We start from the raw sequence: 60,948 nt of genomic DNA on the forward strand, positions 1-60,948 counted from the left end.
TGAACAAGTTTATGGAGTATAGGAAATTGGCTCAGTTATCGTCTGAAATAAATGCACGCAACAATAATTTGCTTGCTGTTGGAGGAGTTTCTGAGGGACATGATCCAAGAGAGGTTGAGTTGTACTTGGAAGCGTTTCTATCGCTTATGCAGCTTGGTGAGGATTATACTGAGTTCATGATTTCGAAGATCAAAGGCCTCACTTCTGTTGACCCTGAATTGCTTCCTTGTGCTACCAAGGCTTTTAGGAGTGGAAGCTTCGGTAAAGTCGCGCAGGATTTGACTGGGTTTTACGTCATTCTTGAAGGATTTTTCATGGTTGAGAATGTTAGGAAGGCTATAATGATTGATGAACATGACCCTGATAGCCTTACCACTTCTATGGTGGATGATGTGTTTTACGTCTTGCAGAGTTGCTTGCGACGGGCTATATCCACTTCCAATATCAGTTCTGTTGTCACCGTATTGAGCGGTGCTAGTAGTTTGCTAAATAATGAATATCATGAAGCATTACAACAGAAAACTAGAGAGCCAAACCTTGATGCAAAGTTGTTCTTTGGCGGTGTTGGGGTGAAAAAGACTGGGACAGATATTGCCACAGCTTTGAATAACATGGATGTTAGTAGTGAATATGTTCTCAAGTTGAAACATGAAAATGAAGAAATGAAGCAAATTGTTCTGAAAGTGGTGAAGCAGTGTGTGGGCACTGAAGGTGTGGAAGCTGAGTATATTAGATTTGGGAGACATCATCCGTTTAAGCAATGGGATCCGGGAGTTATTTTAGAACCTTGAGGACAAGGTTCAATGTGAACCGGGCGGCAATGATAGGAGGTGCAATTAAATATTTTAATTAGTAATATAATGTTAGGTGCTATTTTACTTTGAATGTTTGGTTGAATTGGGCTTTAAATAGTGTTTGAGCCCTTAAGTTTATTATCACTAGAAGTACTATATATTGTAGTCTCATTGAGACATTAGGTATCAAGAATCAAATGAAAAAGTCTTTTATTTTCCTTTATATTATTTAGTCAATTTTAATGTTCTTCCCCTTTTAGTTAGAAAACTCTAATTTTGTAGTCTTGATAGGAATCTTCCTATCAATTGGTCTAATTGCGGATGTCATGTACCACCCTTGACTTGTAAAAACAGGGAGCATGTCGAACGGTTCTCAGAGTGGGGAAGGTTCTACACCTTTCAAACGAACTATGCTCTTGTGTGCTGACAAATGCCTTGACTCTCGTCTTTATAATAATGAGAATGATTATCAATTTCTTTCTTCATTTGCAACTACATTTCCTTATGAACCAACCAAGACTTGGGCGTTGGTCCATGAGGTTGATGCAATATGGGCTGTTGTTCTAGAATCTCTTAGTGCATTCACTACATGGCTTTAATATGTCATTTTCTAGCCTTTGATTGATGAGTACATTGGTAACGTTGCATGTTGTTTTTTTATCAAGTGGGATTATAGCATTTTAATAAGTATCATATTGAGATATTCATAAACATATGGTAACCAATATGAGATGTATGAGTTGTTAAATTGGTTTGTTGCTAAAAAAAATTTACATAACGTTTAATAATACTTTCAAATTCCAAAACATTTATTTTTGAATTATTAAAAGAATCAAACTACTCTTTTAAAGTCTAGTTCAAAATAAAGATTCATAGCTGCACCAAGATTTGCATGCATAAAGTCTCGAATACAAACACAAAATGTTACATTTGTCCCACTTGATGGGAAAGAAAGAATCGTGTATGATGCCTATAAGAAAATATCTTTATTAGTAAAAGAGTCGTATATAAGACACAACTACTCTATTTCCACAAGAAGCAATGTCATGGAAAAAAATTAGAGAATTTCTTTACCCACCTCCTAACCTTCTTAGTCACTTCTGGCGAATTTACCAAAATATCCCTTGTTTCGAAAATATATTTTCGAAAACGTATTTTTATTGGAAAAAAAAGGTGTTTTCGGAAATGCACTTCCGAAAACACGAAAAAAAGGTGTTTTCGGAGATGTATTTCCGAAAACACCCCTTTTTTGAGTTTTCGGAGATGCATTTCCGAAAACACCCATTTTTGGGAGAGGGGTGTCTTCGGAGATGCATATCCGAAATATTCCAAGACCAAATTGGTCTTGGAATGTTTCGGATATACACTTCCGAAAGAATTCAATAATTATTAAAAAATTAAAATCAAGGTGAATCAATACAATTAATAGGTATAAAATGAAGATGAATCAATAAAATGAAGGTGAATCAATAAAATCAAGGTGAATCAAAATTTCCTAAACAATTTTAAAGTTAAAAATTATTTTACTAACTTATATAAATCAAAAACATTTTAATTTCATAAGTAAATTTTGAATTATATAGAGTTAAATATAAAATTTATTCATTAAATAAAATTAAGACAATATCTTTTTTTAATTTTTTTAAACTAAATAAAAAATTATAACTCATTTATAATTATGAATCAGAATAGAAATATATAAATATATAATAATAATTATTAATTTTATAAGTGAAATATATAAATATATAATATATAAATATATAATTATTATTATAAATTAAAACACTAATTTTTTTAATTTTTATAATTATTATATAAATATATAAATATATTTATACTTAATATATAATAATTATTATATAAATATATAAATATATAAATATATAATAATTTTTATAAATATATAATAATTATTATAATTATTATATAAATATATAAATTAAAACCCTCATTTTTTAATTTTTTTTAAATATATAATAATTATTATAAATATATAAATAAAAAATTATAACTCATTTTGTAAGTGAAATTATTTTAATTAAAATTATTTTAAATTTTAAAATATGAATCAGAATATAAATATATAATAATTATTATTATTAACTCATAAATTATATCAAAATATATAATTATTATTATTCATTACTCATTGATTATGTGAATTAATTAATATCCTAAAGTTAATTTTTGGAATTTTTGAATTTTTTTTAGTTTTTTCGGAGATGTATCTCCGAATTAATCAAAATCCCAATTTTTGGGATTTTTTTCGGAAATGCACTTCCGAAGTCTGAAAAAATTTAGAAAAAAAAATATTTCGGAAATGCATTTCCGAAGCAGGGGTAAAGTGGGATTTTCGCTGGAGGTGACCTCATAGGGAGGTGGGTAAAAAAAAAACCAAAAATTATACAATTTCTCTTACATTTTTTTCTACTTCAATTTAAAATATTGCGTGAAATTTATGAAATTAGGTATATGAAACTTTTTATTCGAAATCCATCTCCAAAAGTCATGATTTTAGTGAACACGTTGAAAACAAATTAGAGAAGAAACCTTTTTTTCCTCATTGATTTATTGATAGTAAAAACAAAAATAAAAATAAGGTGGACTTTGTAGGATCAAGCGCTTACCACTGCGCTAAAAGCAATTGTTGTTAGTAAGGGCGTAACTTTATTTTCTTATAGTATGAGTCTTCAGGGGCTGCACCTAAAGTGAGGTTTGTAAACTCTCTCTAGGTGTCATGGGTTGGGATGTTAAGCCCATTCAAATCCCTAAGGGTGACGCTGGATTTATTTATCCAACAATCTCTCCCCAGTGTCGGCCAGGGGGATTCGAACCCATGACCATGCTCTGATACCACTTGTATTAGAGCATCTTCTGAAATGAGAAACATATAATTAGAGTACCACATTTACTTATACAAAATTTATTTACTTATTATCATCAAAACACTAAGATATGATTAGAACCAAACTATGTTCTAACAATCTCCCCTTTTTTGATGATGACAAAATATTTAAGTTCTGATCAGAAATTTTTATATAAGAAGACAATCTCCCCTTGAGATAATCTCCCCCTGAAATGTATAGTCTCCCCCTGAAATAATACTTAGAAGAAAAATTTAGAAGATAACTTCCCTGAGTATATTTTTCTCTTCAACGTATTTCTTCAGAAGATTTGCTTGTATTTCTTTTCAGAGCACTTCTTTAGAAGATCTATATGATTCTTTTTCGGAACATTATTTTCATATGATTTTCCTGCAACTTTCAGAAAAAGAAAGAACAGTACAACAATTCTTTGTACACTTGTCAATAACTGTTTTGAGATTTTATTTTTAATTTTTAAACCATATCAAGTCAAAATTTCACTACTATTTCTCCCCCTTTTTGGCATAATCAAAAAGCATAAATACTTCAGTGCTTAGCAAGTATTCTGAGAATAAAATGTTTAAGGTTTTGAGTTCAGGCAAGCTATTATGGTATCAATAGTCAAATGCAGAAACAAGGAAATGTTTTCATTAATGATAAAAGAAAAGAGTACATTCACTGATAACAAAAACACATAGAAACTTCTAATAGTTAATATCGTAGTCTTCACTAGTAAAGGAAAGAGCTTCACAAGGCTCAGCAAATAGGACTTCGTCGCTATTTGGAAAGTCTGTTTTCCGAAGGATTTCCACAACTTCTGCAGACTCGAATAGAGCTGAGAGGACGCGGTCGTAGAGAATGTAGAAGTTCTGACAACATTTGAAAGTCAAGAGAGATTCTCTCAAATGACCGAAGATGATGGCAGGAAGGTTCGATGTACTTCCTTTTTCAAGGCAGTGGATGAGAAAACGATTTCATGAATGCAGGATTTTATGAAATTTTCCTCGAGGAAGCAGGTTGAGGAGAACAAGGCGAAACAATACCTTTTTTGTAAGAGACAAAAAAAAAGGATTGTTTAGAACACGTCGGGCAGTCTTGTTTAGATCATTTGGGATACCAAATGCATTAACGTAATCAAAGTATGTTAAACATGCAGCATTTGGATTGGTTGGATAGCCAATGATTTTCTAGATTGATGCTTCAGTTAGGGTAAAGGGAATTCCATGAATGGTCGAAGTTATGCTTAGATTGTCATTGCTGACAGAAGCATTTTTCCAGAATTCTTTCACCAAATTGATGAAGATGGGACCACGGAGAAGAATGCAGTACTTTGCCCATCCATGGTTTCTGAAGCAAGCAAGGTAGTATTCATTGCTTTGAGCTAGCCAGAAATATTTCTCTTTGAGGACGGTAAGAGGTGTTTGAGAAGCCATGAAGAAAATGATTAACTTTTAGAATGGCAAACGAAGATTAGGTTTAGGAAGAAATAAAGATTATGGCAATGGATGTGAATATTTATAAAGAAATGAAGGAAGGAAGAGCGCAAACGTATACTCTGATGTAATTAATGCATGAGTTTGCATGCCTAAGAAACATAATGAGAAGGTATTGGAATATTGTTGAAGCGGTAAAGCGGCAAGCAAAAAGTAAAAGATTTACTATTACCGGGTGATATAGGTTATATCGTATCGTAGTCCACATAGATTGGTAGATAAAAACTGTCGTTCAACTATCTCACGTTCTAAGTTTCATGATTGGGTTACAGAAAGTAAAATGCGGGAAAAGTAAATAAAAGAAAATAAACAATCTTAATAGTCTAAGAGAAATAGTTATGGAATTTCATTTCGTTCTACCCGTCGAATACTTAAATCTGAAGATCTATCGCTCAACACTCACAAAACGCATCAAAATCACCGGGCATCATGCGAGACGCCACATCAGTGTCCATTTCTGCAACACCAACGAAAGCTCAACCGTACTATTCACATCAGTGATTTCTCCACCGACACAAACAACACGGAGGCCTTAAACTCGATACCCATTACGATTATTAGCCCCAAATCTATTTCTACAATTCAGAAACTAATATTTATCATTCCTGATCAAGATCTATTATGTCTATTTCTACAACAACACAAATCAGAAGCATTTAAGCAAAAAGATCAAGAACAACAACAACAATGATGATTTGTAAATTGAATATATAAACGATCCCAAGATCAAAAAATGTACATACAAGAGAGGAAAAATATACATACAAAACCCACCATTGAAATGGAACATATGGAAGAAGGAGATGAACCGGAAACCTTCACCGTGTCAAAGCAATCGAGACAAATCCATAGCCAATCGACAAGATGTAGCACCCAATGGTGTTTCCTAAGCCTCTAAACTATCAAAAATGGATCAGAGCCACTCTAAGGGGGAAATGGATGATAAAAACCTAAAAAAAATCTGTTTTAAGCTATTTATACAAAACTGAAAATCGCAGACCGCGCTAAGCGCCAAAAACCGCACTAAGCACGCCTTTATTTATTGATCAAACCGCCTTGGTTGATGAGCACGCTAAGCCCCAAAAACCACGCTAAGCCCCAAAAAACCGCGCTAAGCGCCCTACATTCTGCCAGACTAAGCTCTTTTAGCTCCTAGACCGCGCTAAGCACCAAAAAGCACGCTAAGCGCCCTCAACAGAACAACAAATTTTTATTTCTTCAAAACACGTTTGCAGCTGTGTCTTCGACACTTTATTCCTCAAAGCTCCGAATACGCGGAAATACCTACAAAAAACAACAAAACTATCAAACGGTACATATTTACACGAAAACGTAACAAAACACAAACGATACAAATATACACAAAACGGGGAATTATTCAAACGGTGTTAACAAAAAGTCTCGATAACTGCCACTATTTACTTACACAAAATAACTACATTTTGGCACTTATCAAACTCTCCCCAACTTGAATTTGTTTTTCCTCAAACAAGGCCAAACACTCAAATCGCAAAAGTAAAAGTCCAAAGAATCAAGAATCAACTAGATTTGGAAAAATGAAGCAATTGTACGGTTCAAACAAAAACGTATGAACAAAGTAAATACTTACCCAATCTTACAACGACAACATGAAAACGAAACAAATCCTAAGTACAAAAATCATACAGAACATTCTAAAACAAAACAAGCTCAATCACGAATCACGCCTCGCAAAAAATCATCGGTAGATGAAAAACACCAAAAGGTGAGGACTTTGACACACACCCAACAATCTTGCAAACAATGGACAAAATTATGCACTCATCCAAAAATAGTATTGAAAATGCAACGGCATGAATCACAAGGGCTTTAAAGGTTGTAATGTGGCTCGGTTAACAAACAAGTGATAAGTCCTAAAGTTAAACGAAACAAAAACTCGCCTAAACACAAGGGAGTAATTACTTCCACAGTTTCAAACAATACAATTCCAATCCAACTTTCTTCTTCCTCACAAGTTGTCAAACCAAACACAAAACTTATTAGCACAATCTTATTCTACTACTCTTTTTGTTATTTTCTTTTTCCAACTTTTTCTCTTTTTTCTTTCTTTTTCTTGTCTTTCTTTTTCACTTTTTTTTTCTTTTTTTCTTTTTTCACAACCATATACCGACCACATCATAAAGAGGCAAACATCCTCTCCCCAACTTGAATACAACTATCATCATAATAAGAATACTCCATGTTTTCCAAGGCAGGGTAAAAATTCAAACTATAAATCATAGTTGAGGGTTCAAGAAAACAAAGAATCAACATCCATACAGAATTGAAAACCAAACGCTCATAGACAAGCATTAAGCAAAAATAATATGGACATTGATAAAAAGGATCAAAGGGGTTACTAATGGTCACACACTCACAAGGTGAGTTGATATTTGGCTATGATAGTTGTGCTCAAAATCAAACAAGTGCCTTGATCACTTTCGTGCATTCACAAAATTAATATAAACAACAAATTAAACATAATAATATCCAGTTAAAACAAGAAATGTTGGTCACTCGCTTATATATACAATGGAAAGCCACCTCACATTTATGGTAAAAAGGGGAAGCTAATGTGATTCAAGTCATGAGCAAGTTATGCAAAAAGAATGAATAATATGAAAATTGTACAAATGAAAAGTCTCCTATACATGTTATGCTATAGAAAGCGGTAAATGAGTACCTTACTATGTATAAATTCGAACAATCATTACCGCACAATTGGGATATTGAATCAATCAAAATTGGAGAATTACCAAATGCGACTTCAAGTAATCGGGCCAAAATTTGAGTCTAAACAACAACAAAATTGTTCTGGGCCGACCCAATTGATCTAATTGGGCCAACCCAACCTTCGGTCCAAGGCGCCTTGGACTATGCGTGGCGACCTCCTCCAGACCGCTCCGGGCAAACACTTTGGACAACCGACCACGAGGCACACTCGTGCCCGGTATACAGCCAGCCCTCGCGTCACCAAAATCTCCGCCTCAAAAGACGGAGCCAATTTCGCATAAGGGCACCCTATAAATAGCCCTCTCATGACAGAGGGCAAGGTAATCTTTTCTCACCCCAAAATTCTGTCACTTTGTTGTACCTTGTGGAACACATACTCACTTTGGCATCAGAGTGCCTTGCAGGTACAACCCCTTTTTTCCCCTCTCAACCGTCCGAACTTCAAGCCTTCATTGTTGCTGGCCATCTAATCTGCTCGGTAAGATCAGTGGCGCCGTCTGTGGGAAATCCATCTCCCCTGTTCCTCTTCTTGCACTTTCTTGATCCGTTCTGCCTCTCGTAAGAACCCAGGAACCAAAGCTCAAATCAACTTTCACTCATGGCCGGCAATAACGAAGACTCCTCTTCATTAGATGCTGCGATACTCACCAAAAACGACGTTTCCATCATCGTCCCTCCATCCAAGAACACCGTCCCTCACGACGGTGCAACAGCATCTCCCTCCCCAAGAAATCTCCAAGACGATGCACTCCAGTTTCTCGAGAATACAGGCGGGAAGGACAACCACGAAGAAATCCTGGGAAACCCTTTCCTCTCCAAAGGTCAGGCTCCCCAGGACCAGACCATGAACGGTGTTCTGGCCTCTCTTTCCCAGACCAACGCGCTCATACAACACCAAAACAACGGGATCGGGGCGCTCGAGCAAAAGCGCCGATCGAAGACTCCCCCGGGTCGCAAGCATCGCTCTCAACACGACATGATTCCCAAGAAACGCCCTCGGTCTCCCTCCCCCAGGGAGAACGAAGGTCCATCCTCCAAGAAAGGGTCAAGCGACCACCGCTCCCGACACCGGTCACAGTCTCCTCGACCGAAAAAGAGATCCCGGTCACCCTCGACGGGGCACAACAATAACCGGAGGAGACACAGGCAGAGTCGGAGCCACTCTTCCACTCATTCCGCCATCAACGACGAAGAGGAGCGCAGAGGCCCTCTGTCCCACTCAATCTTGGAAACGCCCATACCAACCGGTCTTGAGAAACTCCCACCGCTGGGCATGTACGACGGGACAACCGATCCGGACGAACACATAGAGAACATCGACGCCCTTCTCGACTACAGAGGAGTGCCCGGTGCCATCAAATGTCATATATTCCCTTCCACCCTGCGCAAAGGAGCCATGACTTGGTATAAGAGTTTGCCCGATAAGTCAATCACCTCATGGAAGGTGCTCGAGAAACTTTTTTCCAGACACTTCACGGCCTCCCGAAGACACCCCAAATCAGAAGCCTCCTTGGAAGTCATCATCCAAGGAAAAGACGAGTCCCTACGGGCTTACATAGAAAGATTCAACAAGGAAGCCGTACAAGTATCCATAACTGCCCATATGAAGAAATTCTTGCTCGAACAAGGCCTCCGGCCACGCTCAGACTTCACCAAAGCTGTCGGGATCGAAACACCGGCCACTCTGGACGAATTCTTCCTCAAAGCCCAGACATACATACAATATGAGGAAAAGGAGGCCACTCATGCGGTACGCAATTCCAGACAGGAAGAAAGCAGTAAAAACGGTCGCCAAGACGATTCCTGACGGGGAACAGACAAAAAGAAAGATGACAAGGGCCGGGATCCCAAGGACTACAAGGCCCCAGTCGGGAAGTTCCGAGAATACACCCCGCTCAACGCTTCAAGGGAACACATCCTAAACGAATGCGCGAACGCCGAATTCCAGACGGGCAAGGTCTGCTTCCCTAAAACCATGTCTGCGCGACCGAACGTGGACAAATCGAAGTTCTGCCGATTCCACAAAGGCCACGGGCACAACACCAAGGACTGCATCCACCTAAAGGATGCCATAGCGATATTAATCAGGGAGGGACACCTGAAGCAATACGCGAAGAAGCAAGAGGCCGCCAAAGAAGCCAAACCAATCACTAAGGAAAAGCCGGCGGAGGATACGCTCGCCATGCAAGTAGCCATGAGCATCACCAGGCCGGAAGACTTTTACCTCCCTGATTGGGCCAAATCGGCGACCGCCCCCTCTCCTCACAGCCCGTGGGAAATTTCCCCTCCTCCATGGTCATATCCGGCGGGGGATTCAGCAAACTCACCGTCGGATCCGTAAAACGAAAATTCGACGAACTACTCTCAGCCAGTTCGAGCAAAGCCGCCGCTCTCGACCAAGCCAAGGGCATCCCATCCTCTCTATCTTTCTACAAAGAGGAACTACCCAGTGGAGCACCCAACGCAACCATCCCCCTCCTCATCCGGGCTCGGATGGTCAATTTTGACGTGCGCTACATTCTAGTCGATCAGGGGAGTTCGGTGGACATCATGTACTCCCAACTACTCAAAACACTACAACTCAACGACAGCCACCTTACCCCCTATGTGGGATCAGACCTACAAGGTTTCAACGGCACCGTGACGAAACCATGGAGGTTCGTCGAGCTCATCGATTCCATTGGATCGGCGGAAACCGCCAGGGCCATCAAAGTTCAATTCTTGGTCATCGACTGCCCTTCGATCTACCAGTGCATCCTTGGACGCCCGACCCTGGCCGAACTGATCGCGGTCCCCTCGACCATGTATCTCAAACTCAAGTACTACACAACAAGAGGACATGTCGCGACACTCAACGGCGACATCGAAGCAGCCAGAAGATGCTTCGAAGCCTCCGCCAAAGGCCTGAGCTCGATAAAAACGGCCTCTCAAGACAATGCAGCGACCATCGCCATATCCGAGCCCAACCTACATATCCCACGCATCGACACTGTCGACCTATATAGCCGCTTCCTTGAAGATCCCGAGCAGGGTACCCGCTCGGGGACATCTGAGGAGGGCCTCCGGCCGATTCCCGACGGGGATTTCGAGCTCGTAGCCCTCAGGGAAGATCCGACCAGAGGAGTCAAGATCGGAGCAGGCCTACCGGAACTCGCCAAAAGACAACTCAAAGCTTGCCTCCGCGAGAACGCTGACCTATTCGCCTGGAGCGCAGCCGAGATGCCCGGACTCGACCCAGAGGTGGCCTGCCATTCCGGGTGTAACCAAATACCCATGTCTAAAACTAATAAGAAATACACGGCCTTCATGACCGAATCGGGCAACTATTACTATAATGTAATGCCCTTCGGTCTAAAGAACGCCGGCGCAACATATCAACGTATGATGAATAAGGTATTTCAGGCCAAAATTGGCGATATGCTCGAAGTCTACATGGACGATATGATCGTCAAATCCCAAAGGGAAACCGATCACGCCGCCCACCTCAAAAAAGTCTTCGAGCAAGCCCGAAAATGCAAAATGAGATTCAACCCCGAGAAATGCACTTTCGGTGTCCGAGTAGGAAAATTCCTCGGTTTCTACCTGACCGAAAGGGGAATCGAGGCAAACCCAGACAAATGCAGGGCCTTCTCGGGCCTGCCTACTCCGAACTTAAAGAAATCAATTCAAACGCTAAACGGCATGCTCACATTCTTGTCCAGATTCGTGGCCAAATCCGCTCAGCATGCTCTGCTCCTATTTAAACTCCTACGAAAGGAAAAAGGAGGCTTATCAAAAATAGAGACATCCCGCCGACTGTAATCTCAAAATAAACAGCTCGGGCAAAAGTTAGGGATAACCAAAGTCAAAAGGAGGTCACTACAAGTCCTCGACAAGAAATATTACAAGAAAAAGGAGATAGATGACTGCCTTTTAAACAAACTGCAGGTTTTTGAACCATCACAAACTGTCAGTATTTTCCAAAGTCTTTTGGAACACGAACGCACCGTTAGCTGAGCATAGGGCTGGAGAACATCACGAAGATTGGAATGGGTACAAATATATTTTGAGCCATTATCCTTTGTTTCTTAAACCCGTGAACCAAGCCACGTTACAACCCTTGAAAGTCCTAACTGAAGCATGGTTAGTTCGAAAGCATACTGTTACCAAAGGTATCCTGACTCCTTGAGGTCTACTACAAATCCAGAGTAGATATCATGTTTTTATAAATATCGCTTTCTTACATCTTTTGTTTTACTAAAAGCGTTTTTAAACTTCAAAGACAGACATATGCATTGCATTTTTATGAGTGTCATTATAAAACAATTTTGTCTACATAATTTCAAATGTTTGACATCAGGAAGAATCTGCATGGGGCATGACTAATGACTAAAAGTCCTCACGATAGATAAAGTTGCAGAGACGTCTCGTACGCCTGACTCATTCAGCAAAAAAGCTTGTATATACAAGGGGCATGACACATTATTATCCCATCTACCTGGGGCAGTCAAATCGCGATTCGCAGAATCTCTCAAATGCGTTGAACAACCAGAGAAGCAAGTCCATCAATAGGAGCATGTTGCATTAGTCACAAATCTCAGCAAAAGCTGTTCAGCTACTAGCATCAGATGGTGTCAGTATCACTCTCTCATACAAAGTTCTAAATCCAATAAATACTAGGCCACTGACACCAGGGGCAGATAGACTCCCACATGCAAAGGGCCATATATGGTTGAGAAAATGTTATTCAACCACAATTGACGAAATGCTTGAAGATATGGGGGCAATAAGGAATCGAAATCTCAGGGAATCTTCCCCACAGAGTTGTTTTCACAATAATATCCCCACAGAGTAATCCTCGAGGAGTTATCTTCAAGTAATCTCTTCCCAACAGAGACTTGGCTCCCCAACATTACAGGCTCTCCAATACAATCTTCTTCTCCAACAAGGTTTATTCAAACTCACTGTTCCCAGTAAAGTTGGCACTCACAGTGGAAACTTGGTCAGTTATCCATCTCTCTTATCCCCAATCAGGGCACATCAGGATCAAATCACTCAAGCTGCTTTCATCGCCAAGCGGTAATAAAAATCCCCAGCTGGATATCCTCGAACGGAAGACAGGAATTCTCAACACAATCACCTTGTTATCATCTCCAGAAGCATACAGAGATTTATTTTCTCAACCAGCAATTGTTATACAAAGTTACCAATATGCTTCGACTATATAGTCCATCCATGCATTATTCATAATACATACATAACATACATCATTCTCGTTTATTTCGAGAACCTCATTCACATTACATACATAACATACAAACATTCTCGTTTATGTCGAGAACCTCATTACACAATACATGCATCATGACAGTGCATAAAACTAATTTTTTGCCTTTTCAGGATATTTCCTAATCAAAAGAATATTATCATCCTAATATGGTGTAAAGATGGTCTTATCAAACGATTTAATTTTGACACTCATTCCAGACACAGATACCATCTCGACGCTTAACTCCGGATTATTCTTCAAAGATAATTCAGAAACAATCAAAGAACTTCTCATCCTTTCAAGGAGCCTTTCTAGGTAGTCTTGTTTAAGACGTTTCTTATCCTTTCTAGGAGCCTTTATAGGTAGTCTTGTCTAAGACGTTTATCATCCTTTGTAAGAGCCTTTATAGGTAGTCTTGTCTAAGAAGTTTATCATCCTTTCTAGGAACCTTTCTAGGTAGTCTTTTCTAAAACGTTTATTAACCTTTCTAGGTAGTCTTTTCTAAGACGTTTATCAACCTTTCTAGGTAGTCTTTTCTAAGATGTTTGTCAACCTTTCTAGGTAGTCTTTTCTAAGACGTTTCTCAACCTTTCTAGGTAGTCTTTTCTAAGACGTTGATCAACCTTTCTAGGTAGTCTTTTCTAAGACCTTTATCAACCCTACTAGGTCAGTCTTGTTTAAGACATATCATATCCTTTCTAGGAGCCTTCCTAGGCCAGGCGTGTTTAAGACATGTCACACCTTTCTAGGTTAGTCTTGTTCAAGACATATCATAGTCTTTCTCGGTAGTCTTCTCTAAGACATATCTCCACCGTTTTAGGAAATCTTCTTTAACACATCTATCCAATCTTTTCTAAGACATTTATTGTCCTTTCAAAGAGCTTCTCAGTTAATCTCCTATAAAGACACTTCTTCCCGAGCTTTGTTTAAAGCCTAATCTCCTTTACATCAGTCAGTGATCTACCCTATTCAGGAACCTCTTCAGGTAGTCTTCTATAAGACATTACTTCATCAATGCATGCGACTCAGTCTGAAAAGCGTCTGCTTTAGACAATACTCTGGCAACACATGGATGGCATCTTCAAGCCCATCTCAGACAACTTCCTGTCAACATCCTGATGGCATCCGTAAGCCCATCCCCGTTAAAAAGTCCCTGCATCTACAAGGGCAAATTTCTTGGTATTCAAGTGTTCAATCCTCTTCCATCTTCAGATTCCGATTGGCACACAAACCACTCTACATCCTCAGATTTAAGAAGATTGAACAGGGGCAGCTGTCATACCCCAAAATTTGCCCAATATATTTTAATATAGCTTGGATCAAACAGTCTCTTCAGACTCACATGATGTTCAGATACTCAAGGCTACACAAGGATTGCAAGCATGTTCACTCTCCTCCTAAGTAATGAGGACCAAAATTAGGGTTTGGATTTAATCAAGGTAAGTGAGATTTCTGAGACTTCAAATTGACTTCATAGCATCTCATATGAAGTGTCAGGCCTCGATTCACGAGATCGCTCGATCAATTGCTCAGAAAGTCAATAGTCGTCCATACTAGGTCAAAAGTCAACTATGGTCAAAGTACAGTCAAAATTCCTGATTTTTGGTCAACATCCTTATTTTGAGGTCACATTCATCATTTGATCAAGGGTTGATCATGATTTACCAAAGAAAGCTCAGAAATCATCAAAAGGACAAGTTGCTAAATTAGGGTTTCTAGACAAAGTCAACTCAACTTTGACCAGTCATATCTCTCTCATACTTTCTCTAAAATTCTCCAACCAAAGCCTATTCTCAAGGAAATTTCATTCTCTACAACTTTGATGTTGGTCCCAAAGTCAAGAAATGCACCAGTTGAAAGATACAAGCTAATACATTATAGGTCCTTTTGAAAGTCAACAAAAAGACATTTTCTCTCAAAGGATGGTAAATGAACATGGTAAACTCAATGAAGGTGAAACCAAAAGGATCTTTTAGAAGACTCTTTGAGCTTTCTAAAATGTACAAGAACACCTTCATATGATAAAAAATGAGGGAGATATGATTGGTACAAGTTGGTCGATTTTCAAGAAAAGTGTGAAAACCTAAATGGCCAAATTCAAAGTTTTGAGTAATGGGCCATATTTTTTCAATCACCCACGAAAATCCAAACTTATTAAAGGCCCATATGTCATTTGGATATTTATTTTATGATTTTATTTATTTATTTTTGAATTTATTCATTTAAATTCAATATAAATCAAATAAAATCAAAATAAAATCAAATTAAATCCTACAAAATACCATGGAATATTCTTTTCATATAAATAAGATCCTTTCATCATCCAAGGGCCAATTACACGTGAAAAAACTATGGAAAATAGATTGAAGATTTATATAGAAAGTTTTCATATTTTCTTCAAGATCAAATTTTTTAATCAAAGATAGTTGATTCTTTCCATTTTGTTTCAACCCTAATTTATGCTACTATATATTCATAACATGGCAGCCTCCAATAACACGAAACCCTAGCCTCCATCACACCTAAAGACTTCTTCAAATCTTCAAAGAACGAGGGATCACGAAATTTCCAAACACAGGCGTTTTCTATCCAAACCAGCGTCACCAATTCTTCCTAAGATATTTCAGAGTAAGTTTGGACTGGTACACGACCCCATATTACGTAAATATCATGCCATATTTTGCTCATATTCATTCTAAGTGGTGACTTTCGTTCTCATTGATCCATTGATTTTAAATATATTTTATTGCTTTTAACATGTTTATGGAAGGGTTTAGAACAGGTTAGATGCAAATTATACAAGCTCTGAGCCCTAAATCACGACATGCCATTACTAGGGCTTTGCATTCGTGAAGCTTCGAATATAGCTTTACAGGCCGTTTTAGACCAAAAGGACAGTTCCATGAAATTCGCAGCACTTGATTTAGTGGACCACGGTCGTTTTCGTTTCCATCCATGGTTGTTCTCGCAGGTTTTGAAATCATAGATTATTAGCTATGAAATTATTGCAGAATTCGTAGCAATTCTGTAGCTACGTTCGTGGCTATTTTTTGCAGCTTTTTTGACGCAGGGTGAAAGGAAGAAGACAACATGTGTGTCGCAATGCCATTCGACAGTCAACAATTCTCAAACTCTCTCTCCACTTTCATTGGCCGGTCAAACCATCCAAAACCTCTCTCTCTTTCCCATTGGGCGCTGCATAATGTTCATGGGCCCACGTTGACTGGCTTTGTCTATTTGTTATGTTTTATTTTACTTATTTGCGTGTTTCCGATTCAAAAACAATGAACAATTGCAGCACAACTGGCAAAGCATGGGAACCAGCAATCTCAAGAACCCTGGTTCAATTCCCAGCCTTCCACACTTAATTTTATTTCTCTGTTTTGTGTGTTTTTTACAGATCCCATGTTGCAGCCCCACGCGCGATGCCATACACCCTCAATCACCGACAGTTGGATCTTCTCAAAGCCCAGATCTAAAGGTTTTGGAAGATGACGTCCATGGAGTTCCCCTAAAGAGCCAGCACACTGGATTAAAGCTCTTATTCTTTAAGTTTTTATTTTGTTTTGTCTTATTTTTTGTTGTGTTTTGTATTATTATTTTTTTTTTCCTTTTCACTAACCACTAATTAACCAAAAATAACTTAGTAATTTAGGGTTTTTTAAACTTTAGGTTTTAATTAGTTTCAATATTAATTTAATTTAGGACTTAATTTAATTTAGTCATTAATTAATTTAATTAGGTTATAATCGATTCAATAAATAACTTAATATTATTTAGACTTTGTATATAATTAATTTAGGTTAATTTAGAAGTAACTTTAAATTAATTTTTCACTAAACGAATAATCAAACCCAAATTTTCCGCGCTTCTCTTCTCATCTCAAACTCCAATGAATGTCGCATGTTTGTGTTTGCTTTTAGTTAGTTATTATTTAAATTGTCTATTTAAATATTAGCAATCGATGTATAGGGCGCATGGTTTTTTTGTAATAGCGTAGGATTTAATTTCCGTTTTTACTTTCCGCACTATAAACTGCAATATACCTGTTTAGATGCATGGCTAATAGGATTGTATGTCGAGATATTTAAAATCTATCGTTAGCTAACCTAATTCCAAGAATAAATAACTGAATACAACACACTTGCACGCACTCACCTCTAGGGTTTCCCCTCTTACATTGCCTTTCGGAAAATAATAGTCAAGTCCCTTCGAGCGTAGGGATGCCTTAGCCTATGCTGCCTTCGATCCAAAAATCACCATGTCCCTCCGATTTAAAGATCATAGTCCCTTCGACGTCGCCTTCGGTATAAATGATCTTGTCCCTCGATTAAACGGTGATAGTCCCTTCGATGGCTAAGGTATCCTTACATGTTGCCTCTATGACTATTCACATCTCATAGGACTTCCTACCCTCTTTATGGTATGGATAGTCTCTATGACGATTCGAGGACCCTTCGATGACCCGCACATCCAATGTATAGGACTACCTACCCTCATATGGTATGGATAGTACTATCGCTCAATGAAAGTCTTATGAATAGGAAAGACCTTACGAACTAGGGTAGGAATTCTTAAGTGCTTACTCACAACAATTCAAATCAAACGCTTTTCACACCATGTTTTTTAACATTGTCTTTTTAGACATTTTCAAACAAAAGTGTTTTTCTAAAACACACACTACTTTTTTCAAACAAATCAAACCTTTCAAACAAAAGTGAGCTAAGCAACTAAGAGCCCGTAGATAACTACAGATGAAAAGGGTGCTTACACCTTCCCTTTTCATAACCTACCCCCCAAACTCAGTCTCTTTTCAAAAAGGTCTTTCCTGTTCTTTTATGCCTTTCCTGATTGGATAAAATAAAAGTCGGTGGCGACTCTTGCTCACAGCAACATTTGTTGCTTTATAAAATAAAAGTCAGTTCACCGAGTTACAGAACTGGCGACTCGGCTGGGGATAAATAAAAAGAGGGGTTACCTTAGAGCTTAGATCATATAATATGCTTGTTTTGTTTGCTTTACTTTTCAAGGTTGCTTGGGTTTTGAATGGAAGATGAATCCTATACCCGGATTCGAGTGCACCTTAAGATAGTAAGTGGCATAGTCATGGCGACCTCCTTCATGTATGTGGAGGATTGGTCAATATGAGAGTTCACGCTTAAGTTAGGCCTCTATGGGTGTTTGCATGCTTCTCTTGTATGAGGGAGGTTCGTGTGGATATCTGTGGGTGAGTCGGAGCTTAAGGACCTTTAGTTACCTTTAACCCATCTTGGCCTTTAAGAACGTAGTGGGGGGACTACTCTTGATGTATATTGAGGGCATAGTCGCTACCCGATACTACAACTCAGATAGGTTCTTTCTCAAAGTATCATTGCATGGTATGTATGTATCATGTTCGAGGGTGCTTTAGAAGGACTGACCATTCTGAGTAACTTTATAGAACCTGTTGCTGATTTCATCCTTATCCTTAGAAGTACCTATTAGGGAAGGGGTAGTTACCTGGTCAGACTCCATGCAAGCCTTTTAACCCAAGGACTCTTGTGTGACTTGTTTGTTATCTAACCGATTGTTATCTAACCACATGATTTCCTTGCAGGTTTTGATTGTAGGACATACTTGTCCTTCTTACCTTGTGCGTGGCCTAATGCATTGCATTCGCATGACATCATGACATCATAACATCACTAACCCTTTCAAGGATCTTAGGAATTTAGGGCGCACAATTTCAGGTGCTTTTATCAAGGACATAATTCCTATCAAGGGGCAAGGGGATTTATTTTCCTCCAGCTATATATCTTCCAGTCCAAAGGCACAATACCTATCAAGGGGCAAGAGGATTTATTTTCCTCTCGCCAAATACTTTCAAATTCAAAAGCACCCCGAATCAGAGGCTATGACCCATTGGATATGGTGAGCTTGATTTCCATAGATGAACATCCAAAAATCATAGTTCTTCAAACGAAGAAGCGACCAAATCATTTTTTTGACGTTGCTAACTAAATTTCCAGAGATCCTTGAAAATATTGCATCTGCACTCATAACATTGCATCACAGGTTTCCACCACAGGTTTCTCACCTTCTCGCTGTTTATTTCAGCATCATGAATCTGGAGCAATCAGTCAAAGACCTTCAAGCTCAGAACGCCCAGTTTCAAGATCTGATCCTGAACTTGTCCAAGGGGCAAGATGAACTGAGAGCACTCCTTACCAAGAATAAGAAGAAGAAAGGCAAGAAGATTCTAAGGAAAAGGCTTAGACCGATCTTGCAACTCAGGGATGCCGAGGCCTCTGAAGATAGTGACGAAGAGGATGATGATAGTATCAAGACTGAGGCAAAAAGTAACCATGACTCTGCCAAGCCCGCTAAGGAAGAAGAAGACTATTACCATGAGGATGAACATCCCGATGATAAATACAAGAGGTTGGAAGAACGTATGAAAGCTATGGAAATTCAGAAGGTACCCGGTCTGGATTTTGAGGAGCTAGTACTCATCCCTGGAGTTGTCATCCCTCCGAAATTCAAGATTCCAACTTTTGCAAAATACGATGGAATCTCTTGTCCTAAATTGCACTTGAGGTCTAATGTAAGGAAGATTCAACCTCATACTGCCGATAAGAAGCTATGGATCCATTTCTTCCAAGAGAGCTTATCTGGAACCCAACTCGAATGGTACTATCAACTGGAGGGTACCAACATCCATACATGGGAAGACTTGGCTATTGCTTTCTACACACTGTTGCACCCCAAAATTTGCCCACATATTTATTTCTAACTGGCTTAGGCTTTACATTTCATTTGGATCCATCTATTAGGTCATTTAACATAACATACATCATTAATCAATAAATTTGGCAGGGGATCGAGGTCATAGATGGAACTAGGGTTTCATATGGATTCAGGTGGACTTGTTTCAATCGAGGTTTTCTTTGGCCATGAATTAGGGTTTATTTGCCTGATCTTTTAAATCAAGAAATAAAGTTGGTGTTCTAAAGCATTTGGTGGACAACCATTGTCAGGGTTATCTTCTCAATAAAGGTTCCATGTAAATCAAAGTTTCTCCTTCCATGAGGGTTTGTTTTCAAACAGAGGGCCCATGAACCATAGATTGAGGTTCACTTCTTTATGCTAATGTTCATCAGCTGATTCTACGGTCCATATTCTTTGTATTATCATCATGATGGTTCATGCCTTAGGTTGTTCACCTGATTACCTGTGTGGCAAATATTTGTTTTGAGCTTCAAGCATGGATGTTGAAATGAGACGTGGTGTTTTCAAGCCTTGAGAAGCTATTTGCAAAGACTTCGACTTTTGGGTCAAAGTCAACAGTGAGGTTGAGTTTTGAATCGTTCCAATTGGGTTTCTTCATCCGGGTTGCAATTGAAGAAAGATCTGAAATTCAAATAATGCATATGGAAGGAAAATGAGAATTCAAACATTATTTGGTACTTATCACAAATATGGTCAGGGATATCACAAAGTCTATACTACATCCATTCAATTGTGTTACTGGAAAGATTACAAAAAAGGTCTGCATCAGTTACGAATTCAAGCCCATTATATTCATTGTTACAAAAAGAAGAATTCATATCCAAGGGTCCAAACATCATTCGATTCAACATTGTTCAAATTCCCATCATTTCTCATTCAAAGTACTACACAAGTATGCAAATTCCATTCAACATCCCTATTATTACATTCAAAAGGAAAATTACAAAAAAAAGAGGCTATGGTTGACTTTTAGTCAGAGTTGACATTTTTGGTCAATTGTTGACTTCTTGTCAACAGTTGACCTTTGACCCTGACCACTAATACCCTGTTGATTATTCCTGAGCTCAATTTACAGAACAAGTGCAAACCATCTCTCCTTGGGCTTCATCCCTCTTCATGCTGGAAAATTACAAGCACTCAGGCTTTAACACTCTGCTACTGCCTATAATCCCTTGAAGATGATTTAAGCATATACGTGATGGCACCTGTGGAAAGTAACTTGAAGAAATATGCGGACAACCTCATGCGAGTTCTCAAAAGAATTAGTTCAAGGCAAAGCATCCATAGTTGAACCCTGCATAAACAAGAAAAACAATTCAGATCAAAAATCAAGTTCATTCCAAGACGGTTGTCACTGAATTCAGACTAAAACTCTTCCCTTGTAACACTTATGCCGGTTCAGCTCATCGTGATAACATGAACGCACCGATTCCGCATTACTCCTCACCAACACATTCAAAACCAGCCGCATTTCGAACGGTTCAGCCCTGTTTCATCAACTTCCTTCAATCATCATGTAAAACCAAAACAGAAATCTACAATAAATCAGCCCCTGTACAAAAACCTTTTACAAAATCCCCATACTAACTATTAACATAACAGAACTGACCATAAAACCAGAATCCTTCACCACAAATCCAACTCGATTCAGCAGCTTTGCACAAGAAATAGATACTAATTCATTCAATACAGCCAGTTCATGTTCATACAATTGATCATTCCCAAAAATCTACACAATCCCTGTACCATTCAAAAATCAATCAGCACCAAAAAACAGTTACATTAAAAGTCCAAACATACCATTCATAAACCAAACTACCAAATCATTTCCAAATAAACATTCAGTACATTCAGAAACAAGTCAGAACACACATCATCATCTCAGCTTCACAAAAATAGCCCATGACAGGTTCAGACATCAGAATATACAACTAACAATAAACCAAAATCCTTTCTATAACAAACCATTGCAGAAAAAGCCCTTCAATTTCACATTCAAATCATCACAGGCTCGCATACACATCACAGAAAAAACCAGTCCACAAAACTTAACTAAACAAAACCAGTCCATAGAAAATAAAGTAGAGCATCCGTTATATAACCAAAACAGAATCCAAAACTTCCAATTACCTTATAACCAACTTCAAACCACCTCATAAAAACTGAGTCATGTAACAAACTTCCAAACTAATAACTAACTTTCCTAACAACCAAAACAGAATTAAAACTAACTTTTAACCGCTCAATCTCCACCCTTAGATTATCTAACCGTTTCTCACCAATCCTACGCACCAGATTCAATCACCTTCTCCTATATAACAGATCCCTCCAATTCAGTTGCTCGGGAATCACCATTTTCAGTTACACAGATTCATTCATCACTCACGCTCATTTTCACCTTCATCCATTCTCACACTTCTTCACGCCAGTTCCACCATCCACTTCATCCCTTCCATTCATCTTCAATCATCTTCATCACACACTACTTCACCTCTGCAACCTCTCTTCTCCATCTCCGCTCTCAATTCTCTCTGAAGACTCCACACTCATCCTTAACCTTCACCTCACCATACGCACATCTTCAGAGGACTTTTGAGGTTCACTATTAGAACCTCGACAAGTTCGTGCTAAACCTCACGCATCAACAACAACAGCGCGTGTTCACAGAAGAAGAAGAACGGAAGAAGAAACAAAGAAGAAGAAGATTGAACTCAAGGGATTAGGAGTATTCGCACCTGAAATTGAAGCATTTTCTCTCGACCTCATCTGCGTTTACTTCGCGCTAACGCCATTTGGATTCTCCCCTCCGGTTTTCTCTTCAATTCGCGTGTTCTTCGCCTCCAGGTATGCTTTTGAATCTTCACTATTCTTCATATGCAGAATGTGTCATCGTGTAATGTTGAGATTAGGATTCTGAGGCGTTTGTGTTCAATCGGTGAGGAATTTGGGGTCTGACTTGGGTAAATCTGAATCGAGAATGAATTTGGGGAAGTAAGGGATGAGAAACGTGAGGAGGAGCGTTTGCTTCGTCCGTTTGTGTTAGCGGCGAGGAAATTGCGGCCGGAGAAGTCTCCGCCGCGCCGTTCGTTGTGAGAGTGAGGAGAAGTAGTTTGAGGGAAAAGAACGAGGCGTGAAGGATCGCAAGTGAACCCTAATTCCTCTTTCTATTCTTTTTTTCTTTTTTTTATTTATTTATTTAATTAACTTTGTTAATTGGAAAACACTTTGAAATAAAAAAAATTATGATAATTGAATTTGGATCAGTACTGGGCCTTATTTTCAGTTCGCACCCCCATAGTGGCCCGTCACACATCTTTTTGGTGTGCTAAATTCAATCTGGATCAAATCAACTTGGGCCTGCCACCGAAAGTGTTGTTAACAAACCTCCCCTTGGCCCATGTTGCGCCATTTTTGGCCAGATAACTGAATAATAAACACTTCTTTGGGCCTAACTCCTGGGCCATGCGCCCTTGGTTTCCTGCACTCTCGTTTCTGATTAGCACCCCCCTGTTTCACACATAATTGATAGTTTTTTTTTTAGGTTTTTCTATTTAGTTTTTTTTTTGCTACTTCTTTTAGGTAATAAAATGACATAAAAAACCAATTTTTCTTTGTTAGTTTGTTTTGATAAAAGAATAAATAGTCACCATTAAAATTTGTTAGATTTTTAGGTTATTGTTGACATTAAAAAACTCATAAAATAGTAGTATTTTTAGGTTGATTTTTGCACTAATGCTTGAATTGTTCTTTGTACCATTTCCATGTTATTTTTTGTATAATTATTGTGTGATTTTGTTGCTTAGTTTTTGGCCATATTTTTGGCCTACTTTGTGAATACCAAAAACGCCCCTAGTTGTTAAAACAACTCCATTCTTAGCTAATTTCCCCTTTAGATTTTAGTTTAGATTTTAAATAGGAATTAGAATAACACTAGGTTTAGAAATTAGGCTAGTCCCCCTATTTTCATTCTTTTTCTTTTCAACATTAAAACATCTAATAAATAGTTGAATAAATCCCCTTAAAAAATACAAAGAAAACACTTAAAACATTAATAAAAAAGTGAAAATCTTAAAAAGGGAATGGAAGCTTGAACACCCCTTGCTTTAGGGAATGTTCGAGTGCTTGGATCTCCCTTGCTTTAGGGTCCCATTCAGGCGTAAGTTCCCAACTTCTAAAAAACACAAACCATAGAGTAACTCGAGTTTCCCTTGCTTTAGGGATTTCCTCGAAACGCTCAAACTCTCTTCTATCTCTCGCCCTCGTGGCATTCTTAAGAACATGTTGAATCCATTCCATAATTAGGCGCGTAAGTCTCCAAAGGTCGAGCATCGTGGAGTGCGACTTTAACCTCTATTCACCTAAAAAACAAAAAAACACAGAAAATCTTGAGCCGAACTACGGTCGCTCTAATTCCTTGTAAGGGATACGTAGGCATTGGGTCGCGGGGCCTAAGCGAGCACACTTGTAAATATTTCCTTCTTTTCCCCGTGTTTCTTTTTGCATTCATTCGCATTTAGGCATAGACATAGTATACACCCTTTAGATAGAAACAAACATAGGTGGATACCATCGAGTACGATGGGCGCGAGGGGTGCTAATACCGTCCCCTTGCAAAGGTACGGGAGTCGGTTACGCAAGGGGAAGGTATTAGCACCCCTCGCGCCCATCGTACTCGATGGTATCCACCTATGTTTGTTTCTATCTAAAGGGTGTATACTATGTCTATGCCTAAATGCGAATGAATGCAAAAAGAAACATGGGGAAAAGAAGGAAATATTTACAAGTGTGCTCGCTTAGGCCCCACGACCCAATGCCTACGTATCCCTTACAAGGAATCAGAGCGACCGTAGTTCGGCTCAAGATTTTCTGTGTTTTTTTGTTTTTTAGGTGAACAGAGGTTAAAGTCGCATTCCACGATGCTCGACCTTTGGAGACTTACACGCCTAATTATGGAATGGATTCAACATGTTCTTAAGAATGCCACGAGGGCGAGAGATAGAAGAGAGTTTGAGCGTTTCAAGGAAATCCCTAAAGCAAGGGAAACTCGAGTTACTCTATGGTTTGTGTTTTTTAGAAGTTGGGAACTTACGCCTGAATGGGACCCTAAAGCAAGGGAGATCCAAGCACTCGAACATTCCCTAAAGCAAGGGGTGTTCAAGCTTCCATTCCCTTTTTAAGATTTTCACTTTTTTATTAATGTTTTAAGTGTTTTCTTTGTATTTTTTAAGGGGATTTATTCAACTATTTATTAGATGTTTTAATGTTGAAAAGAAAAAGAATGAAAATAGGGGGACTAGCCTAATTTCTAAACCTAGTGTTATTCTAATTCCTATTTAAAATCTAAACTAAAATCTAAAGGGGAAATTAGCTAAGAATGGAGTTGTTTTAACAACTAGGGGCGTTTTTGGTATTCACAAAGTAGGCCAAAAATATGGCCAAAAACTAAGCAACAAAATCACACAACAATTATACAAAAAATAACATGGAAATGGTACAAAGAACAATTCAAGCATTAGTGCAAAAATCAACCTAAAAATACTACTATTTTATGAGTTTTTTAATGTCAACAATAACCTAAAAATCTAACAAATTTTAATGGTGACTATTTATTCTTTTATAAAAAAAAACTAACAAAGAAAAATTGGTTTTTTATGTCATTTTATTACCTAAAAGAAGTAGCAAAAAAAAAACTAAATAGAAAAACCTAAAAAAAAAACTATCAATTATGTGTGAAACAGGGGGGTGCTAATCAGAAACGAGAGTGCAGGAAACCAAGGGCGCATGGCCCAGGAGTTAGGCCCAAAGAAGTGTTTATTATTCAGTTATCTGGCCAAAAATGGCGCAACATGGGCCAAGGGGAGGTTTGTTAACAACACTTTCGGTGGCAGGCCCAAGTTGATTTGATCCAGATTGAATTTAGCACACCAAAAAGATGTGTGACGGGCCACTATGGGGGTGCGAACTGAAAATAAGGCCCAGTACTGATCCAAATTCAATTATCATAGTTTTTTTTTATTTCAAAGTGTTTTCCAATTAACAAAGTTAATTAAATAAATAAATCAAAAAAAGAAAAAAATAATAGAAAGAGGAATTAGGGTTCACTTGCGATCCTTCACGCCTCGTTCTTTTCCCTCAAACTACTTCTCCTCACTCTCACAACGAACGGCGCGGCGAAGACTTCTCCGGCCGCAATTTCCTCGCCGCTAACACAAACGGACGAAGCAAACGCTCCTCCTCACGTTTCTCATCCCTTACTTCCCCAAATTCATTCTCGATTCAGATTTACCCAAGTCAGACCCCAAATTCCTCACCGATTGAACACAAACGCCTCAGAATCCTAATCTCAACATTACACGATGACACATTCTGCATATGAAGAATAGTGAAGATTCAAAAGCATACCTGGAGGCGAAGAACACGCGAATTGAAGAGAAAACCGGAGGGGAGAATCCAAATGGCGTTAGCGCGAAGTAAACGCAGATGAGGTCGAGAGAAAATGCTTCAATTTCAGGTGCGAATACTCCTAATCCCTTGAGTTCAATCTTCTTCTTCTTTGTTTCTTCTTCCGTTCTTCTTCTTCTGTGAACACGCGCTGTTGTTGTTGATGCGTGAGGTTTAGCACGAACTTGTCGAGGTTCTAATAGTGAACCTCAAAAGTCCTCTGAAGATGTGCGTATGGTGAGGTGAAGGTTAAGGATGAGTGTGGAGTCTTCAGAGAGAATTGAGAGCGGAGATGGAGAAGAGAGGTTGCAGAGGTGAAGTAGTGTGTGATGAAGATGATTGAAGATGAATGGAAGGGATGAAGTGGATGGTGGAACTGGCGTGAAGAAGTGTGAGAATGGATGAAGGTGAAAATGAGCGTGAGTGATGAATGAATCTGTGTAACTGAAAATGGTGATTCCCGAGCAACTGAATTGGAGGGATCTGTTATATAGGAGAAGGTGATTGAATCTGGTGCGTAGGATTGGTGAGAAACGGTTAGAGAATCTAAGGGTGGAGATTGAGCGGTTAAAAGTTAGTTTTAATTCTGTTTTGGTTGTTAGGAAAGTTAGTTATTAGTTTGGAAGTTTGTTACATGACTCAGTTTTTATGAGGTGGTTTGAAGTTGGTTATAAGGTAATTGGAAGTTTTGGATTCTGTTTTGGTTATATAACGGATGCTCTACTTTATTTTCTATGGACTGGTTTTGTTTAGTTAAGTTTTGTGGACTGGTTTTTTCTGTGATGTGTATGCGAGCCTGTGATGATTTGAATGTGAAATTGAAGGGCTTTTTCTGCAATGGTTTGTTATAGAAAGGATTTTGGTTTATTGTTAGTTGTATATTCTGATGTCTGAACCTGTCATGGGCTATTTTTGTGAAGCTGAGATGATGATGTGTGTTCTGACTTGTTTCTGAATGTACTGAATGTTTATTTGGAAATGATTTGGTAGTTTGGTTTATGAATGGTATGTTTGGACTTTTAATGTAACTGTTTTTTGGTGCTGATTGATTTTTGAATGGTACAGGGATTGTGTAGATTTTTGGGAATGATCAATTGTATGAACATGAACTGGCTGTATTGAATGAATTAGTATCTATTTCTTGTGCAAAGCTGCTGAATCGAGTTGGATTTGTGGTGAAGGATTCTGGTTTTATGGTCAGTTCTGTTATGTTAATAGTTAGTATGGGGATTTTGTAAAAGGTTTTTGTACAGGGGCTGATTTATTGTAGATTTCTGTTTTGGTTTTACATGATGATTGAAGGAAGTTGATGAAACAGGGCTGAACCGTTCGAAATGCGGCTGGTTTTGAATGTGTTGGTGAGGAGTAATGCGGAATCGGTGCGTTCATGTTATCACGATGAGCTGAACCGGCATAAGTGTTACAAGGGAAGAGTTTTAGTCTGAATTCAGTGACAACCGTCTTGGAATGAACTTGATTTTTGATCTGAATTGTTTTTCTTGTTTATGCAGGGTTCAACTATGGATGCTTTGCCTTGAACTAATTCTTTTGAGAACTCGCATGAGGTTGTCCGCATATTTCTTCAAGTTACTTTCCACAGGTGCCATCACGTATATGCTTAAATCATCTTCAAGGGATTATAGGCAGTAGCAGAGTGTTAAAGCCTGAGTGCTTGTAATTTTCCAGCATGAAGAGGGATGAAGCCCAAGGAGAGATGGTTTGCACTTGTTCTGTAAATTGAGCTCAGGAATAATCAACAGGGTATTAGTGGTCAGGGTCAAAGGTCAACTGTTGACAAGAAGTCAACAATTGACCAAAAATGTCAACTCTGACTAAAAGTCAACCATAGCCTCTTTTTTTTGTAATTTTCCTTTTGAATGTAATAATAGGGATGTTGAATGGAATTTGCATACTTGTGTAGTACTTTGAATGAGAAATGATGGGAATTTGAACAATGTTGAATCGAATGATGTTTGGACCCTTGGATATGAATTCTTCTTTTTGTAACAATGAATATAATGGGCTTGAATTCGTAACTGATGCAGACCTTTTTTGTAATCTTTCCAGTAACACAATTGAATGGATGTAATATAGACTTTGTGATATCCCTGACCATATTTGTGATAAGTACCAAATAATGTTTGAATTCTCATTTTCCTTCCATATGCATTATTTGAATTTCAGATCTTTCTTCAATTGCAACCCGGATGAAGAAACCCAATTGGAACGATTCAAAACTCAACCTCACTGTTGACTTTGACCCAAAAGTCGAAGTCTTTGCAAATAGCTTCTCAAGGCTTGAAAACACCATGTCTCATTTCAACATCCATGCTTGAAGCTCAAAACAAATATTTGCCACACAGGTAATCAGGTGAACAACCTAAGGCATGAACCATCATGATGATAATACAAAGAATATGGACCGTAGAATCAGCTGATGAACATTAGCATAAAGAAGTGAACCTCAATCTATGGTTCATGGGCCCTCTGTTTGAAAACAAACCCTCATGGAAGGAGAAACTTTGATTAACATGGAACCTTTATTGAGAAGATAACCCTGACAATGGTTGTCCACCAAATGCTTTAGAACACCAACTTTATTTCTTGATTTAAAAGATCGGGCAAATAAACCCTAATTCATGGCCAAAGAAAACCTCGATTGAAACAAGTCCACCTGAATCCATATGAAACCCTAGTTCCATCTATGACCTCGATCCCCTGCCAAATTTATTGATTAATGATGTATGTTATGTTAAATGACCTAATAGATGGATCCAAATGAAATGTAAAGCCTAAGCCAGTTAGAAATAAATATGTGGGCAAATTTTGGGGTGCAACAGCTGCCCCTATTTAATCGTCTTAAACCTGAAGGTGAGATTGGCGCTAGCCTTTCGAACATTCGAGGTAGAAGAAGATTAAATACTAAAGTACCAGAAAATTTGCGCCCAGAGTAACGGATGGATAGCATTTTTCTTTTTTGACTGCCTCCACTTAACAAGCTTCGGCAAGTAACTGTATGATATTCCCGTAGGATTTCCTCGAAGGAAAGAAGAAGCATTATAATGCCTATTTGCAACAGGCAGGTGCAAGGGATTGGTTTGCCAGGACCCTGTAGGGGAATGTATGACAAACGTCCACAACTCGAAGGTCGGGACACTCACGACTAAAAGTCGGCAACTTAGAGCTCACAACTCGATGATTGGAAAACTCAAGACTAAAAGTCAGAAACTCAGAACTCACAACACAAGGGTTGGAAAACTGACGACTCGAAGGTCAGAAAGCAAAGGATTCACAACTCGAGGGTTGAAAAGCTGACGACTCGAAGGTCGGAAAGCAAAGGATTCACAACTCGAGGGTTAAAAAGCTGACGACTCGAGGGTCAGAAAGCAAAGGATTCACAACACAAGGGTTGGAAAACTTACGACTCGAAGGTCGAAAAGCAAAAGATTCACAACACAAGGGTTGGAAAACTGATGACTCGAAGGTCAGAAAGCAAAGGATTCGCAACACGAGGGTTGGAAAACTCACTAGATCTGAAGGGGTATGCCGATAACCACCGGACTTGAACGGGGAGGACTAATCAACATTAGACCTGACCGAAGGATGCCCATAACCACGGGACTTGAAAGGGATGCCAATAATCATTGGACTTGACCGAAGAAGACCAGCAGTGGCTAGGCTCTATTAGGGATGTTATTAAACACTGGGTTTGCAAGGAAACATTGATGCTCGCGAAGCATAAGAACTACATGGATCCCACAGGCCAAAAGGCGGGGTGTATTCTTCAAGAGTGGCAATCATTCGAATTGCCACACACCAAGTATGGTTATCTAAATGATCAAGATATGTAGTAGGTTGTATGCCCACTCTAATTGCACTCAGCAAACGGGAAAATAACCATAGAGACAATGATCTTGACGAAGAAAGACTCTGTATCCAATCCACACTGGAGAGAGAAAGTGAGACTTCTTCTGGGGATATATTATTTTGTGCCTTTAGAGCACACACAAACCGGCTTATGCATTGATGCACGTTTGAATTTTTTTCATGGCGTAATGCTCCATTTTCATGGAAATGCTACGCGTTTGAGGATGCCATGTATTATGCAGTGAAACTATATGCAAAGTGCCAAATAAAGGCATTCGTGTGATAAAGATGCAAAATCATTGGGGTCCCTTCGGGGAATATTCCATTGAATTTCATCTTTGACCTCGGGAGAGGTAAACACCAGGGAGAATCCCCTTAGTGTTGAGAACTCTGTGGGGATGCCAATCTTTCAAGATACCCCTTCTGGTTGTTGACTTGCGTAGCGAATCATAACTTCTGACTTCTCACTATGTGCCATTGTTTGGAGAATTTTTGACATGAAGAGATTCCCTCGATTCACCATTTTGGGATGAGAAATCCGGATAAGGAACTCTTTATGGGATGAGTGGAACAAATCCGAGGAGAAATAAACTCCTATTTGAGGAGAGAAAGAATTCCCAGGAGAAATAAACTCCTATGCTCGGGGAGAGACTTTTCTAGGAGAAATAAACTCCTATGCTTGAAGAATGGAATCAACTCTCAGGAGAAATAAACTCCTATGCTTGGGGAGAGAGTGAATTCTTAGGAGGAATAAACTCCTATGCTTGGGGAGAGAATGAATTCTTAAGAGGAATAAACTCCTATGCTTGAGGAAAGGAACCGATTCTCAGGAGAAATAAACTCCTATGCTTGGGAAGAGAGTAATTTGCTGGGGAAAAACATTATGATACTTCTCAACTTTGTGATGGTCAACTGCACTTCGCAAGTGAATGATGGTTCCCAAAAGATTGTGCCCCAGGTTTATTGAATTTTGAGAGAGATTCCTCGACTCGATTGCCCCAGATTAAGTGGATCTGAGAGGTCAAACCTCGAATTGATTGCCCCTGATTATGTGCATCTTATCAGAATCCTCAAGTTTTACTTCCCTTAAGATCCCACAAATCGTGGAAGTAACTTTACCGCACTCAATAGAGTATTCAGACTTCTCCCCTCAAGGTAACCAATCAATAAGGTATCAACTGATTATGCTCAATGGAGTCTTCAGGCAACATGCCCCTTGGCATCAATTTCTGAAATGATTTCTTTTTTACTCTACGGAGTTCTCAAGTCTCTTTTATTTTGACATGATCAAGCTCTTTACAGATTCTCATCATGGAAACTTTCTTGATGTTTAAGCAAATGTTTTGTATACAAAAGAATGTTAATTCTAAGAATGATAATTCTAATGCAAAGCCTATGCTAGTCTTGAAGTTTAAAAACTTTTTATGCAATGCAGTGGCCGCCTCTTGTGAATGAAATGCAAAGCGGGCATACAATACCAACATATATGTGTTACGCTTCATTAGGGAGTCAGCTAAACGCTATCTCATTGGAGTGCGTCTTTGAAATAAACCCTACTTCAATTAGGACTTTTAAGGGTTGTAACTTGGTCTGGTTCATGGTTTTCAGAAACAAAGGATTTTTAGGCTCAAAATTATTTGGTGCCCACCCCCTTCGTGATGTTCTCCCTTCCTAAGTTCAATTAACTCAACATGAGTGCTCATCCCTCACAAGGAATTTTGAAATGATTGAGGAATCAATGAGGTTTTTTCGGACATGGCAGTCGCTCACCTTTTATTCTATTATTCATTATCACACGACTTTGTTCTTGCTTTATTTTCACCATTATTTTTCTTTTTATTGCTATTTTTCTTTCTCTTTTTTTTTCTTTCTTTTTTTTTCATTTTTCTCTTCTCTTTTTTTTTTTAACAAGTCGTGTGACCTTGCATTGTCTTTGATTCGTTAGAAGTGATTGCGACAGCCTCATTCCATGATTACTGAAGAATTACCATTGTGTCATCATCATCTTTTATCCTCTCGGTAGGTGAGAGATAACCATCACGGTTCTGACTTTCCTCAACCTTTTGAAGGGTAACCATTGTTGTATCCTTAGATGCATACTTTTTGGTGAGTTTTGAACACTTGGTCGAGTTAAATGAACACTACCCTGCCCCAGGGTTAAAATCAAGGGTTTTTTCTGAACAGAAAAGAAACTCCTACTTCAAGGCTCAAAGGGGTTAACGAGGGTCTATCTCCCTTATATCTCCAGTGTTTGGGGATTTGAAACAATGCATGTACATCATCAGTAGGGTTTTATTCAAAGACACACAATTAGGGATTTTGCATTTTTTTTTATCATCATTCTCCCTCCGCTCGTTGCCTAAGCAAGAGATGGGTAAAAGTTGGTATCGTAATGCCAAAAACATTTTTTTTTCTTTTTTTTTTTTTGAGTGAAAATGAATGGATTACTTCAAGACAAACATGAACAATGTATTATGATTTTCATTCAAAAGTTAACAAATTTTTTTATATGCTAGCAATGCTTAAACAAACAAAGAAAGATTACAAATGAAAATGCAATAAAGAACTAAGTGAATGCCATTATTGAGGAGACTTGACTCCGTATGGACTTATTGCTTCAAAAGACCCACTGAGTCAAGGGAGAACTTCAATCTTGGCCCTCAGGTGTGAAAGTGATAGCCTTGGAATCAATCAGGTCCTGAACCTTATCTTTGAATGGATGACAGTCGTCAATCGAATGGCCAGGTGCCCCAGCATGGTAGCCACAACTAACATTAGGGTCAAATCCCTCAGGATACGGGAAAGAAACAGGCTTTAACTGCTTTGGTTCTACCAAGGAAAGATTGATCAAGTGAGAGAACAACTTATCACGAGTCATAGGAATGGGATCATACACTCTTTTTGGCCTTCTATGCTTCTGCCTACCTTGTGGGTGACAATTCTGTTGACAATTCTGCCTTTGTGGCACATATTGAACTGATTGATCATATGGGATAAGCTTCCGTTGAACAAACTGAGTAGGAGGCTGAATGAGAGTTGTAGCACAAATTTGTGGGTCATTCTGAACAGGATTTACTGCCCCTGCTTCATGACAAGAGATATGATCAAGAGAATAATCAGGAGATTCCTCTTCATAATCAGAAACTGCATTGGTCTCTTCCTTCATTTGCTTATGGAATTCAGAAGGAGTACCAAAAACTTGGACATTACCATTCTTAATACCATGCTCCATTCGTTCTCCAACGAGTACCAATTCTGCAAAATCAGAGCCTTTACTTGCAGCCAAACATTGGTAGTACGGACTTTCCATCACATCCTTGAACATATCCATGAGCTCTTTCTCTAAGAGTGGAGGTTGAACTCTAGCAGCTAATTCTCTCCACCTTCGGGCATATTCTCTGAACGATTCGTCAGTTTTCTTAGTCATAGCTTGGAGTTGCATTCTGGTCGGAGCCATGTTACTGTTGTGCTTGTAACGCTTGACAAAGGCTTCTGCTAGTTCTTTCCAAGTTCGGACATCAGTTCTTTCGAGTTGATTATACCACTCAAGAGATGTGCCACTGAGGCTATCCTGAAAGAAATGCATTAACAACTTGTCATTCTCAGCATAAGGAGCCATTTTGTTGCAAAATGCCTTTACATGAGCTATCGGACACGTGGTACCCTTGTACTTCTCGAAGTTGGGGACTTTGAACTTAGCAGGAATCTTAATACCAGACACTAGGCACAAACCAACAGCGTCTAAATCAATAGAGTCACGACCTTCCATGGCTTTCAACCTTTCATCCAAGAGGTGGAACCTTTTGTCAAACTCGTCAATCGGGAACCTGAAGGCTTCAAGTTCTGAATTATTCTCATGATGCGAAGTCTCCTTAGCGGGAATTGGAATCTCAACAGTATTTCTAACATTCTGATTCGCAGGACCTTCTCCTGTGTTGAGATTAACATTTGCATCCAGTCTCTGAAGAACCTGACTCAATTCTTCATGTCTAAAAGCAAGGGCTTGAATAGCCTCCATACAATGATTCAGGTTAATCCCCATTTCTGTCCTCATCTGAGTTAAGTCCTCACGGAGTTGTTCCATCATTAACTTTCGAGCACAACGGTGAGAAGTCAATTTTGTTGTTGAAGTCAAAATCTGAGAAGAAAGGGCCCCCATAAGCTTCTGAGATATGAAATGCATGATATTATGAATGCATGTTTTATTTATGGAGAATCCTAAAGTCTTTTCACACTTTTTCTCTTTTATTCTCTTTTTTGCATATAGTATCTTTTTTTCATCCTTTTTTTTTTGTTTTTCTATTTTCTTTCGTCTTTTTTTTTTGGAAATAGACTTTAGGATCCCCCACAAATGAAGTGGATAAAGTAATGATGTTATGCAATGCAAAGGCATGGGATCAAGATCCATATGATCTTAGTATCATCTGTACAATCTCTGGATAACTGATGTAAAACCTCTGTGCAAGTCAAATGTCACAGGATCAAAGGTTCGACGCCCTTTTGAATACCAGAATATCAAGCATCATGAGAACAGACCAAATAAAGGTCCGACCTCAAATATGAATAAGCAATGGTATGTAGGAGTCAAGGTTTCCTGTCCCACCCCAATCTCACGGGTATGAATTCTAGACACGGACAGGTGGTCCCTAATGGTCACTAGGGTCTACAGTTCCCATGGGGTACAAAGTGTTTGAGGCAGCAAGGGTGCCAGACACAGTGTTCCATGAAAGAACCTCGCCCAGTTGTGGTACCCCACGTTGAACTCGATCGTAGCAAGGGCCACGGGAGTCAACATGAGCATCCACGCTAATCCTATGTGTCACTGGCCTGGGTAGTGGGCCTTTTACCTCATACAAACCCCCCACCTGCAAAACAGAACAGAAGACCCCAGGGAACACAAAATATAATCCATATGCATGATGTGCAAACAGAAATAAACATGATATGCAGGCAAAGAATAAGCATGCAAACATATATACAAGGTATAGACATAAAACAAGTAAACACCCAGTAAATAAACAAACAAACGCGGGCTAGGATCGACTCGCTAAGAATGGACCCGCAATAGGTCTAGCAACATCCCCAGTGAAGTCGCCAGCTGTCGCACGCTCGCGAAAAAGGAATCAGAGTCGCCACCAATATATTTATCCCATAAGGGAAAGGAATACCTTCCCCTTGCGTAACCGACTCCCGTACCTTGATTCTCTGGTCGCAAGACCCTGTTCCTTCCTTTGTAAGGTTTCCTGGTATTCCTTTCCCTTATGGGATAAATATATTGGTGGCGACTCTGATTCCATTTTCGCGGTAGCGACACACACAATACCAATACAATGCTGATCTGGCGCCAACTCGTACACAATTACAAAGCATGTCCATGGGATCTAATGAAAGCTTCAAAGAATACGCTCAGAAATGGAGAGACTTGGCTGGTAGAGTCCAACCTCCCCTGGCTGACCGAGAGTTAGTTGACATGTTCATGAGCACACTAACTGGTCCTTTCTACAGCCATCTACTTGGAAGTTCTTCAGCTGGCTTCACCGACCTCATGCTGACTGGGTAGCGTGTTGAAAATGGTATCCGGAGCGGAAAAATACAGGTGGCTACATCTTCTGGTGCTATGAAAAAGCCATACGATAGAAAGAACGAATCCAATACTGTTGGGGCAGTTCTGGTCTCTAGTCAGGCACCAACACAACAAACACAAAAAGATCAGCTTAAGCAACAAGGTGGCCAACGTACTTGGAAATCCAAACCCAAGAGGTCATTCACGCCACTGCATATGCCATTGTCTCAAGCTTTGCATCATCTGCTCTATCAGAGACTGATAACTTTGCTGCCTCCATACTCAGCTCCAGCAAATCCTGCTCCTAGGTACAAGCATGATGCAAGATGTGCTTATCATTCAAACAGTCTTGGTCATGATACAAAAGATTGTGGGCCGTTGAAGCATAAAATTCAAGACTTGATTGATGAAGGAGTTATTGAATTCGGCCAGCCAGAAGAGCCTCATAAATTCTAATGCATTGATATGTAGACGGATGGCTTTTTAGATAATTAGTTTATTTGCATTCGCAATTTCTTTCCTGTTTGTTTAAACATTCGTCTTAGGACAGACTCTATTTATTTTATAATAATCATTAACGCATTGCATATGTTTGTCTTGACTTATTTCTTACTATTATTTTAAAACTTTGTTTTTACTAGGTTTTCTTTATGATATTCAACTCTTGCTAAGGCTGTGAACCTTTTGAGGGAGGATGACGAAAATGATACCGTAACCTCATACAGTATGCTTCTGAACAGACGGTGCTGACGATGTACAGGCATTGTTTCAATTCCTAAACAGTGGAGATATAAGGATGTTAATCCCTAGTCAACCCCTTTGAGCCTAAGGCGTAAGAGTTTTCTTTCTTGTACAGATTAAAACCCTTAATCATAACCCGGGGCAGGGTAGTTACTCAGCTAACTCAATTATGCTGGTAGTTCTTTTACAAGATCGGTGATGAGTTCTTATAATCATTAAACATCAGGCAGTCAATATCCATCAAAAGAAAAACGGTTAAGTCAAAACCTATAAAGGAGGCTTATCAAAAATAGAGACATCCCGCTGACTGTAATCTCAAAATAAACAGCTCAGGCAAAAGTTAGGGATAACCAAAGTCAAAAGGAGGTCACTACAAGTCCTCGACAAGAAATATTACAAGAAAAAGGAGATAGATGACTACCTTTTAAACAAACTGCAGGTTTTTGAACCATCACAAACTGTCAGTATTTTCCAAAGTCTTTTGGAACACGAACGCACCGTTAGCTGAGCATAGGGCTGGAGAACATCACGAAGATTGGGATGGGTACAAATATATTTTGAGCCATTATCCTTTGTTTCTTAAACCTGTGAACCAAGCCACGTTACAACCCTTGAAAGTCCTAACTGAAGCATGGTTAGTTCGAAAGCGTACTGTTACCAAAGGTATCCTGACTCCTTGAGGTCTACTACAAATCTAGAGTAGATATCATGTTTTTATAAATATCGCTTTCTTACATCTTTTGTTTTACTAAAAGCATTTTTAAACTTCAAAGACAGACATATGCATTGCATTTTTATGAGTGTCATTATAAAACAATTTTGTCTACATAATTTCAAATGTTTGACATCAGGAAGAATCTGCATGGGGCATGACTAATGACTAAAAGTCCTCCCGACAGATAAAGTTGCAGAGACGTCTCGTACGCTTGACTCATTCAGCAAAAAAGCTTGTATATACAAGGGGCATGACACATTATTATCCCATCTACCTAGGGCAGTCAAATCGCGATTCGCAGAATCTCTCAAATGCGTTGAACAACCAGAGAAGCAAGTCCACCAATAGGAGCATGTTGCATTAGTCACAAATCTCAGCAAAAGCTGTTCAGCTACTAGCATCAGATGGTGTCAGTATCACTCTCTCATACAAAGTTCTAAATCCAATAAATACTACGCCACTGATCCCAGGGGCAGATAGACTCCCACATGCAAAGGGCCATATATGGTTGAGAAAATGTTATTCAACCAAAAGTGACGAAATGCTTGAAGATATGGGGGCAATAAGGAATCGAAATCTCAGGGAATCTTCCCCACAGAGTTGTTTTCACAATAATATCCCAATAGAGTAATCCTAGAGGAGTTATCTTCAAGTAATCTCTTCCCAACAGAGACTTGGCTCCCCAATATTACAGGCTCTCCAATACAATCTTCTTCTCCAACAAGGTTTATTCAAACTCACTGTTCCCAGTAAAGTTGGCACTCACAGTGGAAACTTGGTCAGTTATCCATCTCTCTTATCCCCAATCAGGGCACATCAGGATCAAATCACTCAAGCTGCTTTCATCCCCAAGCGGTAATAAAAATCCCCAGCTGTATATCCTCGAACAGAAGACAGGAATTCTCAACACAATCACCTTGTTATCATCTCCAGAAGCATACAGAGATTTATTTTCTCAACCAGCAATTGTTATACAAAGTTACCAATATGCTTCGACTATATAGTCCATCCATGCATTATTCATAATACATACATAACATACATCATTCTCGTTTATTTCGAGAACCTCATTCACATTACATACATAACATACAAACATTCTCGTTTATGTCGAGAACCTCATTACACAATACATGCATCATGACAGTGCATAAAACTAATTTTTTGCCTTTTCAGGATATTTCCTAATCAAAAGAATATTATCATCCTAATATGGTGCAAAGATGATCTTATCAAACGATTTAATTTTGACACTCATTCCAGTCACAGATACCATCTCGACGCTTAACTCCGGATTATTCTTCAAAGATAATTCAGAAACAATCAAAGAACTTCTCATCCTTTCTAGGAGCCTTTCTAGGTAGTCTTGTTTAAGACGTTTCTTATCCTTTCTAGGAGCCTTTATAGGTAGTCTTGTCTAAGACGTTTATCATCCTTTCTAGGAGCCTTTATAGGTAGTCTTGTCTAAGAAGTTTATCATCCTTTCTAAGAACCTTTCTAGGTAGTCTTTTCTAAGACGTTTATTAACCTTTCTAGGTAGTCTTTTCTAAGACGTTTGTCAACCTTTCTAGGTAGTCTTTTCTAAGACGTTTATCAACCTTTCTAGGTAGTCTTTTCTAAGACGTTGATCAACCTTTCTAGGTAGTCTTTTTTAAGACCTTTATCAACCCTACTAGGTCAGTCTTGTTTAAGACATATCATATCCTTTCTAGGAGCCTTCCTAGGCCAGTCGTGTTTAAGACATTTCACACCTTTCTAGGTTAGTCTTGTTCAAGACATATCATAGTCTTTCTCGGTAGTCTTCTCTAAGACATATCTCCACCTTTTTAGGAAATCTTCTTTAACACATCTATCCAATCTTTTCTAAGACATTTATTGTCCTTTCAAAGAGCTTCTCAGTTAATCTCCTATAAAGACACTTCTTCCCGAGCTTTGTTTAAAGCCTAATCTCCTTTACATCAGTCAGTGATCTACCCTATTCAGGAACCTCTTCAGGTAGTCTTCTATAAGACATTACTTCATCAATGCATGCGACTCAGTCTGAAAAGCGTCTGCTTTAGACAATACTCTGGCAACACATGGATGGCATCTTCAAGCCCATCTCAGAAAACTTCCTGTCAACATCCTGATGGCATCCGTAAGCCCATCCCCGTTAAAAAGTCCCTGCATCTACAAGGGCAAATTTCTTGGTATTCTAGTGTTCAATCCTCTTCCATCTTCAGATTCCGATTGGCACACAAACCACTCTACATCCTCAGATTTAAGAAGATTGAACAGGGGCAGCTGTCATACCCCAAAATTTGCCCAATATATTTTAATATAGCTTGGATCAAACAGTCTCTTCAGACTCACATGATGTTCAGATACTCAAGGCTACACAAGGATTGCAAGCATGTTCACTCTCCTCCTAAGCAATGAGGACCAAAATTAGGGTTTGGATTTAATCAAGGTAAGTGAGATTTCTGAGACTTCAAATGGACTTCATAGCATCTCATATGAAGTGTCAGGCCTCCATTCACGAGATCGCTCGATCAATTGCTCAGAAAGTCAATAGTCGCCCATACTAGGTCAAAAGTCAACTATGGTCAAAGTACAGTCAAAATTCCTGATTTTTGGTCAACATCCTTATTTTGAGGTCACATTCATCATTTGATCAAGGGTTGATCATGATTTACCAAAGAAAGCTCAGAAATCATCAAAAGGACAAGTTGCTAAATTAGGGTTTCTAGACAAAGTCAACTCAACTTTGACCAGTCATATCTCTCTCATACTTTCTCTAAAATTCTCCAACCAAAGCCTATTCTCAAGGAAATTTCATTCTCTACAACTTTGATGTTGGTCCCAAAGTCAAGAAATGCACCAGTTGAAAGATACAAGCTAATACATTATAGGTCCTTTTGAAAGTCAACAAAAAGACATTTTCTCTCAAAGGATGGTAAATGAACATGGTAAACTCAATGAAGGTGAAACCAAAAGTATCTTTTAGAAGACTCTTTGAGCTTTCTAAAATGTACAAGAACACCTTCATATGATAAAAAATGAGGGAGATATGATTGGTACAAGTTGGTCGATTTTCAAGAAAAGTGTGAAAACCTAAATGGCCAAATTCAAAGTTTTGAGTAATGGGCCATATTTTTTCAATCACCCACGAAAATCCAAACTTATTAAAGGCCCATATGTCATTTGGATATTTATTTTATGATTTTATTTATTTATTTTTGAATTTATTCATTTAAATTCAATATAAATCAAATAAAATCAAAATAAAATCAAATTAAATCCTACAAAATACCATGGAATATTCTTTTCATATAACTAAGATCCTTTCATCATCCAAGGGCCAATTACACGTGAAAAAACTATGGAAAATAGATTGAAGATTTATATAGAAAGTTTTCATATTTTCTTCAAGATCAAACTTTTTAATCAAAGATAGTTGAATCTTTCCATTTTGTTTCAACCCTAATTTATGCTACTATATATTCATAACATGGCAGCCTCCAATAACACGAAACCCTAGCCTCCATCACACCTAAAGACTTCTTCAAATCTTCAAAGAACGAGGGATCACGAAATTTCCAAACACAGGCGTTTTCTATCCAAACCAGCGTCACCAATTCTTCCTAAGATATTTCAGAGTAAGTTTGGACTGGTACACGACCCCATATTACGTAAATATCATGCCATATTTTGCTCATATTCATTCTAAGTGGTGACTTTCGTTCTCATTGATCCATTGATTTTAAATATATTTTATTGCTTTTAACATGTTTATGGAAGGGTTTAGAACAGGTTAGATGCAAATTATACAAGCTCTGAGCCCTAAATCACGACATGCCATTACTAGGGCTTTGCATTCGTGAAGCTTCAAATATAGCTTTCCAGGCCGTTTTAGACCCAAAGGACAGTTCCATGAAATTCGCAGCACTTGATTTAGTGGACCAGGGTCGTTTTCGTTTCCATCCATGGTTGTTCTCGCAGGTTTTAGAATCACAGATTATTAGCTATGAAATTATTGCAGAATTCGTAGCAATTCTGTAGCTACATTCGTAGCTATTTTTTGCAGCTTTTTTGACGCAGGATGAAAGGAAGAAGACAACATGTGTGTCGCAATGCCATTCGACAGTCAACAATTCTCAAACTCTCTCTCCACTTTCATTGGCCGGTCAAACCATCCAAAACCTCTATCTCTTTCCCATTGGGCGCTGCATAATGTTCATGGGCCCACGTTGACTGACTTTGTCTATTTGTTATGTTTTATTTTACTTATTTGCGTGTTTCCGTTTCCAAAACAGTGAACAATTGCAGCACAACTGGCAAAGCATGGTGTCGCACGCTCGCAAAAATGAACAGAGTCGCCACCAATATATTTATCCCATAAGGGAAAGGAATATCAGATAACCTACATAGGATAAGAACAGGGTCTTTCGACTAGAGAATCTAGGTACGGGAGTCGGTTACGCAAGGGGAAGGTATTAGCACCCCTCGCGCTTATCGTACTCGATGGTATCCACCTATGTTTGTTTCTATCTAAAGGGTGTGTACTATGTCTATGTCTATATGCGAATGAATACAAAAGAAATACGGGGAAAAGAAGGAATTATTTACAAATGTACTCGTTCAAGCCCCGCGACTTGATGCCTACGTATCCTTTTCAGGAATTAGAGCGCCGTAGTTCGGCTCACGATTTTCTGTTTGTTTTTGTGTTTTTTAGTTGGGCGGAGTTAACGCTCGCGCTCTTGCATTAGGGATCGACCTAGGATGCAATAGAGCGGAGATAACAATGCCCTTAAGAAAGGAGAGAAGAGAGAGAGTTTGAGTGTTTCGAGGAAATCCCTAAGGCAAGGGAAACTCGAGTTACTCTTTGGTTTGTGTCTTTTAGAATTTGGGAACTTACACCCGAATGGTTCCCTAAAGCAAGGGAGATCCAAGCACTCGAATGATTCCCTAAAGCAAGGGAGATTCAAGCTTCCATTCCCTTTTTAATGATTTTCACCTTTTTATTAAGGTTTTTTAAGTGTTTTCTTTGTATTTTTTAAAGGGATTTTATTTTGATAGTTATTAGATGTTTTAATGTTGTAAAAGAAAAAGAATGAAAAGTGGGAGACTAACCTAATTTCTTAGCCTAGAGTTATTGATTACTTCTAATAGAAAAGAGGAAGAAGTTATTTGGTATTTCACAATATAAGGAAATATTCATAAAACAACAGGAACAAAATCTAAACCATCCATGAAATATATTCACAAAAATGAAGAAAATTATTCACAAAACAATTGCACCTTATTCATGTTAGAAACTATTTTTGAATTAACAAAGAAAACTATTTATTTATGGTTTATCAACCAATCAAAAATCAAAGGAAACAACAATTAAAATATTCAATTAAAAGAAAATGAAATCCTAAAAGTCTAATTGAGTGAGAAATATTTTTGTCCTTTTTATTTAAGAAAAATTCAATTGATTGCAAAAGAGTTAAAACAAAATCAATTTTTTATTTGTTTTTTACTAGCAGCATGGGGGTGCAAAAGCAATTAGCAATGAACTAAAATTATGTTAAGCAAAGCTGGGCCCAAACAGTTAGGGGGTGTGGGAATAGCAAGGCGTCCAGGCCTGGTCCAATAACAAGTGGTGCATTAGCAAAACAGAGGTGTAGCGTGGAAGAGAGGAGAAGGCCCAAAGCGCATGAGGCCCAATATCTCACAAACCAATTTATTTCGTTTATTCATTTTCTGATACTGAAGCAACATGCATTTATTACTTTTATCATATAGTTTTTTTTGTTAACGTGACATGCAAAACTATAGGTATCATTCAATTGGTCAAATGAGAGTTAAGTATAATAAGACAAAATTGATGCCCCAGCTAGTCATGAAGTGCCACCTCGGTTCTCAATCATTTGCAAAGAGGCAAAATAGTAATAGGGGAAAGAGAACAACCAATAACAGCTAGACACGTGATCAAGAAAGAGGGAGAAAACCTGTACAGACGCAGACGCCGGAGCTAGGGCTCCGGTCGTCTTCTCCGATCCCCCTTCGCCGGAGCTACCATCAACACGCACAAAACTTCTACCAATACCACTGTCCCGTTCGTTTTTTCACGTAGAACACGAATACGGCTTCAGTTTTCGTCGATTCTTCTTCTAACCTCTTATCCGTGGACATTCATAAAGCCTTGACTTTGCCAAACTATGCTAAAACTCCTGCTAACATACACACACGATCTTCATGATACACAGAACCCGAACAGTGTCTTGAATCATAGCCGAAGGAACACTCTCCTATCTTTTTGTTGCACGAATCTGAAATATGGAGATGACAGGTTCTAATTCTTGACTTCACAAAGGACCAGAAAACAGAACTCCTTCAATTCATACTCCTAATGATAACGATGCTAATGTTGCTATGGCTCTTTGATGCGAATCTTGAACTGCGAAGTAAACTCAGTTTATAGATCTTGTTGTTATGCTACGATGGCAAAGATCCATGAGCTTAGAGTAATGATGATGATGATGTTGGACCACCGGGGAGGGAGAATCTCGAGGTAGCAGCTTTGGTGATGGAGATGATGATGATTGTCATGGTTGTTGAAGTTTGATGGAGATGATGGTAGAGGAAGATGATGGAGGATGCGGTTATGGTGACTATGTGAAGAAGATGATGATGAAGATGGAGGAGGTTCAATGGTGGTGGTTTGAAGGTTATGAGAAGTTTGTTAGAGTTTGTTACGGTGGTTGGATGGTGGTTAGAGGTGGAGGAGAGTGGTGGTTATGGAGGTTATGAGAAGTTTGTTAGAGTTTGTTATGGTGGTTGGATGGTGGTGAGAGAGAAAGAGAGAATGGAGGAATGATGAGAGTGAGAGAAAATGAGAGAGAGAAGAACGAATCTGGAAAAAATGGAAGTGTGTGAGAGTTTGTGAAGTGATGTTAGATTATATAGTGAATGCATGGGGTGCATGGGGTTTATAGTGTGGGTGACTGTAGGTTAGTTTTTTTGTGGGTGAGTGTGTGAGCACATGTAGTTGTTGTGTGCTGAATGTAGTGAATCTGCCTGGAATGCTGCATGGCTCGACTGGGTAAGGCTCTCATCTTTGGTGAACATATAATTGGGTCGAGGTGTGACTTTGAGACTTTGTACCTTGCTCATTACGTGCTCCAAATTTACCATCCATGGCTTTTTGGAAAGAGGACATATCAAGGAGTAGTTTGACACTAAGATTGTTCAAAATGGAGATTTGTGGAGAATGAAAATTGGACTTGAATTCAGCCCACCATGTGTTTGTAAAAATTCCTTGCGCGTGACCTGGATCTTGGCCTGCCTGATGCTGCATTCTGGCCAGTGTGAGGGCATGACTTTGAACATCCACAATTGATTCAATACCCACCCAATTTACTCAATTCTTGTTTCATTGCATAGAGGGCCTGGAGTAGAGTGGATGCATACCAAGTTTGCATTCATAGCATTTTTGTAGAGCTCAAGAATCAGCTTGGCATTTGGCATGCCACATGTTTGACAAAATGCCAGGTCATGACCTGGTCCGTGACCTGAATTGTGACTTGGCTCAAATGACTTTTCAGCAACTTCAAACCATTTTATCTCTTCATACAAGCATCAAATGAAGAAACCCCCAACTAGAGAGTTGTTCATCTCCATGATCTGAACATTTTTGATGTTTGAAATTTTCTCAAATGAGGCCTTTTGACACGTGTAAATCAGGGCTGAAGTGGACTGTTCATCAAGATTTAAAACCTCAAAAAATTTCTAAGTATGAAAACTTTCCTTTTTTGTTATTTTTCTATTTTTGGCAACTTTTTGTCAAACTTCCGATTTTATTCTTTCTTTGACTTTCCTCGACCGATTTTCCACCAAAAGTCAATATTTGAATAATTCTTCTGATTTTGACCCAAAAATCAACTGTTCTGATTTTTCCCCGATTTCAATGAAATTCCCGATTAATCCACTTCTGGCCAATGGAAATCAACTGAGCGCTTCCACACAAGCATCATGCCACTTCTCCTCATAAAATCAGATCTTGATTAAATGTTGACCAGAAAGTCAACTACGTTGACTTTGGTCCAGAAAACCCTAATTCAGGATGACCAGATGAATTACAAGCTTGTACACTCCCACCAATGCCTTGAGTTGAGAATGAGAAAACCCTAATCCAGGAAGACTTCAATGAAAGCAAAGCCACATAATCACACCTCAGATCCTCACATTTGGTAGGAAATTCCTTGCCATAAAAGTTCTTTCTTGCTAGTCTTTGATTGATACCAATGATATGCATGCATGGGTATGGATTATGACCTAAGTGATGTATGTACATGAATGCAAAGCCTAAGCCAGTTAGAAGTAAAGGGGTAGGACAAATTTGGGGTATGACAGCTGCCCCTATTTAATCATCTTAAACCTGAAGGTGAGATTGGCGTTAGCCTTTCGAACATTCGAGGTAGAAGAAGATTAAATATCAAAGTACCAGAAATTTGTCCTAAAGAGAAGATGGTGTAAGTGTTATCCTTGTTTTTTTATTTCGATATCTGCTGGGGAAAGAGAATTTTTGTTTTTTTCTGGTGGAAGAATTTACAGTGAGTAATGGATTTGAACGGTGGTAGTATGTAACGTGGTAGTGGTGCCAATACAGGGTTTTCCAGGATGGTGGTATGAAACAATGACTGAAAGGAAAGGATCTCGTGCGATCCACGACTCAACATCGGGAGAAGATCTCGTACGATCTTCAGGACTGGAAGGAAAAAAAATCTCGTGCGAACTACGACTCAACATCGACTCGACAACAGGAGATGATCTTGTACGATCTTCAGGACTGAATGGGAAAGGATCTCGTGGGACCTATGACTCAACATCGGGAGAAGACCTCGTACGATCTTCAAGACTGAAAGGAAAAGATCTCGTGCGATCCATGACTCAACGTCGGGGTGAGAATAACGAACTTACGACCCACAAGAATTGAAAGAAAGGATAAACATCAACACTGGGGTTGGAGGACATCAACGCTGAGGTTGGCGCATATCAACACTGAGGTAGGGGGACATCAACACCGAGGTTGTGAAAGGAAAGGCGTCGACACTGAGGTCGAGGACATCAACACTGAGGTTGGGACGAGAAAAGATAAACATTAACACTGAGGTTGTGAATGACGATTGGCATCGACACAGAGGTCGGTGAAGGAATGATAGGCATCAACACTGAGGTTGGACAAGAAAAGGATAGACATCAACACTGAGGTTGGAAAAGAAAGGTATCGACACTGAGGTCATGGGAAGAAAGAATTAATATCAACACTGAGGTTGGGGATTGGGAATTAGTTTTGAAATGGTTTGCCAGGACGGAAGGCAAAGGATACACAACACGGGGGTTGGATCTAAAAAGTTTTCCCGTACGAGGGAAGAGATCACAGAGACTAGTGACGACTAGACTCGATCAAAAGACATCGGTAAATATTGGAGATTCACGGAGATGCTGATGCTGGCGGGGCATAAGAATTACATTAATCCCTCAGGCCAAAGGCGGGGTGTAACTCTTCAAGAGCGGCAATCGTTCGAATTGCCACACACCAAGTATGGTTATTCAAATGATTGAAAAAATGAGATGGGTTGAATGCCCACCCTCATTCACACTCTAATCTTCACGCAGCACACGGGAAATAACCTCGGAGACAACGATTCTGACGAAAAAAGACATTGTATCCGATCCACATTGGGGAGAGAACATGAGACTTCTTTTGGGGATTGAGGATACCAGGTATTGGCACCATGGTTTGAGGAGATTTGTGATGTAGTAGCAGATATCAATCGGAGTTTGTAAGGACAACATTTTCTGTGGGGATGTATCATTGTCTTGATTGAGCGTTGGTTCTGATGATCTGGCTTATGCTTCGTATGTATGTTTGAATTTTTCTATGGCGTAATGTTCCGCTTTGACGGATATGCTACGCTTTTGAGGATGCAATGCTATATCCAATGGAAACTATATGCAGAGTGCCAAATAAAGGCGTTAGAGTGATAGAGAAGCATGATTGTTGGAGTCCCTTGCTTGTTGTCTTGAGCTACCAATATGAATCGGTATTGGAAACCCTACAGTACCAAAGATCATTGGAAACTGCGCTGAGGGTTGAAATGTAGCTTTGTTGGGGAGGAAGTGACTTCGTTTGACTTTCCCTACATCTTGAATTGCTTGGGGATTGTGAGCTTGAGGAGGTTCCCTTGATTCACGATGTTGAGAAATTCAGACAAGGAGACTAGGTTGGGGGAGTGGAACAACTGCCATGAGAAATAAACTCATGTGTTTGAGGAGAGACCAAAGTTCCAGGAGAAATAAACTCCTATGATTGGGGATAAGGCAATAAAACTCAGAAGATTGTGCCCCAAGATTCACGAACTACGAAGGAATTTGTCCCAAAGGATCCTTGGAGAGATTTGTCAAATCTCGACGTAACTGCCCCAGATTGGTTGAACCCAAGAGAGATTCCTCGACTTAACTGCCCCGGATTAATGGAAGCTTGAATGGATGCCTCAGTTGACAGAGTCTTCACACAACTTGCCCCTAGGAGTAATCAGCCTTTGAAGTGAATGGCTCATGGAATCGATCAACTTTTTCTGCAGTTGTTCACTGTTTGATCTTCCTTGATGTCAAGTGTTTATTCACAAGTAAAAGATATTTTCTTTGAAGATGATAATCCTAATGCAATGCTTATGCTAGCTTCGTGATCAAAGTTATTGAAATAAAGTTGTGGCATTCAGTGTTTGAATTATTTTTCATATCGATATCAACATAAATGGTAAGCAAACATCTAGGAGTCAGTTTTACACAACTTGCTTTTGAAATAAACCCTGCTTCAATTAGGTCTTTTAAGGGTTGTAACGTGGCCTGGTTCACGGGTTTTTTAGAAAGAAAGGATTTAAGGCTCAAAGTCTATCCTAACCCACCCATTCTTCGTGATGTTCTCCAGTCCTAAGTTCAAATTAACCTGATACGAGCGTTCATCCTTCAAGAGGAGTTTGAGATGATTGAGGAACCAATGAAGTCTTCTTGGACATGGTAGTCACTCACTTTTTTTTTGGTGCCTGATCACACAACTTTGTTCCTTTGATGAGGATCTTTATGTTGTAATTCTCGTTTTCCGCTTCTGCTTTGCCTTTCTTTTTTGTTTCCCTAAATTTTGCCTGGACAAATTCTTTTGAATTTTATTTTGGAGTCCAGCGGGATGCCCTAATTTTGCCTAAGTCACTTGTTTTCAAGTTGTTGACTTAGCGGGCTCTTTTTTTTTTTTTGATTCACCTTTTTTTTGAACAAGTCGTGTGATCCTGAATCTTTGATTTGCGGGAGGTGATTGTGACTGCCTCATTCTTTGATTGATGAGGGATTACCATTGTGGTATTTGACTTTCCTCAACCTTTTGTAGATAACCATTGTTGTATCCTCGGATGTACACTCTTGATGAATTTTGATTGCTCGATCAGGTTAATTGAACGCTATCCTACCCCTGGGTTAAATGTGATGGTTTTTTTTTGTATAAAAAAGAAACTCCTTCTTCAAGGCTCAAAGGGGTTAACGAGGGTTGCACTCCCTTATATCTCCAGTGTTTGGGGATTTGAAACAATGCCTGTACATCCTCAGCGGGGTTTTATTCAAAAGCACACAATTAGAGATTTTGCGTTTTTATTATTCTCCCTTTTGATATTTTTTTGCTTAAACCAGAGTTTGATATCGATAGACAGAAATATATGAGTGAACACGAATGGATTGATTCGAAACTAGAATATGCAATGCATTTTTATTATTATTAAAAACAAACAACTTTTACATGGAAGAAACATTTAACAAAACAAGGAAAATTACAAATGAAATGCATAAATGAATTGATGATTGCCATAGTTGAGGAGGCTTGACTCCGTCTGGGCTTGTTGACCTTGAATACTTTCTGTAGTTCCTTCCAATCACTTCAGATTACTTCCAAAGAAAACTCCAACGAAGTCACCCAAGATTTGTAAATTTTGTCTTACTTTAGGGATTCGAGCAATGCGAGTGATGCAATGCTCAAGATAACAGTACGTCTTGCTTATCCCTCGTGCGGGAGCCCCAAGCAACTTCCACACATGCCCAAGAGATGATTACCAATTTAGCTTCAATATCCATCATTAGGAGTGAGAGTGGATGATCCTTGCATTTCTTGATATCACGCATTAGGCACAAACCAACAACATATGAATCAGTGGCGTCACCACTTTTTATGGCATTCGATCTTTTCTCCAAGAGGTGGAACCTTTTGTCAACTTCAATAATCGGGAACTTGAAGACTTCAGTGATGTGAATTCTCCTTACCAAGAACAAGAATCTCAACATCATTTCAAACATTGTGATTCATAAGACCTTCTCATGGGTGAGATTAACATTTGCATTTGGCCTCTGAGGAATCTGTCTCAATTCTTCTTGTCAAAGAGAAAACACTTGAATAACCTCCATACACTGATTCATGCCAGTCTCCATTTCTGTTCCCATCCCATTTAAAACCCACAGAGTTGTTCCAATATCAACATTTGAGCACGTAGCGGTGAGAAGTCAATTGTATTGTTGATGTCAAAGTCTGAATAGAAAGGCCCCCACAAGCTTCTGATAGAACCATGAAATGCATGATAGTGTGAATGCAATGTGTTCGTTTATGGAGAATCCTAAAGTCTTTTCACACTTTTTCTTTTTCTTTTATTTTCTCTTTTTTTTTTGAATCAAGGTTTGTTTTGTATATAGTATCTTTTCTATTTCCTTTTTCTTTTTCTCCTCTTTTTGGAAATAGACTTTAGGATCCCCCACAAATGAAGCGGATGAAGCAATGATGTTATGCAATGCAAAAGCATGGGATCAAGGGTCCACATAATCTGAGTAACCACTGTACAATCTCTGGATAACTGATGAAACACCTCTGTACAGGTCAAATGTCACAGGATCAATGGTTCGACGCCTTTTTGGAATGCCAGAGTATCAAGCACCATGAGAATAGACCAAATAAAGGTCCGACCTCAAATATGATGAGCCAATGGTATGTAGGAGCCAAGGTTTCCTGTCCCACCCCAATCTCACGGGTATGAAGTCTAGACACGGACGGGTGGTCCCTAATGGTCACCAGGGTCTACAGTTCCCATGGGGTACAAAGTGTTTGAGGCAACAAGCGTGCCAGACACAGTGTTCCATGAAAGAACCTCGCCCAGTTGTGGTACCCCATGTCAAACTCGATCATAACAAGCGCTACGGGAGTCAACATGAGCATCCACGCTAATCCTATGTGTCACTGGCCTGGGTAGTGGGCCTTTTACCGCACTTAAACCCCCCACCTGCAAAACAAAGCAGAAAAATATGTGGCCCCCACGGGGACCCATAATATAGTCCAGATGCATGCGGAAAGTAAACATGATATGCAAATAGGAAATAGACATGATATGCAAACATATACACAAAATGTAAACACATAAACCAATAAATAAACACCCAATAAACGAAACAAACAAAGGCTAGGATCGACTTGCTTAGGTAATCCCAAGCAGAGTCGCCAGCTGTCGCACGCTCGCGATAAATGAACAGAGTCGCCACCAATATATTTATCCCATAAGGGAAAGGAATATCAGATAACCTACATAGGATAAGAACAGGGTCTTGCGACCAGAGAATCTAGGTACGGAAGTCGGTTACGCAAGGGGAAGGTATTAGCACCCCTCGCGCCCATCGTACTCGATGGTATCCACATATGTTTGTTTCTATCTAAAGGGTGTGTACTATGTCTATGTCTATATGCAAATGAATACAAAAGAAATACGGGGAAAAGATGGAATTATTTACAAATGTGCTCGTTCAAGCCCCGCGACTTGATGCCTACGTATCCTTTTCAGGAATCAGAGCGCCGTAGTTCGGCTCACGATTTTCTGTTTGTTTTTGTGTTTTTTAGTTGGGCGGAGTTAACGCTCGCGCTCTTGCATAAGGGATTGACCTAGGATGCAATAGAGCGGAGATAACAATGCCCTTAAGAAAGGAGAGAGGAGAGAGAGTTTGAGTGTTTCGAGGAAATCCCTAAGGCAAGGGAAAATCGAGTTACTCTTTGGTTTGTGTCTTTTAGAATTTGGGAACTTACGCCCGAATGGTTCCCTAAAGCAAGGGAGATCCAAGCACTCGAATGATTCCCTAAAGCAAGGGAGATTCAAGCTTCCATTCCCTTTTTAATGATTTTCACTTTTTTATTAAGGTTTTTTAAGTGTTTTCTTTGTATTTTTTAAAGGGATTTTATTTTGATAGTTATTAGATGTTTTAATGTTGTAAAAGAAAAAGAATGAAAAGTGGGAGACTAACCTAATTTCTTAGCCTAGAGTTATTGATTACTTCTAATAGAAAAGAGGAAGAAGTTATTTGGTATTTCACAATATAAGGAAATATTCATAAAACAACAGGAACAAAATCTAAACCATCCATGAAATATATTCACAAAAATGAAGAAAATTATTCACAAAACAATTGCACCTTATTCATGTTAGAAACTATTTTTGAATTAACAAAGAAAACTATTTATTTATGGTTTATCAACCAATCAAAAATCAAAGGAAACAACAATTAAAAGATTCAATTAAAAGAAAATGAAATCCTAAAAGTCTAATTGAGTGAGAAATATTTTTGTCCTTTTTATTTAAGAAAAATTCAATTGATTGCAAAAGAGTTAAAACAAAATCAATTTTTTATTTGTTTTTTACTAGCAGCATGGGGGTGCAAAAGCAATTAGCAATGAACTAAAATTATGTTAAGCAAAGCTGGGCCCAAACAGTTAGGGGGTGTGGGAATAGCAAGGCGTCCAGGCCTGGTCCAATAACAAGTGGTGCATTAGCAAAACAGAGGTGTAGCGTGGAAGAGAGGAGAAGGCCCAAAGCGCATGAGGCCCAATATCTCACAAACCAATTTATTTCGTTTATTCATTTTCTGATACTGAAGCAACATGCATTTATTACTTTTATCATATAGTTTTTTTTGTTAACGTGACATGCAAAACTATAGGTATCATTCAATTGGTCAAATGAGAGTTAAGTATAATAAGACAAAATTGATGCCCCAGCTAGTCATGAAGTGCCACCTCGGTTCTCAATCATTTGCAAAGAGGCAAAATAGTAATAGGGGAAAGAGAACAACCAATAACAGCTAGACATGTGATCAAGAAAGAGGAAGCAAACCTGTACAGACGCAGACGCCGGAGCTAGGGCTCCGGTCGTCTTCTCCGATCCCCCTTCGCCGGAGCTACCATCAACACGCACAAAACTTCTACCAATACCACTGTCCCGTTCGTTTTTTCACGTAGAACACGAATACGGCTTCAGTTTTCGTCGATTCTTCTTCTAACCTCTTATCCGTGGACATTCATAAAGCCTTGACTTTGCCAAACTATGCTAAAACTCCTGCTAACATACACACGCGATCTTCATGATACACAGAACCCGAACAGTGTCTTGAATCATAGCCGAAGGAACACTCTCCTATCTTCTTGTTGCACGAATTTGAAATATGGAGATGACAGGTTCTAATTCTTGACTTCACAAAGGACCAGAAAACAGAACTCCTTCAATTCATACTCCTAATGATAACGATGCTAATGTTGCTATGGCTCTTTGATGCGAATCTTGAACTGCGAAGTAAACTCAGTTTATAGATCTTGTTGTTATGCTACGATGGCAAAGATCCATGAGCTTAGAGTAATGATGATGATGATGTTGGACCACCGGGGAGGGAGAATCTCGAGGTAGCAGCTTTGGTGATGGAGATGATGATGATTGTCATGGTTGTTGAAGTTTGATGGAGATGATGGTAGAGGAAGATGATGGAGGATGCGGTTATGGTGACTATGTGAAGAAGATGATGATGAAGATGGAGGAGGTTCAATGGTGGTGGTTTGAAGGTTATGAGAAGTTTGTTAGAGTTTGTTACGGTGGTTGGATGGTGGTTAGAGGTGGAGGAGAGTGGTGGTTATGGAGGTTATGAGAAGTTTGTTAGAGTTTGTTATGGTGGTTGGATGGTGGTGAGAGAGAAAGAGAGAATGGAGGAATGATGAGAGTGAGAGAAAATGAGAGAGAGAAGAATGAATCTGGAAAAAATGGAAGTGTGTGAGAGTTTGTGAAGTGATGTTAGATTATATAGTGAATGCATGGGGTGCATGGGGTTTATAGTGTGGGTGACTGTAGGTTAGTTTTTTTGTGGGTGAGTGTGTGAGCACATGTAGTTGTTGTGTGCTGAATGTAGTGAATCTGCCTGGAATGCTGCATGGCTCGACTGGGTAAGGCTCTCATCTTTGGTGAACATATAATTGGGTCGAGGTGTGACTTTGAGACTTTGTACCTTGCTCATTACGTGCTCCAAATTTACCATCCATGGCTTTTTGGAAAGAGGACATATCAAGGAGTAGTTTGACACTAAGATTGTTCAAAATGGAGATTTGTGGAGAATGAAAATTGGACTTGAATTCAGCCCACCATGTGTTTGTAAAAATGCCTTGCGCGTGACCTGGATCTTGGCCTGCCTGATGCTGCATTCTGGCCAGTGTGAGGGCATGACTTTGAACATCCACAATTGATTCAATACCCACTCAATTTACTCAATTCTTGTTTCATTGCATAGAGGGCCTGGAGTAGAGTGGATGCATACCAAGTTTGCATTCATAGCATTTTTGTAGAGCTCAAGAATCAGCTTGGCATTTGGCATGCCACATGTTTGACAAAATGCCAGGTCATGACCTGGTCCGTGACCTGAATTGTAACTTGGCTCAAATGACTTTTCAGCAACTTCAAACCATTTTATCTCTTCATACAAGCTTCAAATGAAGAAACCCCCAACTAGAGAGTTGTTCATCTCCATGATCTGAACATTTTTTATGTTGGAAATTTTCTCAAATGAGGCCTTTTGACACGTGTAAATCAGGGCTGAAGTGGACTGTTCATCAAGATTTAAAACCTCAAAAAATTTCTAAGTATGAAAACTTTCCTTTTTTGTTATTTTTCTATTTTTGGCAACTTTTTGTCAAACTTCCGATTTTATTCTTTCTTTGACTTTCCTCGACCGATTTTCCACCAAAAGTCAATATTTGAATAATTCTTCTGATTTTGACCCAAAAATCAACTGTTCTGATTTTTCCCCGATTTCAATGAAATTCCCGATTAATCCACTTCTGGCCAATGGAAATCAACTGAGCGCTTCCACACAAGCATCATGCCACTTCTCCTCATAAAATCAGATCTTGATTAAATGTTGACCAGAAAGTCAACTACGTTGACTTTGGTCCAGAAAACCCTAATTCAGGATGACCAGATGAATTACAAGCTTGTACACTCCCACCAATGCCTTGAGTTGAGAATGAGAAAACCCTAATCCAGGAAGACTTCAATGAAAGCAAAGCCACATAATCACACCTCAGATCCTCACATTTGGTAGGAAATTCCTTGCCATAAAAGTTCTTTCTTGCTAGTCTTTGATTGATACCAATGATATGCATGCATGGGTATGGATTATGACCTAAGTGATGTATGTACATGAATGCAAAGCCTAAGCCAGTTAGAAGTAAAGGGGTAGGACAAATTTGGGGTATGACACATGGGAACCAGCAATCTCAAGAACCTGGGTTCAATTCCCAGCTTCCCACACTTAATTTTATTTCTCTGTTTTGTGTGTTTTTTACAGATCCCATGTTGCAGCCCCACGCGCGATGCCATACACCCTCAATCACCGACAGTTGGATCTTCTTAAAGCCCATATCTAAAGGTTCTGGAAGATGACGTCCATGGAGTTCCCCTAAAGAGCCAGCACACTGGATTAAAGCTCTTATTCTTTAAGTTTTTATTTTGTTTTGTCTTATTTTTTGTTGTGTTTTGTATTATTATTATTATTATTTTTTTTCCTTTTCACTAACCACTAATTAACCAAAAATAACTTAGTAATTTAGGGTTTTTTAAACTTTAGGTTTTAATTAGTTTCAATATTAATTTAATTTAGGACTTAATTTAATTTAGTCATTAATTAATTTAATTAGGTTATAATCGATTCAATAAATAACTTAATATTATTTAGACTTTGTATATAATTAATTTAGGTTAATTTAGAAGTAACTTTAAATTAATTTTTCACTAAACGAATAATCAGACGCAAGTTTTCCGCGCTTCTCTTCTCATCTCAAACTCCAATGAATGTCGCATGTTTGTGTTTGCTCTTAGTTAGTTATTTATTTAAATTGTCTATTTAAATATTAGCAATCGATGTATAGGGCGCATGGTTTTTTTGTAATAGCGTAGGATTTAATTTCCGTTTTTACTTTCCGCACTATAAACTGCAATATACCTGTTTAGATGCATGGCTAATAGGATTGTATGTCGAGACATTTAAAATCTATCGTTAGCTAACCTAATTCCAAGAATAAATAACTGAATACAACACACTTGCACGCACTCACCTCTAGGGTTTCCCCTCTTACGTTGCCTTTCGGAAAATAATAGTCAAGTCCCTTCGAGCGTAGGGATGCCTTAGCCTATGCTGCCTTCGATCCAAAAATCACCATGTCCCTCCGATTTAAAGATCATAGTCCCTTCGACGTCGCCTTCGGTATAAATGATCTTGTCCCTCGATTAAACGGTGATAGTCCCTTCGATGGCTAAGGTATCCTTACATGTTGCCTATATGACTATTCACATCTCATAGGACTTCCTACCCTCTTTATGGTATGGATAATCTCTATGACGATTCGAGGACCCTTCGATGACCCGCACATCCAATGTATAGGACTACCTACCCTCATATGGTATGGATAGTACTATCGCTCAATGAAAGTCTTAGGAATAGGAAAGACCTTACGAACTAGGGTAGGAATTCTTAAGTGCTTACTCACAACAATTCAAATCAAACGCTTTTCACACCATGTTTTTTAACATTGTCTTTTTAGACATTTTCAAACAAAAGTGTTTTTCTAAAACACACACTACTTTTTTCAAACAAATCAAACCTTTCAAACAAAAGTGAGCTAAGCAACTAAGAGCCCGTAGATAACTACGGATGAAAAGGGTGCTTACACCTTCCCTTTTCATAACCTACCCCCCGAACTCAGTCTCTTTTCAAAAAGGTCTTTCCTGTTCTTTTATGCCTTTCCTAATTGGATAAAATAAAAGTCGGTGGCGACTCTTGCTCACCGCAACATTTGTTGCTTTATAAAATAAAAGTCAGTTCACCGAGTTACAGAACTGGCGACTCTGCTGAGGATAAATAAAAAGAGGGGTTACCTTAGAGCTTAGATCATATAATATGCTTGTTTTGTTTGCTTTACTTTTCAAGGTTGCTTGGGTTTATGATTGAAAGGTTTTTTAATGTTCTGTACAAAGCCCAGAATTGTGGCTGACTCTACCTAGGGAGACTCTATTTTGTTCCTTGTATGAAGCCCAAGGTTGTGGCTGACTCTTAGCTGGGGAAGTCATTATTTTCTGCCTTGTATGAAGCCCAAGGTTGTGGCTGACTGTTGAGGAAACTGAGTATGGATGACTCTATGGGGAAAAGATCATAGAGGTTAGGAATCACTACTAGAAATTTGGCCTACGGCCACGCTAAAATTTTCCACAGCTCAGAAAGTGTGGCCACATATATGATTTGGCCATGGTTTTCAAATCGTAGACTTATATTATAAAATATTGAATCTGAAGTGTGAAACTGTGGCCTTTCCTTCAATTGCCACGGTTAGACAACTGCAGATATTTTTAGCCGCAAAAGGAAAACCGTGGCCTTATAATTTTGACTATAAACTGTGACTCAAACCCAAAAAATTTTACCCCGCCAAAATTTCCCCCAATTTTTTTAAGTTTCCCTCTAATTTTTTCTTTTCTAATTTTTTAATTAAAAAATAAAAAAAACATTGAAAATGTAACTAAAATTATTTTTCCTCTCCAATTCCTAAAAAAACATTTTCCCTTCTTTCTCTCCCAAAAGCTTCGTCCCTTCTCTCTCTCCAGAAACCCTAGTTCATTCTCACCTTCAATTCCTCCAATCGTCCACCTCAACCGGATCGAGGAACAGCCTGGAAAAAATCACGAAGAGCAACAGCCTTCAGCCGAAACCATACATTCTTGGATCTCAGACGTTGTTCCGCCATTGCCCGCTTCCGTCATCAGCGCCAGTTCATCGACGAACCACTCGCACATCAACGCTTCACCGATTCAACACCACGCGCGTCTTCCTCTCCAACAGATCTGGCAGCAATACTCCCTCCGACGACTCAATCGCTCCGGCCACCCATCACCCCATTTGGATCCGCGTCTTCCTCTCCTACTCTGTGGTTTAGAGTGTTGATTGATAATTTTATTTAATTTGATTCATAATTTTGATTCAGTGTTTTCTTTAATTTGTAACTCTAGGTTTTGAAAGCGGTCAGACACTTTTGTCCTGTTGCTTCGGTCGAGTCACACTCATCTACCATCTTAGATGTTAGATTTCAACCAGGAACTAATATATTTGCAACAGCTTCAGCTGATACAACAGTAAAGCTATGGGATGCAAACAAAGTGAGTCTCTTTCATGTCATATATTCTCATCTAATCACTCTCTTGCATTAGCCCTTTCTTTGTAATGTGTGTACCACCACTGTTGATTGTTGCTTGTTAATCTTTTTAGCTAGAACCACAAATGTCTAACAAGAAACCAACTTAGTCAACCAAGCTGAATCCATTGTAAGTTCATTCAATTCCTTAATTAATCTTCTAATTACTGCGAAAAATGTGGTTAATTTGTTTGAATAGAAGGTTAATTCAATTTGCAGTCAAAATTATAGTTAATTTAACTAATGTGAACTAAATTAATGATATGCGTGACTGAATTAACCGCGAATTTACATGTGATTATCCTGGTGATGTAGGTGTTAGGATAATTGAGTGTCGATGAAACATTTTTATTCGATTAATTTTTTGTTTGAAATGATAATTTAAGATAGTGATGTTGGTTTATGTGTTTTTTGGATTTGAATTTGGATATAGGATATTGATAATCCTGCTAGTGTAAAAAGACAGTTAGCACAACTGTTTGATGTTTCTCTAACGACAACTGTGACTGATAAAGATGTTGTGCCCTTAGTTGATACTTGCACCGCCATGTCTGGTGGTGTAAAATTTGGTGATTATCAATGGTTAGTTCAGTTTTTTGTTCTGTTCACAAATGTGTTGGTGACCATTATGGTTTTGAATTTCTATTTGCATTGTGCAAATTTTGGTTTTTCTATTTGCATTAAGGTATATCTCAAGTGGTGATTTTCAATGTATATTATGATTATATTGTGGTTACTAGATTATACTATTGTTACTACCCCTTCTACTTGCTATTGCCAGTAGTGAGTTGCCTTTGTTGCTAACCTGGACGGGTTTTACTAAACAACAATTATATATTAAAATGCTATTATGGGATCTGTCATTTCATTTTCTCTGAAGTTTTATGAAAGAGAATTAACACGGACTAATGCCAGTGCTAATATTTCAATGAGTTAAAATGGTAGAGTTCCCCTTTGGTTTTCCTTTCAGGCCTTCAGACCTCTCTTGTGTGTGCTGTTATATCTTAATTATTATTCTTGGTTGTGTTTTGTTTGGTTTGGTTACTTACATTTTGTAGAGTTTCTTTTTTTTTTTCCAGGTTGAAGAAGACTCCCAAGCATCTCTTGATAGTCTCCGGCCCAATCGGAGCTCTACAACTAGTGTGGATCCGGTATGAGCGTGATGGAAATGAGTCACAGAGGTAAAGAATTTCTTTCCATTCACTACAAAAAATTTCTCCATTTGGAACCTGCACCTATTATTGTGCAGATATTCAAGGTTTTACATATGCCTTCAAACCATCCCCTGCACACCACTACACCACTCTTTCTCTTTGAAACCACTAAGCATGATTGTAGTCTTTTGCTTTTAACTCATTCTAAGTGATAGGATCATGACTGTAACTTATATCTGAATAGATGATTGGACAAACCTTGCAACTTATATAACGGCACAACTGGTATAACTAATAGCTAAATACTTTAATAATATGAGTTATTAGGTTACAAAGCTTATTGAGAAATCTGATTCCCATCCACTAATACAAAGCAGTATAAAACCTATATACATAAATTTTGAATTGTAGGTGTATAGATACCATTCAAGGTATGTTTGTTGGCACCCATTTTGTTATTCCAACCTAGTCTTTTATGTATGTTGATCATCAGGTTAGTATCCAACTCAACATGTTATGAATGCTAAATTGTTCATTTATGTTATTAAATGTTCAATAGGTTCTTCCTTTATGGTGGTTGGTGGCTGTAATAAGATGTATGACCTTATTGCATACCGAATTAAGGTAAGGCCAAACCTATATACGTTTGATTTCACAAAATTCCAATGGGACAGTAGTATCTTATGGTGTGAATCCTTTCTGCCTTTAGTTTACTCAACACCCTCATGCTGGAGACAAATGGTGTATCTACCCAAGTTATGATTATGCTCACTGCATTGTGGATTCACTTGAGAATGTCACACATTCAGTAAGGAAATAAAAAGCTTTGGTTGTTATGCTCCTTAGATCAGCCTGCACATTCTTAATTTTATCTCTATTTGATATGATATAGTTTGGTGATTAGTTAGTTGTAACTTAATTGAGGACTTAGAATTATGCTCTTCTTCATCTACACAATTGCATCTGTGTTTGGGTTATAATAATATGTTAATGTTAATTTGCTTGTAATTAATTAGATTCTAATCATCAATATTATTATTAATTTTATATTGATCAATATTATTGTTAATTTTATATATATATATATATATATATATATATATATATATATATATATATATATATATATATATATATATATATATATATATATATATATATAATGACATATTAATGTAATGATACAGAAATAAACCGTGGCTAGATAAATGGGTTAGAATGCATAACATATAACAACGGTTTTAAATAGGTGGTCATAACCAAACCGTGGCTATATCTTGAACTAATACTGTGTCGTAAACGTTAAAATGAAACCGTGGCTTTACAATATAGCCACAGTTATTAAGTCATGGAAAATACAAACCGCGACCTTAATCAAGCTACCTAAACCGTGGCCTAAAAATGCCACAGTTGTAAAAATGGCGTGGTCTATACCAAAAACCGTGGACTTTACTTTTGGCCACGGCCGTATACTCCACCGTTGGATTTCCGTGGCCAAACCGTGGCCTCAGCGTTACGCCACGGTTATTTTGCATATAGCCTCGGTTTTCTGGGCGTGGTAGGAGGCCTTTTTTTCTGTAGTGAATCTTTGACACAGGAGATGTGGTTTGTCTGCCTTGTATAAAGCCCAAGGTTGTGGCTACCTGATGATGAAGGAATCACTAGGGAGATTCTATTATCTGCCTTGTACAAAGCCCAAGGTTGTGGCTGACTCTCTAGGGGAGTACCTATGAGTAGGGTTTTGACTCTAAGAGGAGTATGTGACTTTTTAATGAAGAAAGATCTACCAGTGTGGGATCTTTTGACTCAGAGGGGATTTTTGTTGAGGATTATCCTAAGGGTTGACCCTACTGAGGATTGTGCTTTTGTTGAATGAAAGTCCCAGATTGGATGATTGACTCTACTGGGGAATTTATTTAGATGATTGACCTAAGATAGACTCTACCGGGGAAT

At 38.7% G+C, this 60,948-nt stretch overlaps 1 long non-coding RNA gene across 1 annotated transcript; it reads left to right on the forward strand.

The window, feature by feature from the left end:
* The first annotated feature begins 57,209 nt into the window (after positions 1–57,209).
* On the forward strand, positions 57,210–59,989 carry LOC131637345 (uncharacterized). The gene is made up of 5 exons (XR_009294309.1): positions 57,210–57,806; positions 57,916–57,971; positions 58,921–59,022; positions 59,555–59,619; positions 59,705–59,989. It is a non-coding gene; the product is annotated as an uncharacterized LOC131637345 (long non-coding RNA).
* Positions 59,990–60,948: the final 959 nt, after the last annotated feature.

The sequence above is a fragment of the Vicia villosa genome, unplaced genomic scaffold (assembly GCF_029867415.1).
Source record: "Vicia villosa cultivar HV-30 ecotype Madison, WI unplaced genomic scaffold, Vvil1.0 ctg.001967F_1_1, whole genome shotgun sequence".
In the NCBI taxonomy this organism is placed as follows: Eukaryota; Viridiplantae; Streptophyta; class Magnoliopsida; order Fabales; family Fabaceae; genus Vicia; species Vicia villosa.